We start from the raw sequence: 70,833 nt of genomic DNA, 5'->3' as shown, positions 1-70,833 counted from the left end.
TTACTCAAAACTCGTGAAATGTTGCCAATGTAACTATTTACAGTATTACAAACTGCCATAGAGTACTTAAAGCATGCAATATTTGCAAGTAATAAATGTGTAACCTACTCTTAAAAAAAAAACTCAAAAAATGCTATGCTATATTCGCCTATTTGATAAAAACTAAACTGTCGGCTTCTAAATGCATGATGCAAAAGTGAGTACTCTTTTGCTGATCTAAGTTCTTATAAATGATTCAAAAACTCTTCTACATCATATTAGTGATCATGAACATAGAGCAATCAAAAGGGTAATTTGTCATCCCTTTTCCAAAACTCATATGGCATCCAAAAATGTCTAGCCGGAAAAAACTCTGTTGAACATTTTCCAGCTAACTAACTAATTTCTTTTTTTTTTTTTTTGATAGATAATATGGATGTTTATTCATAGTAAATAGGCATAGCCCAAGTACACGGATAGTATACAAGAGAATAAACCTAAGTACAATCTAAAGCAGAAACAGAACTAAAGAAAAACATTACAAATGTTGATATCCCTTAAAAGATAATTCACCCAAAAGTTTAAAGTGTTGAGGGAAAAGTCCCTAAGCTCCATCCTTGTGCGTTCACGATCTTCAAAACACCTCCCATTTCTCTCAAGCCATTGACACCAGAATAAGCACAGGGGGATCATTCTCCACTCCTCTATACTTCGCCTACTTCCAGCTTCTCCTTGCCAGCAAACCAAAAATCCACCACTTGAAAAGGCATGACCCAAACGATACCTACCTTGTCGAATAACTCTTTCCACAAAGCCGTCTTCATTTCACAATGAAGAAACAAATGGTTGACAGATTCACCATCATTTTTACACATGGTGCACCAGTCCATCACATAAAAGCCCATTTTCCTTCCATTATCGGTAGTTAAAACTTTCTCAAGCGACACCAACCAACCAAAAAAAGCAACTTTACCGGGCACTTTAGCTTTCCAAATACATTTCCAGGGAAATGTTATATTACCAAGACTAATTAAGATCTTGTAAGAAAATTCCAAAGAAAATCTGCTTTTAGAATCATGAGTCCACTGCAGCATATCATCCTTGGTCTGATCAATCTTAGAAGCATAAAGGATAGCATTGAAATCAGTAACTTCACTCACTTCCCAGTCCTGTAAGTCTCTAGAGAAATCCACATTCCAGTCTTACTTGTTATTAGAAAACAAGTAAGAATCGGCCTATAGAATCATGTTTGACTTCTCTAGCTGTACTGTGAACCTCTTGAAAACTTCTCTAGCTGTACTGTGAACCTCTTGAACACTTCACATCCAACACACTTTGAAGAAACTAGAAAGGAACAACTCTTGACTATCATGAAGATTTTATTAGTGACATCTGATGATATTATTTATGAGCACCCTCCATATGATTTAGTGCTAGTCTGCTAGAACTTTGCAGAAACCTCATTTCATTACTCTCTTATTTGCTCCTATTGGTCTATTCACAGTGTTTAACTTATTGCCTACAGTTCAATTTTCAACTCAGCCTAACTTTTATTGTTTAGATTAATTAATGGAAAAATTTACATCTTAACCTGTTCTATTTATAACATAATAAATTACATAGCATTGATTTGTCCCGGTTTTGTCATGCTAAGTAACAACATGGGACCAAGTTGTAGATGCAAAACTAATAGTGGGTGTTGATACATATTAGCATATTTATCAAAACTGAATGAATATAAGCAAGCTTAGAAAGACAGCCTTTTGAATAAATAAACATAAGCATGATGATCATTGAAAAGAACACCTAGTTTCAAGCAACCAACCATACTAACACAGATCTTAACAAGCATCCAGATTTTTGGAAAGAACAAAAACAAAGTGTTGGTAGGATATGCCATTGTTTAAAGCTTGCATGGACAATGTTGGAATCGCAGGTTTGTTTTTCCCAAAATTATTTCCTAGAATCTAGCCCTAAAACTAACCTCAAATGCACAGATTCTATGAATGGGGTTTGCAGCAACAAGTACTAGAGATCAGACCTAAATATATTTGAGGTTGAACATAAGAAAATACCAACTACCATTATATGATAATCAACCAATGAATTGAACATGCACAGCATCAACATATATCAAAAAAATAAAATTAAAAATTAAAAAACATGCACAAAGCCAAAAAAATCCAATTTTTGCATGTAATCCAACAATCCAAGTCACCCCTTTCCATGGCGCTATGTTCATGCATGTTTGGAAAAAAAAAATTAACATATGGAAGAAATTACCCCTTTCCATGGACTGGCAAGCCTCGCACACAGTAAGAACTGGGACTCCCTCGGCCTTTGTTTCTGACTAACAGCAAAATGGAAGAAATTACCCAGCTCTAGATCAGGACAGAGGTTGATTTTGGCTTTGATCGCCGTTTTATGCATTCAACAGAAGGGGGATTTAATTTTTGGTAGACATAGTGGAAGGTTTAGAAAGTTTAAGATTTGAAGGGGGTAACATACAACCTAATGGGTAAGCCGAGAGTCCCCAGCACAGCTTTGGTCTTGGTTGGAAACGATGACCAAGCTTCTATTTGACGGCGAAAATGTAGTGGAGGCCAGAGAGGGAGCTTTGGGAGCGATTGGGAAAGGGGGATTATCGTTGCCGCCGTCGTATCGATTCGCCGAAAGGGATTTAGTAAGAAATCGACTAAAACACAAACTGAGGGAGGAGAGGCACTGTGACTAACTCGACGCTGCGGGGAGGGAAATAGAAAATAAAATTGGTGTCTTGGCGCTTGGATTTTATTCATGGTATTGCAGCGAAAATTATCACCGCGAAAAGAATTATAATTGCTGGGATAAGCAGAATGACACTTATCGCTACTATTTAGTGGATTTTACCCAGCGATTAATAAGTCGCCGCTATATGATCTATATTACGGCGAATTCTTTTGCAGCAGCACTAAAATCGCTGGGAAAAGTCCATATTCTTGTAGTGTCTGTGAAGTAGTCTTCAACTTTGAAAAAAGAGTGTAATAGCAGTTTGCACCCAACATTTTCCGCCTATTGAAAGTGTTGTGGAGCTTTCTATTGAAAAAAGAGTTTTTTGCCTATTGAAAGTATTCTGGAATTTTTCAACTTTGAAAAAAGAGTGTTATTGCCTTGGCTTTTCTATTGATATAAGGGAATATGCATGATTCATGCAAATCACATGTTACGTAAATATGGACGTTGAACTCAAGGTTTCAAGTTTTGTAAAATTATATATCTATATACAAATTTTGATGATAACAAACAAATTTAAAGAATAAAAGAATCTCAAATTCAAATTGTCTATATAATGGAATCAAACATATCAAGTAACCAAGCATGAGCAAGAAGGAAACAAACTCACATTAAAACTCATAGAGTAATATTATACATCTCTTAAAAAATTCAAAATTAGAATTAAGATTCAAAATTAATATTTTATCATAAAAAATTAAAATATATTTTCCACATGTGCATGAATATTTTAAAAATTAAATTTGAAAATTTGAAAGATGATTGATTGTCATCTTTCACTTGTGCATGACATGATTAAAAGTTTGAATTTTGAAAATATTAAAAATAATTGGTTGTCATATTTTACATGTGCATGCTTCATTTGAATATTTTCAAAAGTGGTTGATACTCTTTTTGACTTATGCAAAAGGTAGATGATTTTGTTTGAAAATTTTGAAAATGAAATAATACTCCTTTTGTCATATGTGAAAAGTAAAAGGATTAGATTTGTAATTTTTAGAAAATGAATGATGTTGTCTTTGATAAATTGAAAAAGAAGAAACTTTTATTTGAATTTTTTGAAAAGCGAATAATATTGTCTTTGACATGTGAATCTTTTTAAATTTAAATATGAAGTTTTATATACTTATAAATAAATCATTTAAGAGTTTTAGATTTACAAGACCAAGAGCATATGCATATCATTGTAAGTTTTGCAACATTCATTCAAAGCTTTAAATCTCTCTTCTCTAAGCATTGAACCTTAATCCTTATTCATTTTGAGAAATATATAGTTTGCACTGTATTGTTCTTATTTCACTCATTGAGGAGTGTTCTCTGATAACCTACCTACTATCAACTTTTGTATCAGTAAAATGGTATGTATAACCCTTATACGTGTAGAAAGTGTTCTACATAGGAAATAGTTAAATCACCACGTGTAAAGTGATTGGAAATGTAGAGGGTCTTCTACACGGATCTTTATAGCAGCGTTGTTTAAAGGTATAATAAATTTATATCTCCACCTGAAAGAGGTTAAATAGTGAATTTGGAAATCCTCAAGGGATAACTTGAGGCGAGGACATAGACAGTAAGACCGAACCTCATTAACATACCGAGTTTACTTATCTCTTACCCTTACTCTTTATATTTATTGATGTTTCGTATTTTGATTATATTTCATATTGTGTATTTAATTTGTAATTGTTAATTTTTAAATACAACTCAATTCACCCTCTCTCTTATATTAGTTATATGGGCAATAATGTAAATCACAGATTCTCTACTTTGTAAATCATTTTGTATAGCACTTTCTTTCTATAATTGTGTATTCCTTAATTAGCTACAGCCATGTAATATATTAAGACTAGTTGTAAAGGAAATCAATACAAGAGCATTTTAGCCAAACTCTGTGTAAACTCTAAATTCTAGAGTTTTCTTGAATGATTTGAGTGAGATTTCATTTTGGTTGTGATTTTATTTCGTGGAGTGTTCTAGAGCCTTGCCTTGCCTTGGTACTAGAAGGACAGTGCCTACCGAGACAGGTGAGTAGGGGTGAGCAAAATTCTGAACTGTCGATTCCGGCCGACTTCCAGTCCGATTACGACTCCGACGGAATCAGAGGGTTCGGAAGTCGGAGTCGAAATCGGAGCAGTTCCGACTCCGTAACGGAAGTCAGAATCGGAATCGGTAAACCACAGGTTCCGAATTTCGAATTCTGATTCCGACTTTAAAAAAAAAACAAATGCAAAAAGACGCCGTTTTGCATCTGGTTTTTGGCTACCTGCTAATTGAAACGGCGTCATTCCATTTAAATGAGAACGACGCCGTTTGAATCACAGCTAAATGGCCTCCTTGAGGGCCATAAGCCATTCTTCGGATTCTTCATCTGTTTCTCACTCGAAGTCCGACCAATCGACCATTCTCATTTTCTCCCCTCACGGCTCACTGTCCTCAGCTGCTCAGACTCATCTCACCGACGACGCCACAGCTAAGAGGTTGCCGTCGCCGACTCGCCGCAGTGCCCAATTGCAAGTTGCAAGTTGCAACCAACATTACCCAATCGGTAAATTGAAATTTTACCGATTGTGTATTTACTCCAAATTTTTGATATTATTTATTTGATAATTGGAAATTGGCAGTGAATGTACTGTTTTTTACGTTGGCCGTGAATGTATTGAGGAGGATGGTGGTCTTTTTCAACCGTTGTGTGTTAGTTGGATGGACTTTGAAGGCTGCAGCCTACGTGTTTGTGGAAATGTCACAAAGAAAGTCAGTAACACGATTGCTAAAACTTAGAGTCGATCAACTTTTAGACTACAAATATTTAGTGAATAACAACTCTAATTACTAAAAACTTTTAGACTACAGATTATAGACCAACTTTTGTAGTCTATGAACGATTGCTTTGATAACTATTGAGCCCAAGTTTTATGCCAACTTTTTTGCCTTCTTGTTAGTTGTTATTTGGGTTAATTTGTTATGATGTCTATGGAGTGCTACTATCAAACTCTTGTATTTTGTATGTGCTTTGTGGGAAGTTATGTTATTATGTTGTAATAATGACCAACCATGTTTCTTTTTTATAAAAAAAGATTAATAAAAAATGGCAAGGAAACTCATACTCACGAAAGCATGTACATGAGACCAGTACAAACTTATAATAATAGCATTAACTCTATAACATGCAGTTAAAAAGATAAAAAGAACCTGCACAGGTATGGTTAAATGATTTTAGTAACTGTCCCATTCTTTTTTTTCTCTGTTGCAATACATAATTTTAGGAACTGCGCCTAAAAAAACAAGGTAGAAGACTCATCAGCCCAATAGACTAACTAGCAACTACTCAAAAGGTTGGTTCAGATAGACAATTGTAAACCTCCACATCAAAATATATGCGACAACTGTGCCTAAATTAAATATTATGAAGGTGTCACACATTTTAAACAACGCTCATTTTTCTAAAGACTTGGAAATTGAGGAGGTGGCTAAGGCACTCATGCCAGGTTTGCCGCTATCAATGATAGAAAAAGCCTCAATTTCAGATCAGAGGAGAGAAGAAATAATGCATGGGCTTCACTATTCACCTTTCGAACATACAATAGTTTCAATTTCATGAACTTCATCAACTAGCTGCTAGGATGTCACCCTAATCCTAAGGAGATTTCATTCAGACCCACCCAACTTTGAACCAGTTTTAAGAGCTGCTACTTGCAGGAATACTTCCATTGGAGACAAGGGTAAGCAGTTTCAACAACAGTCTCATAAGCATGGCCAACAAGAAGGCACTATATCTAACATGAGAAGCCTTTAAATGCACTAACATCCAAAAAATATTGTTGCATAAATTTGTAGAAAATAAGACCAGTATTAAAGATATATATATATATATATATAGAGAGAGAGAGAGAGAGAGAGAGAGAGAGAGAGAGAGATAGAGAGAGAGAATCAAAATTCATGCAGAAATTCTTGAATCTTGTACCATAGGATTAGGAGTTCTTTACAACTTTAACGGAAGGTTCCAGATCAGATTTGGGTTATGGTGCTTTCAGGACCATTGAGAAAAAAATGGAATAGTATAAAAGTAAAAAGGGTAGCTCCAACATCTTTTAGGAAAGAAGGAGATACCTCGTCGGAAAAGCTTCAAAACTCCTAGATACTGACTTCCAAAAAAAGTCCTAGATACTGATTTGGTCCCCATCGAATTGAAAGAGTAAATACAATTTATGCTATGTTCAAATGAAGAATTTGAATAATTCTTAGAACTTTCAAAAGGATGGAAAAGCAAATACAAATTAAGGGTTTGAATAACTTTTTTCAAATTTTCAAAACTCCTGGATATACTGATTTGGTCTGCATTCATTCAGTTTCTCATTGGCTGGAAAAATATTTTTTGGAAAACTAGAGAAGTAGTTACAATGGTGATGATAATTGAAGACTGCTAGCATAATTGTTTACTTAAATTTACATTAGACTATTTTCTAACCAATAGAGACAACTGAGAGCATAAAGACCCACCAGCTGTGTCGATCATGTCATCCATCATTACTGCTACTTTTCAGAAAAGGAATCAAAGAAAATAACATAGCAAAAATCGTATTCATACAAATATTCATAGAGTGAGTGTTATTAATGTTATAGTATGAAACATTATTAACATACGTAATTACTTCTAACATGAGACTGGCCAAATGAATTCATTATGCATGTCTATAGCTGATTGTTCTATTGTTTATTATTTTTTTAATAAACTTCGTAATTTTTGGAACTAAATGTGTCAGATTTCAAGCTATGGAGGAAGAACCATATGGGACCCCAGAACAAGATCAGGATGCCACAATTCCGTCCCTAGCACCGAGATCTAGACCCACTTCCAGAATACAAACTTCATGTGCAAGTAGTCGATTCTCACTCTCGATAAACATAGAAGATGAGGATACATTTAATGATGAGGAGGAGATTGGTATTGGGGATGAGCCGGATGTACCACCACCTTCATCCGCGAGGGCCAGACCACCACGTCCACGATCAAATAAAAAAAGGTCGTGGACGTGGGAACATTTCACAAAGGTTGACGGTGATCCCTCGGAACCACACGCAGCTTGCAACCATTGTGGCACAGAAGTTGCATGTCATTCAACGAAACAAGGCACTGCTGGTTTGATATCACATCTAAATAGTTGCCAGAGGTATAAGATAGCGGAAGGATTGGCGGCCCGAGATTAGACGACGCTAAATTATGAAACTTCTACTGCGACTGATGGTACGCAATCCAAGAAAATGGTCATCCCTCAATACAGTGAAAAGATGTTGAGAGATGCGCTTGCCGAGATGATCATTGAAGATGAGATGCATTTTACTACAGTTAAGAAAAGAGGGCTCCGAAAGTTTATCAAGCTTATTGAGCCACGATTCCCATTGCCGTCACGATATACAGTGATGCGAGATTGTATGAAAAGGCATTTGAAAGAGAAGGCTGAGATGAGACAAATGTTTGTGACGACCGACCAGAGAGTCTCATTTACGACTGACACATGGACGTCTATACAGAATGTTTCCTATATATGTATTACATCACACTACATAGATAGTTCATGGATTTTAAAAAAATGGATTATTGGATTCAAATAAACAAATGATCATAAGGGTGCATCAATTGGGGCAGCGATGGATGATTGCTTGAAAGATTGGGGAATTCAGAAGGTTTTATGCATTACAGTTGACAATGCCAGTGCTAATGATACTGCAATTGAATGGTTCAAGCGGAATACGAGAGTGAGAGATGATGTCATCCGGGACCATGAGTTTATCCATATTCGTTGTTGTGCTCACATAATCAACCTGATTGTGACTGAGGGGTTAAAAGAGGTTGATGATTCCATTACAAAAGTCTGCAACATTGTGCGATATGTGAGGGCTTCCCCGCAAAGGCTGAAAAAATTCAAGGCAATAGAAGAACAACTTGGGATAAAACATTCTCGGACGCTATGCTTGGACGTTCCCACTCGATGGAACTCTACATACGTGATGTTGGATGTGGCACAGAGGTACCAAAAAGTGTTTGAGCGGATGGAGGTGGAAGATGGGGGTCTTAAGTATGCTTTGCTGGAGCTTGCAGGAAAGGGGCTCGGTCCGCTGGACACACATGATTGGACGAGTGTAGGATTCTTTGTCACATTTTTGTAGATTTTTTATGATATTACAATGAAAATATCTGGATCCGCATACACGACTGCAAACTTATGATTCAGTTAGATCTCGACACTACACCACCACTTGGAAGATGGTTGTGATGACCCTAGTGGATTGTTATCTGGTATGGCTCAGAGGATGTTGTCCAAATATAATAAATATTATGGGCAAATTGAGAAGATAAATAGATTACTCTTTGTGGCTGTGATCCTTGACCCCCGAATCAAGTTGGCTGTGATAGAATATTGGGCAAATTCCGTCCTCGGGGCAATGAAGGCTGCATCGTTTATTACAGCGCTGAAAACTGATCTCGATGACTTGTACAATTACTACAAAAATAGTGGACAACCTTCATCTTGAGCGGGTACCTCACACGTGACTCCGACACCTCCCTCTGATGACTTTAGCCCGACTGACACATTGCCTCGACGCTGTAGGAATTACGACATCATGAATGAGTATCATCAGCTCGTTGCATCGAAGAATATTATGAGGTGTACTTCAGAGGTTGAACGGTATTTTATGAAAGAGGTCGAGGCACCTAGTCCTGCATTTGAGATATGCATTTGGTGGAAAGCTAATTCCATCAAGTATCCAATCATTTCCCGTATTGCCCGAGATGTGCTAGTCATTCCTATTACGACGGTTGCATCTGAGTCGGCGTTTAGCACTGGAGGTCGAGTCTTGGATGCTTTCCAGAGTTCTTTGTCACGGTCAACCGTGGAGGCCCTCGTTTGCACACAGAACTGGATTAGTGATACACCCCTTGGACTAGATAGCATTGACATTGATGATGAGAGCTATAGGCTTGAAGATGGTAACCTTATTTTACTTGTTTTTTTTATTATTGATTATTTTAATTATTTTTATGATTTCATAAATTTATTTAATTTATATTTTTTTATCATTTCACAGATGTAATTGTGAACCCCAGTATAGTTGCCGATAAATGATGGAGTATGGATAAAGATAAGTTGATATCAGAATTAACTTAATCTTTATTGGTATTAATGGTAATTAAATTTTACTTTTATTGTGTTCGATTTTCTGTATCAATATTTAGTTACATTTATTGATTGAATACTTTTTTATCTTAATTTCAGGTACTTCAAATGACCAAGTACGATGCTGCAAAGTGCAAATGATGTTTTTTATTTTGGTTGAATCAAAATGTTTATTCTTATGGACTGTTTAATCAAACTTTGAAATAGGCTATTATTCCTATTATTAATTGTTTAGGACTTTCTGAATTATGTATAATAATTAATTATGCAGTCTAACATGCTCAAACATATTTGACCTTTTGCATTGAAAATATTGTCCATAATACTCGTTATACCAGGAAAATTAATTAATTCATTAATTAATTATACGCTTTAAAGTGTTCAAGCTTTTATATATTTCAAGAAAATTGAAAATAGCAATAAAATCTATACAAAAATACTTCAAATTTATATATAAAGTGAGAGTTTTTATGAAATAAGGATAAAATAAATTTAAAAAAAGATAAAACGTATCAAGTTGGCTGAGTCGGAATTAAAGTCGGAAGTCAGAATTTCGGCCCCGATCGGAAATCCGACTACCGACAGTAATCGGAATTTCGAATTCCATTCGGATTTCAGAAGTCGGAATTCCATTTGGAATTCCGAATTCTGAACGGAATCGAACTCTGATTCCTCTCGGAATCGGAATTGGAATCAGAGCTCGATTTCGAAATTCCGATTCCGACGGAGCACAACCCTACAGGTGAGAGAGTAAAATTCATGACAGCTCAATTAGATTGTGAGCAAAGAAAAGTGCAAAAAATAAAGCAATTTCATGTTTTTCATCCACTTAATTTCCTAGTCTAAAAACATTTCATCACCCACATTATTCCCATATATAACTATTCTTTATGTGTGGTTTATTCCACGTTAACAACTTAACACTGTCCTAGAAGCCCAACAAAAAAAAAAAAAAAAAAAAAACACATGATGCTTGGCTATTTTCTATCCTACTCTTCGATTAATTTCTATAATTTTTTTTTTATTATTATTCAAATTTCTGCAACGCAAAAGCATTTGTGATCCATATATACAAGTTGAGGAAACGTGCTTTACTTGCCTTGGCTTTTAATTTGTGGTTGTGATTTCGTTTTGATTTCTAATTCCATTTACCATACGATGGATTTGATGAAAAGAATATTTAAAATTGAGAAATAAATTCAAAGAAATAATTAGGATTTTTTTTTTTTTGTCATGAACATGATGGAAAAAAGTAACAAAAGTAATTAAGTTGAACCCACCTCATATACTCAACGATCGTTGTTTTCTTCTGAAAGCAATATTTTTTCAAATACACTAGTGATTGCTGATAAGGAGTTCTTAGAACTGGCATTGTGCTCTAATGCTAATAATGAGGTGTTAGAGCCAACGTCGGGATGTAATGCTAATAAGGGGGTGTTAAAGCCAATGCCGAGTTGTAATGATAATGAGGAGGTTTTAGAGCCAACAACTGTGATGTTTTTTAAAACTGAAATGGAACTCATTGGATACTATAAGAAATATGGGAAACAGGTTGGGTTTAGAATAATAACCCAATAAAATAAAAGGGATCGGGATGGGAGTGTTAGATATGTAACACTTGACTGTGTGTGGTGTGAAGGTAAGGAATCGTAGTATTAATCTCGCTAAACCACATCCAATAACCAAGACTGATTGTAAGGCAAGAATTCATGCAATCTTGGTTGGTGGGGTATTGCGCATAAATACTATTAAAAATGCACACAACCATGGCTTAAGTTGAGCTCTTGATGATAGTGTCAAGAGGTAGATAGACATTAATGACAAGGTAGGCATAGATATGGCTAAAAGTGTCGGGGCATTAATTGTCGAGGTTGGTGGATTCAATCAACTTCCATTTATTGAGAAAGATACACAAAATTATATTGACAAAGCTCGTCACCTTAGACTTAGCAAATGAGATTCTGCAGCATTGAGGGATTATTTCATGAGAATGCAGTATAAGAATGAGGGTTTTTACTTAATAAAATATACTTAGTAAAATTACTCTTTCAAACAACTTCGTCAATAGACTTGATCCATTGTGTTGATAACAATTTCTGATCTATCTGCCACACCACATTCTCTTGGCTTTTCCAACAAGCATTCACAGAGAAATTTAGGTAATTGGTGCTGAAGATGGTTCAGCAAGGATTCTTTCGACAGTCAAGTTAGATTCTTTTCACTTTATCTAATTTGATTTTTCTTTTTATGAGTAATGTTAAGTAGAATCACAAATCTCGCGTATTCACTTAGACAAAAAAGGTACAATCTCTTATTAAAAATGATTTTTTATGTGAATTGCAGATTGAATTTTGCTATTTATTATCCTCACACACCGCACTTATTTTTAATTTTTTTTGCATCACATATTTAGTAAGAGAAGAAAATAAAAAAATAAAAAATTATTATGGTATATAGTGTGAAAATGATGAGTAGAAATTTTCATTTTGGGATCTTCTTTGGTGCTATGCGTGCTCGTGCTTTGTTGGACTTGAATCAAATGGGCCCTCTTTTCTGATGGGCCACTTCAAATTTGGGCCTATGTTTATGCCCTACACATAGGCTAGTATATCAATTAAAGTTCTCTTCAATTACACAAAACACAGCCATAGAGACGTAAAGTGAGTAATATGATATTTATTTCAGATTTAATATTAGTCTAAAACTCATGTAAACAATAGTGTGAGGTAGAGGTGGTTTGCTTTGATGTTGGCTTGATCTGGATTTTATTTTAGTGGTGGTTTACTTGGATGCAGTTTTATAGACGTGAAGAAAAAAATCCATCCATCCGTTCAATGAAAAGGGGCGGAGGTAGACAAGTGCAAGGAAAGGGCCGGCCCAAACAGGGGGCCTGGGTCGGGAGGACAAAATTACTTGCACCTGATCATTAATATCTTCTTTGTTTTTGAAATAATTAATATCTTCTCTGTTGAAGTGTGTCTATTTTTGACTCTTGAGATGTATTGGTGGCCCAACTGTTGAATAATGAGGCGCAACCTTTTTCTTTGCATTCACATTTGCATGATTAAATGTGGTCAATGCCGTATCGCCGATGTTTAGGATATACACTGCTCCGAATGCATGGCTAAGACAGACTAATCTCGATTCTCGAACTGTCTGAGGGACAAGGAGGAAGCGCGCGGGCATAGATTTATCAATTACGTTCAGTTTGCTTATTAAGATAAAGATGAAAATTTTGAAATTTTTGTAAATAATATTAAGCTAATATGAGTTAAAAATTTTAAGTTGAGTTGAAAATTTCGTATAGGTTCCATATAAACATGTTTAAAAGTAAAAGTTGAGATGAAAATTTTAAATATTTTAAAATTGGAAAGTTATGGATCTCACGACTATTATACCGAAAATATATAATAAAACACATAGGAAAATATCACATGCAATACCATTGGTGTGATAAAGCATTGAGAAAGAGTGCTGCAGGTCATAATTCTCAAACGCTGATCTTTCTCCCGACGGAGACCGAAAAAATTTTCGGTAAGCTCCTCCTCGCCCCCACCAACGAGTTGCTCCGATCCCAAACCGAAGATCAAGGTGCTCTAATCCCCCTCACCAACGACTTGCTCCGATCCCCCTGCCCAACAAGCTGCGTCCGAAACAGCCTAACAAATCCAACTCCTCGCCGCCTGTGAATCAAGTAGAAATCCTCTCCCCCTGACTTCATTCTTGCAGCAACCCATTTGACTACTAATAACAATCAAAATTTCCATTTCATTTTAATTTCGTGCTTGTTCTGTTTCTGTGTCCCTGATAATCTCTTTTTATTATTTCTCCTATCCCTAACCACCTTCATTTTTCTGCATATATCCTCCCCATTGCCACCTTTTTTTGTCGAAATAATGATCTAGGTATGCCCAATGTGAGTAGACTTGGTCTATGGCAACCTTTGTATGAGAGTTTTTGGATTATATATAAATGAGTCATTATTTTTTGCTGTTTTTCATGTTTTGTTGTCGAGAAAAAATGCCCCAAATAGACCAAGGGATTTATACGTATTGCTAGTCAACAATACACTTGGTGTGATTGGTTTTCAGATCCAAGTGGATCTCAAATCTCCTTCGTATCTTGATTTTGGGGTATATATGGTTTTTCAATTTATCACATAACACGTTTATGTGGTCGTAGGAGTAACAGGAGCGTCTCTGGATGGATCACTCCTTTTGTTTTTGTTATCATTTCTCATTTTTGTTCACTTCTTTTCTTCAATGTTAGAAAATAAGATGAGTTCTCGAGCAAATCAAATCAATTAAAGCCCTAGCAATAAAATCTGTGTGAAAAATATTTTGGCCTTCTTCTGTGCTGTTATCATTTCTCATTTTTTGTAAAAGGTCAGCGTATCTATTATCATTTTTGCATTGTATTAAACTGTATTGTCAGAGGTACAGTTAATCACACTCAAAGAACAAAATTAAAGACTTTTAATTCGGTCCTTAGATGAATTTAGGACCTCACTCTTCACCCTTTACCCTTGTAGTTTTGGAAGTTGAGCTGCCGTTTGGCCACCTTCTTTCATGTATTGTTTTATTTACCTCTAGAAAGATATTTCAAAATGGTATTATGAATTGCATCTCCTTCACATGTTGTGAGTAGCATATGGTTTTTTTTCTTGGTTGCATGCCTCTTCTAGACCTGCCTTGCCTACAGTTTTTCCCCTTGCAGTCCTATGTAGAAAAGGGGAGTGAGAATTGGGTTCCCACCTTTAGAAATAATAATCTTATCGCTCTTTAATGTTGAGAATGTAGAGATTTTTTTGATAGATTTATCACATCTATAACAAACCAATTCTAGGATGTTTAATGTTGAGAATGTAGAGATTTTTTTGATAGATTTATCACATCTACAACAAACCAATTCTAGGATGTTTTAGACTATTATGATGACTCTTTGTACTATAGTGTTGGTTGGTGAAGATTGATTAGTCAATTGTGTGAAAAATTATATATGTGAATTCCCTCTTGTTTTATCCAAACCTTATTTATTTTGTCCTCCTTTACGGGTCTTTCTTTTGTTATAAGTAAAATAAAACTATATCACAGAAGTAAACCTATGTTTTTGTTCATTTCCTATTGCCAAGGGGTCCTCAAATAAGTGCATTTAATGGATAACAAAAAGAAAAAAACAACCACTAGGGCAAGGTTATAGTTCCTTTAACATAATGTGCTAGATTGGATATTTTGTTTTATTATCTTTTTCACTTTTGTCCATTTGGTTTTGATAAACATATCCCTGCCATTGGTCTTTCTTTCACCCATTCGATAAAATTCTTTCAGACTAGTTGATTTGTTGATTCTTTTGACTGACCAGGTGGCTGAGATGTGTAATTAAAGAGCTCTAAAGTCATAATTCTGAAACAGAGTCTTCTGTTTAAATCAATTATAAGGTCTTGGAATTTTGCTTATTGTAGTAGCACTCTATGTGAGTGGTTTCGTTGATGAATATGCCCTCCTTGTCTAATTTAGGATTGTCCATTTTTTGTAGACTTGAATGTCATTGTAAACTATATGATTCAAATTTCCAAATCTTGTTTACTTCTGACATATTCAGAAAAATAAATTTTAACTTTGGGCTAATACTTATTTGACATTTTTTATAAGAAAAAATTGGTTTGTAGGTACCTCAGTAACTATATGCCAAGTTTTTGTTATTTTGCTTCCTACATGGTTCCTTGTGTTTGAATTTGTATTTAGTTTTTTAGAACTACAGTCATGCCATTGTCTCAATCATCATCTTTGCTTAATAACTTTGTACTTGAATCACCAACTTGTTGGTGTGATTTGAAAACATACCAAAAGACGTCTCACACAAGAAAAAACCTTGGAAGGAGATTATTTGATTGCCCAAACTATAATATGGTAAAGCAATTTTATATTTATTATTTTAAGCATATGATTTGCTTCTTATGGGTTGCTTTTTATCATGTTAATTGAGAGTTCGTACTGGGTGCAGGGAAATGTGAAGTGTGAATTCTTTGTTTGGGCGGATATACTTCATTTATTATAGAAGAATTTCCGTGCAAGAGTGAATAAGGCACCGAAGACGTGGGATGATATATTACATCACGAGTATAATGTTCGGAAAATGGAAGAAAAAGTGAGACAGAGAGTGAAGAATCCAAAAATTCAAGAGCAAAAATTGTTATATTTGCACTGGGTTTTGACATTTGTAATAGTTTTTGTTTGGTTTGGATAAATGTGTTGTCAAATTTAGGTGTATTGATTAGGTTGTGCATATTAACTGTATACAAATTTCCCCGTGTTAACTTTACCCTTTTTGGTCTTGTAGAACTTTTCCTAGCAAGGGATTTGACTATCAAGAGTAGGATATTATTTAACTATCAAATTTCAGGGCCAGCATAATAGGGATTTAAATGACTGCCTACAAATTATATCGCCAATATTCCTTGTTATGTTGTATTTCTTACATATTATTTTTTTAATGTTATTTATTTTTTTATCTCATATTATTTTTTCTATTTGAGATGTGTAGCTTGAAAAGTTTCTATTTTTATGTTAGTAAAAAATTGTGTGATCTCATAATTTGTATAAACTTTGTTACATCTTCTGTTCGCAATGTGCTCTGTGATCTAAATTTTGTCCATTGAAATGCTTTTTTCTAGGTTCTTATTTTGATGTCTTTGCTTCATCCTCTTTCTTATTCGGCTTAAATGGTTCTATAGCATGTTCCCATTTTTTTATTTCTAGTTTTATGTGAATAATGAAGATGTCTAAAGCACCTGCTAATGAACATTATTGGCTTTTATCGCCCTCTTGATGGTTGCCAATGTACAGAAAAGTACTCGAAGATTTTAAATAAGTTAATAAAAGGTGGAAAAATTTCAAACCTTTGTATGCATTGATGGATTTTCATTTTTCATGTATCTTTGTTTAACAATGTAGCAGCTGGATATCCAAAAAGATGGCCTCGGATCTTAATGCTACACAATTATCGAAGAAAACAGCCATTTTCGGTCTTAAGGTCTAGGAAGTAATTGGGATTGCAGTCGGGTTCTTTATCATAGTTATCCTCTTGGTGCTATCCTTGTGTATAACATCACGAAAGAAATCAAGGAGAACTGGGAACAAGATTCCTCTTAGCCAAATTCTGATTTTTTTTTTTTTTTTAATTATGATTGTTTCTTTCAATTATTGAGCATCCAAGTTATAGAACAGTTTAATTATAGTATGAGACTTTGTTTATTGAGCATATTGAAATTATGCCTCTAGATCTGATTTTGTTACTTGAATCAAGGCTGTCTTTTGGCATTCATGGTCAGACCAAATATTTGTATGCAGACACAGCATACATAAGATTTTTTATATTTTAAATTAGTTGATTTTGTATTTACAAAAACTAATAATTACAACGTTTCCAAAGTTTCAAATAAAAAATAAAAAACAAGTAATTAATTTGGAATATAATTTTTTTTCTTTATTTAATGATTAGGCTACACAACATAAAACCATGTAATAAGTTAGAAAAGAATAAATTAAACTCATTATGAATTAAACTGACATCTGTAAACATATCATTTTTTGTTCCCATCAGTAAAATTTTGATTTTACAAAAATTTGCAGAGGAAATTACAGTTTTAAGTCTCACATATTATTGATACTCATTTCCTGTAGTATTGGAAAGTAAATAACTGAGCTACCCTGCTCTGTAAAATGAATGCTTTTGTAGATAGCTATAGGTTGCTAATTCAAATTCCAGATAACAAAGTTCAAATTACTGTTTTTCCTTCTCTCTAATATTCAAGGAGGTAGCCATTCTTTGTGCTTTAGTACAAGTAAAAGCAAGTTTTGGTCTCAAATATTTGGTTTCAAAGCCAATGCTTTCATAGCTGGCACTAAATTAGCTGGAAATGAGTTCGGGGCCTTTTATTAGATTTTCCAAGGGTTCCCTTATATTTCTTTTTTTTTTGCTAAGGACTATGTTAAGATTTTGCAAGTTCAATGGGTCTTTGGCCAAATTTCTTTGCAAGCTTTGGAGAAGAAGGAAAAAAATGGTATTTCCCAGATAACTAACACAAGAGAGGTGGTGAATTGAGTTGTATTTAAAAAAATAACAATTATAAATCAAATATACAATATAAAATACAAACAAAATACGAAACAATAATAAATATAAAGAGTAAGGGTAAGAGAGAAGCAAACTCAGTATGTTAACTAGGCCTGGGCTCCGACTCCGACGGAGTCGGAGGAGTGCCTTCCGGCCTCCGACTCCGACTAGAGTCGAAAGCAAAATTGAGCTCCGACTCCGACTCCAAGCAGAGGTCGAAGTTTGATTCCGATTGGAGGTCGGAGTTCGGAATGCTGATCGGAACACCGATCGGAGTTTGGGCTGGGACTTCAACTTGAAATCTTCAAATAGTGCGTCGGACATGGCTCCTGTGCAGGGAGAGATTGAGAAAAATAGAGAGAATGGACACTGTACAAAGACGCAGAAACTCAGAAATGAGAGAATTAATCGTGGGTCTGTCATCTGTGGAAAAATTGTTTTCAAAAAGCTTCCAAACTCCAAAGAATGGGCACTACACAAAACAGAGAAATCAATCAAGATGTAGAGCTGAGAAAAATAGAGAGAATGGGCACTACACAAAGACGCAGAAATGAGAGAGAGAATTAATCGTGGGTCTGTTATCTGTGGAACAATTGTTTTCAAAAAGCTTCCAAACTCCAAAAATGGCACTGCACAAAACAGAGAAATGAGAGAGGGTTGGGGAACATTTGTTCAAAAAGCTACCAAAATTCACGTGGGGGAGTCAGGACTACTCATGCATTTTACTTTTTAATATTTTATTAATTTTAGTCTACATTTGTTCATGGACAACCTTTTAGTCTCCAATAGTTTACTTTATTGATTTTATTCTAAAAAATCATTTGTTCACCTGGTCGTTGGGGGGGCTCGAACTCCAGTAATGGAGTTTAATAAAAACGGTGATGACCATTAGGCCAATGAAACATCCTTTAAATATATTGTAATATTAAGTATATCTATCGGAGTTCGGAGTTCTGAATTCGGAGTAACTTTGAACTCCGACTGGACTCCAAACTCTGAAAATATTTTCGAAACTACTTCGATTCCGACTCCGATTTCCGAACACTCCGACTTCTTCAGAGTCGAAATCAGAGCGAAGTTCGGACAGAATCGAAATAATCAGAGATTTGCACAGCCCTAATGTTAACGAGGTTCGGCTCCACTGCTTACGTTCTTGTCTCAAGCTACCCCTTGAAGATCTCCAAATTCACTATTCAACTTCTTTCATATGGAGATAGAAACTATTACACCTTTGAACAACACCGCTACAAATGATCCATGTAGAACACCCTCTACACTTGCAATCACTTTACACGTAGTGATTCAACTATTCCCTGTGTAGAACATTTTCTACACGTACAAGGGTTATACACACATTTTTACTGATACAAGAGCTGATAGTGGATAGATTATCAGAAAACACTCCTCAATGAGTGAAATAAGAACAATACAATGCAAAATATATCTCTTTCAAAATGAATAATGATTAAGACTCAATGTTTAGAGAAGTGAGAATGAAAGTTTTGAATGAATATTGTATGCTTTTGGTGCTATAAATGTGAAGCTCTCAAATGATCTCATTATATGCATATGAGACTTCATATTCAAATTTAAAAGATTCACACGTCAAAGACAACATTATTCACTTTTAAAAAAAAAATCAAATAAAAGGTTCTTCTTTTTTCAATTTTCAAAGACAACATAATTCATTTTTCAAAAACTTCAAACCTAATCTTTTACTTTTGGCATATGACAAAATGAGCACATTTTACTTTTCAAAAAATTCAAATTTAATCTTTTTACTTTTTTCATATGACAAAAGGAGCATATTTTACTTTTCAAATTTTTCAAACAAAAACATCTACTTTTTGCATAAGTTAAAAAAAGTATCAATCACTTTTGAAAATATTCAAATAAAATATGCATATGTGAAATATGACAATCAATCATCTTTAATATTTTAAAGTTCAAACCTTTAATCATGTTATGCACATGTGAAAAATGACAATCAATCATCTTTCAAAATTTTCAAATTTAATTTTTAAAATATTCATGCACATGTAAAAACTGTATTTTAATGATTTATGATAAAATATTAATTTTGAGTCTTAATCCTAATTTTGAATTTTTAAGAGATTTACAACATTGTTCTATGACTTTAATGTGAACTTATTCCCTTCTTGCTCATGCTTATTTCCTTGATGTACTTGACTCTATTGTGTAGACAACTTAAACTTGAGACTCCTTTATTATTTAAATTAATTTTTTATTATCAAAATTTATGTGTAGATATATAATTATACAAAACTTGAAACCTTATATTCAACAGATGAAATATGAAAAAGTAGCTCTGAACTGCAAAGCTGGTTGTATAGTTCCCAAAAATATTGATAAGAAGGTTTTGGCAAGGGTTGAACTCCAATGTCTTTTTTTGGAAGAGTTGGGCTCTGGGGATTTGGAAACAAAGCAGAGTGTTCATTTGAATTGGGAAAAAGTGGTTGGATGACTAATAGAAAGTTCAATTGGAAGAAGATGAGATTGTGGTGGATTCCTGATGATATAGTGGTAGTATCAGAACTCATCACTCATGTTACCTACATTTACCTGGCAATTTCCTATTAGGTTTGTAGATAATTGCTTACACTCCAGCCATGCACTCTTCATTTCCTATGTTAGCCTGAACTATGAACGCTGATATAGTGGTGGTGGAGAGGGTTTTTAAGTTACCAAGTTTGGACAAAGTTCATAGAGAACTACAGATACTGTGAATTTGAAACTGGGATTATAGCCAATTATCTGGAGGCGGTTCGTGGCATTTGTGAAGAAGATGAAGGAAGGAAAGGATGCCCACAGGTGCCAAGAGCAGGTGGAGCGAGAAGCTGAGCATTTTGTGCATGTTACCCAACCTTTGGTGTAGGAAGCATCTGTTGCTCATATGCACTAAGAATTTTAGGTCATGCCTGCTTTTGAACTTGAGACACTAGGGGGGTTAGAACAAATTCATATAGTGGCAAAAGATGGACTCTTCCCTGTTCGTGTTCTATAGCTCTTTTCTTTAATTTTATCATGTATGAAAATGTCTAATGGTGTCTTATAAGATGGACAATTATAGGCTCTGGAAGTGTATAATGTCGTCTTATTAGATGGAAATTATAGGGTTGGTTGTTCAATACCCAAAACGCATTGTCTTCTCTCTCAACTGGATAATACGTAATTATATATACTTCTTCATCTCGTTACACTCTCGTTGACGTTAATGTCAAATAATCTTGTTCTCAAGCACAATCGTGCGTATTGGTGCCAAAATGTGGCATTTAATGATCACTTACATTTGTGTGGGCTCGGCAATTTTGGGGCAACTTTCTAGCAATAATTGGCTATAAGTCCAAACTTGCTTACCACCACGAACCGCCTCCAGAGGTTCAGAACTATATATAATTGGCTATAATTCCAGTTTCAAATTCACAGCATTAATTTATACATCAATTACACAGTAGATATATCTAGCAATACCATTTTCTAACCATATCAAACACACACATATATTGCCTTGGGCCTAACCATATCACACACACACACACACTTTCAACCTAGATATTGTTACACAAATGAGTTCAGCAATATCAATAACAAGAATAAAGTTATCAATATAATTGTGAGAGAGACAGAGAGAGAGAGAGAGAGAGAAGAAACAATAGGAAATTCAAGATAGGCATGTCGATATTGTGTGAAAAATCTTCTTGTAAATTAAATCAATTATTAAGCCAATCAAATTTCACCAAAAATTCAAAATTCCCTCAAGTAATAGGGGCCAAAAAGGTTACCTGGTAGGACCTTGTCCTAAGATCTGTGGTGGTCCAAAACTAACGGCGGTGACGGAAATGAGATTTGTGCACACCAGTGTCTTTGTTGATAGAGTTCATGGCAATTTTTCCCCTCAGCTTGGGGTGATGGCTTTTGTACACCATTTTGGATTTTACAACAAATAAAATCCACTTTGTATCATACAGAGAAATCATGTGTGGCTACTGTGTGCATAGAGGTCAGATCACTCACCCTAAAAATTGACTGAAACAGCCTTTACGGAGAGATTCCACTCTAGCTGGAGGAGAAGGTGTCTGTGACTCTACTTTTCTGCAAGTTTATTCGCAAGGCCTCACGATTTCCGACCAATCAAGATGAGTGATTCACCAATTTTGGGCAGAAAAAGCAAATATTCGCACGGCCTCACAATTTCACATTTAATCAAGGTGAGCTTCCAATCGATTTTGGGCATGTTTTATAAAAACCAAATGACATGAAAATTACACAGGAAAACCGTGGGTTTCGGTAAGCTCACCTTCAACTAGTCGATGGACTCATTTTTTCATCACCTTCAACCTCCATCCCATGCGTATAATTTGGAAACTGCCAAGGGCTGCGTCGTGACCAAGAAATGTTGAGGAAATCATTCTCACTAGGGGATTTCTTCATTTTTTGCTGAGAAATTTCGTATGACTCGGGGATAAAACCATGGGTTGCTGAGGTTTTTGGTGTGACTCTGGGAATAAACACGACGACTAGCAGAGGAACACAAAAGGACTGTGTAATTTTGGACTTATCGGTGTTCCTGTCAGACGCAAATCCATCAAGCTACAGTTTCAAGACATAAAATTTTAGCTTGAGTTGTATGACCTTTGACTGTTTGGTAATAGGATTTTAGTTGAGATGGAAAATTGGGATAAGAATTTCGTATATTATACGGTGTCGGCTTGAGTTTGATTCCGTTCGAATATATGAAGAAAAAATGTTTCATGTTATTATCATATTTTAAAAAAAATATATATTATATAAAATATAATAAATAATTTAATTTTTTAAAATTTTAAAATAATAATAATATTAAAAAATAATATTTTAATAATATTTTATTTAATTTTTAATGTTTATTTCAACTCATTTCGTCTTAACTTACTATTCAAATAACAAGTATATCACTTTTACACAATAATGATTCCTCTCATAACCTCTCATGCTATACTAGTAAACTAGGCAGACGGTTTAGTTTGCTAGTTAGATGCAATGAAATGGTTTTAGCAAACTAATTAATTAACATTGTTTAAGATTTTCAATAAGGGCTTTAAGGTAAATCCCATTCAAAATTTTTTATTTTTATAGAAAATTCCCATTCAAACTAATACTATTTAGAAAGTATCATTCTATTTTATTTTTAAGCTAGTGTATAAAATACATTATTTATATCATTTAAATTGTAATATTTTATTTCTAATAATCAAATTTTAAAATTTATATTTTAAATCAAATTATATCATATAATTATTTTATTAAATATATTTTATACAAAGACTTGACTATAAGATTTTTCTTTTAAAAGTAGGAGCACAACTGCAATATGTATGATGCTAAATTTTAAAATAAAATTACAAAATTTAAGAAAAATATGGAGAGAAAAAAAAAGAACACAAGATTAAAAGGTGATTGGTAAAAGTGTGTGTGCACTCACATATAAAGGTAAAAAAACTGTTGAACCAGTAAACTAGTGATTCGGTACTAGATTCAGTTCGATTCAGCATCGGTTCTATTTTTCTCAAAACATGTCGAAATCAATCCGTTCTAATTTTTCTTTTTTTAACACTGGATTGGACTGTTTATATATATATATATATGTTTTAATTTTATATATTGTATAATATATTGTATATGATTTTTTCTATTATATATGATTATATATAAAATTATAATTTTATATATAATTATATAAAAAATAATTATGTATTATATGATAAATTATTAATTAATATAGTATTAAATTTTAAAATCCTATATAAATAACTATATTATCACCATAATCTATGGTATTAGTAGTATCCTAATACTATATCAATACAGTCTATAATATAATTATAATATATTATTATATCTTATAATATATATATACACTATATTATATACACTATATAATATATTGAAAAAAATGGACCGAATTACAATGAAATTGGTAAAATAGAAGTACTGGTTTATGGCTGTAACTAATGCGGTATCGGTTCTTCAAATATGAAAAATCGATATATATCAATTCAGTTCTAAAATATGTTCAAAACCGGATCGAACCGGATCTATCACACCCTTACTTATATTGTAAGAATGTATCCCACTATCGAATGTCATTGTCAACCTACAAATTGTGACGAGGGTGGCATTGCATGCCTATGATAATTCTGATGCCTAAGTCATTAATAAATAATAAATAATAATTTAAGAATGTAATTAGATAATCGAGATTTATCTGATATTCATATATATATATAGGCATAGATATCTATTGGATCAATATCATAAACAGATTAAGTTTACACTATACTTAATCGTGAGTCTTATTCTTAAATTACTGAGTTATCTAATTATTATATTGTAAATATCTATTAAGAAGGATTTATCTCTCCTAATAACTAGGTGGCCAAGTGACTTCTTCGGATGACTGTCTGTTAAGGGTATTGTGCCGTCACGAGCCTTTGGGCTTCGATTTGTGACCATGTCTATACTGAACCCTCCACACACACATATTATATATATATATATATATATATATATTTGAAATTATCTCGATATTTAATTGATAGAATGATGCTAGTGCTGGAAGGTTCGTAGAAGATGGTGATGGTGGGGACAGCCACGTATTAGAAAATTCTAGAGGTTTTTAAATTTCTGCTGGGAAAGGGAAAGATTCGTGTTACATGGGATGAATTTGGTCCGATATAAAGCAGATCGTGTCGACAAAACAATCTTTCAAGTAATTAATGTTAATTGTTGGAGGCCTCAGTTGATTGGTAGAGCTGGTTGTAGTGCTAGCCGCCACCAAATGTGCCAAAAGCTCAATCACCTAGGGGCCTGTCTGTTTTTTGATCTGTTGTTTACTGGTAATGTCGACATAATTTTTACTTTTCAAGTGTAGCATCTGGATCATATATGCAAACCAGCGACTTTCCCTGCTTGGTAGGGCCTTGTAGACTTGTCCTATTTTCTTTGTTTCTCTTTTTTCATTCAAATTCTCCAATATTTAAAGTCAAGCAGATTGTAGACATTTCAGTGCATGTTAACGTCTAAAAAAGAAACAGAAGTGTAGTGATAGAAAGGTTACGTCTGCATGTTGGTGTTTAGTGTCTTTATTCCGTTCACATTACATAATTTAATTTTTTAAGAAGATTTTATAATTAAATTTATTAAAAATCATGTTTTATCGTATTTTAATTTAGTTAAATAATCTTAAATCTTGTTTAGTAATGTGACGGATACACCCACTACACTAACTTATGAGTAAAATAATTATTGTTGTGATTAATTTTATTTGCTCTCACATAAGGTGAAGTATGAGTAAAATATTAAAAATATATATAAATATATATATATATATATATATATTCATGGCCTACCTCCTCTTTGCCTGCGACAGTTAAAATTGGGCTTATCTTGTCATTGTCATTTTTTTAAAAGATTATCAAAATTTTATGTATGGTAGTTTTTATATATTCTTTTCTATATTTATTGATGTGATTAATTAAATAATAAAAAAATTAATATAACACATCATATTAATAAAATATATAAAAAAAAACATAAAAATAATTATACATAATATCAGTCAAAATCATAATAAACTCAATGGAGACAATGTCTACTTTCGGCTTAGCTTGTCCCCACCTCGAGCACAAAGCCTTTATGGCTATGTTGGTGGCTCGACCACACCATCTCCTGCGATGATATCAAGTTCTTCCTTTCAAACAATTCACTATCCTTTTGCAAAATGTTTAAGTTGGTATGGAGAAATAAATCTAATTATTTAAATTATATCTTTATGGTATGTTTAAATTTGAGATAATATTAAATGATTTATAAATAATAAAAAAATAATAAGAAAAAGGTATTAAATAGTAATAAATTTCAGTACAATAGTCTCGTATCACTTCATTAATCAAACATACTCTAAATGCTTGCCACTCAACCATAACGAGAAACCACTTGCAGTCCGTGAAGGGAAACTTGACCGGTAAGTAAACTGGATTCAGTGGAGGATCTTGGTTGAAGTCAAAGCTGATATTAATTTGGATATTATTTATTAGTCTAATCCGACAACACAAGCATATTTTCCGCTTGCACTACTCCATAGCATCATCGTTTTAAATCTAGAAAGAATAAAATAACTTGACTGAAAAATGATGAATGGAGACCGGTTTTGTGGCAAAGGAAAGCCAACCCATAAACTATAAAGCGTTGAATCAAAGGTTCCCTGTAACTTTACAATCTTCTTATTTTTGTACATTTTTTTAGGATTGAATTAATGCACCGTGATAGGGCAGGGGGGCATTTACTTTTTCTGGGCCCAGAATGGACAACTCCAACATCATCTTCATAACACAAAACAAATCCTGCGTTCACATTATCCACAAACTTGGTCAAATGTCTTGCGGATCAAGATACACTATTTCTCTGCCAAGTGTACAACACGACGACTTGTTCCACTTGGCTCTAACATACTTACCATGATTTTCGGTCACCGATGAAAAGTGCTGGCGGCTTACTTTGTCTGGAATCCAGTGTCTTTCCTAGAAGGTTCAAATCCAATAGAAAGATTTATTCTTTTATCTTCGTTTAATAGGAGCCCATCATCCCCCAGTAACTTTATACCTTCAGATATTCTTGATTCCATTACCTCGATTCCTCTTAGGCACTCTCTTTTCGTCTCCGACCAAAAGAAGAATCATACTTCAGACCGCCGGAATATCTCATTTCTTTAGGTACTTGGCTTTCCTGCCAGTGACGGCTAGTAGTTTAGATTAATCTTTCATTGTTTATGGATGCCATTCTTGAAGGATTCCCTGGATCCATGAATGGATTCATATTCAACCGTGGCTCGGTTCCACTCCGTTTAAATGAAAATCTTGCAAATGGATTTAAAGTCAGCCATGGATTTGTTGATCCACCTTTCCTTTCAACCGATCCTCGACACCATCCAAGTGATTCAGGTCCATCTTCGGGCACGAGCTCGGAGGGAGATTCACCGGACAGTGGTGATTTCTCCAATGTTTTTTTCAAGTACTTGAACGAGATGCTCATGGAAGAAGACCTGGAGACTAAACCCTGCATGTTGCAGAACTGTCTGGCCCTCCAGGCCGCTGAGAAATCATTCTATGAAGTGCTTGTTCAGGAGTCTCCTCCATCCTCTAATCAAAGTCCCCCTGGTTTCGAACAGCGCCCAGATGATAGTTTTGCTGGGGGAAGCAGTGTTGATATCAGTAACAGCCATGCTGCTGACAACTCGGTGGAGTCCAAATGCGTTTGTGATCTGGGGGAATCCGAATCCTCTTATGTACAAAGTCACCGGCCGGTTTCATTCGGAGAGATAGAGCCAATTCGGACGGCTAAGGGTGGGAGAACAATCAATTCCCTTCCAAATGGAAATCGTGAAACCTCAGATTTGGAGAGCACACGATCAGCACCTGCAGAGCAAACCAGAGATGTGGCGGCCATGGCAGAGAAGAATCGGACGAACACCTCACCAAATGGATCCAGGGAAAAGAAAAACCATCATCGGGAGGACAGTCAGGACTATCTAGAAGAAGGGAGAAGCAGCAAGCATTCAGCGGTTTATGCTGGAGACTCTGAATCACTCGAGATGTATGACGAGGTATTGCTTTGTCGTGGTGTAGGTAATGAGTCTTCATCATGTGGTCTTCCTGAATCTACAGGAAATGGAGGAAGCAGAAGATTTCAGCATGGTGGAAATAGGAGTAGTGGAGAGAATAATAGCAAAACAACCCGCTTGAAGAAGCAAGGCAACAAGGGGGAAGTAGTAGATTTATGGACCCTGCTAACACAGTGTGCACATACTGTGGCGAGCGGTGACCAAAGAACTGCAAACGAACTGCTCAAGCAAATCAGGCAACACTCTTCTCCCTTTGGAGACGGAACACAGAGACTATCCCATTACTTCGCAAACGCCCTCGAGGTGCGGTTGGCGGGTACCAGGACACCTGTTTACACACCCCTAGTGAGCAATGGGACATCGGCAGCTGATATCTTGAAAGCTTACCGGGTATATGTCACAGCATGCCCTTTCAAAAGGATGTCAAATTTCTTTGCTAATCGAACAATTAGGAAACTGGTGCTATCCCAGAAAGCAACAAGAGTGCATATCATTGATTTCGGCATTCTCTATGGTTTCCAATGGCCCTGTCTCATCCAACGTCTCTCTGAAAGACCTGGTGGCCCTCCCAAGCTTCGTATAACTGGGATTGAGCTTCCCCAACCGGGTTTTCGGCCTGCGGAAAGGGTTGAAGAGACAGGGCGTCGCTTGGAAAACTATTGCAAGAGATTCAATGTCCCTTTTGAATACAGTGTCATTGCACAAAAATGGGAAACCATTCAACATGAGGATCTCAAGATTGACAGGGATGAATTAGTGATTGTTAACTGTTTGTACCGGTTGAGGAACCTGCCGGATGAAACATTGGCAATAAACAGTCCTCGGGACACTGTGCTAAAGCTGATCAAGAGAATAAACCCAGATTTGTTCGTCCATGGGGTTGTTAATGGAACGTACAATGCACCCTTCTTCGCCACACGGTTCCGGGAGGCGCTCTTCCACTTCTCTGCATTTTTTGATATGTTTGATGCGAACGTTGCCCGTGAAGATGAGCAGAGGTTCATGTTTGAGAAAGAGATATTTGGAAGGGATGCCATGAATGTCATAGCGTGTGAAGGTTTGGAAAGGGTTGAAAGGCCAGAGCCATACAAGCAGTGGCAGGTCCGGAATCTGAGGGCCGGCTTGAGGCAGCTTCCCTTGGACCAGGACGTCTTGCAGAGAGTGAAGCGGGCAGTGAAATCGGAGTATCATAAGGATTTTGTGGTGGACGTGGATGGCCACTGGATGCTGCAGGGGTGGAAAGGGCGGATTATCTATGCTCTTTCTTGTTGGAGACCTGCTTAGAAGTTCAGAATAGTAATGTTGAGCCAAGGTTTTGATTGACTAGTGGCACAGTCACTTCAGATTAGATTTGGATGTAAAACAGTAAAAGCACTGGTGTTTGATAATTTGATTAGCTCCCTGAGGAGCTAAGATATGACTAGGGAGTTTTATTGCGTAGCAATTAGAGTCACCTTTTTTGCTTTTTTGTAGAGTTCGAGTTTGATCGCGGTATTGTTCATTGTTCATTGTTCATAAACCAACCTTTCTTTAATTTCTCATGTTTGAATATAGGAGAAATTTGGATTTTAAACGTTGAATATAGAAAAGATTTACTCGTAAACATGTTTTATTAGCATAAAGAACACAGCATTGATAAGTATAGTTGCTGCTCATCTCACGACAAACCAGGTTGCCATCCATACGAGTCAAGTAGCAGCCAAGTTCATTTGATCAAAAATCCCAGGAAAACTAGAAATTGCCCCCAAAGCCACCTTGAAAAGCCACCCACTAGAGTGTCATAATCCGAAACCAAATCAAAATTATATACTAACGCCTTCGGTCGGGCGGGCGGGGTGGGGCAGGGTGGCAAGAGGGTGATCAGATTTCAGCACTAAAGAGGAAATTAGAAAATAGAGAAGGCAAACAGGTAAAATTTATCGCTATCTAAATATTTAACTGTAGCCATTAGCGAAAGACTAGAATCATTAAATGAAGAAAGATGATTGATGCAGGTGTTTTGGTGTAGGAATTGCGCATGAAAGGAAATCTTAAAAATGAGGCAGTGGGAGGTGTGCGCAATTCCTGCGCCAACTTCCTTATCTGTAGCATTTCTGTTAAATGAAATTATTCCCTAAACATTACACATAAGATCCCAGAAAGGCCTGACAAGAGCCTACGATTCTTCATTCCGGGTATGCTCTGTAAGTCTGTCCCGCTTCCTCTAGTTACGGTGTTCAGACTCGCTCTCTTGAGTGCAGGACTCTAGCTAGCCGATTTAGTCAAAAAGCAATCATAAACGTATCGATTTAGTCAAAAGGCAATCATAAACGAATTCATACTTTCTAAAACCATTAACTGGCTAACAAAACTAGTATCAATAACACAAAAACAGACTATAGATTCAAGCTTTCGGACGTCAAAGTAAATCAAAGAGAAATTGACACAATTGTGCATAAGATCATCTGTATAATCATCCTCTTTTGTTTTGAACCCTCGATGGTCAAAGAACACTCCAATCAAGCTTTCGATCCTTTGGCTTCTTGAAGGAGCCTTTACTGTTATTTGGCGATGATTGTTGACTGCCTTGAACATCTTTTGGTAATTTACTCCGGTTTTTTGTGTCATACACTACTTCTAGTTGCTTTCTTTTAAGATCTCCATTAGCCTTGCAATTTGATTTTTCAACGTTTGAGCACCCTGCTCCATCAGCATCTTCCCTGTAAAATGCAAACAGAAGGAAAAATATTAGATGTCCCATCAGTACAAAAGAATATATCAGAAAAAACGTTTTCCTCTGGGAATGCGGGCAAGCACCTAGTTCAGTACAAGTTAAATGCATACCAAATGGATTCTGAACGCACAAGTTAACCCTCCATTACATTCTTCTAGAGGCTGGAACCGCCATTTGAGTCCAAAACCCATTGGCCACATGGTCCTAAAATTTTATATAAAGATCCCCAATATTCTCTTACCCATGTTTAATTTTTCATGTTCAATTCACAAATTTCTCAACTTAAACTAGTCTGTAGGTAAAATAACCAGTACTAGGGGTGTAAATTTTAACCGGTAAACCGGAAAACCGGACCGGACCGGCCCAGACCGGACCGGTTGTGCCGGTTTTGAACCGGTCCGGTCCGGAACCGGTTTCATAAAATGAAAAACCGGCCATTTTTAGACCGGACCGGTACTATTTAATATGTGTATATTTTTTTATTTATTTAATGTTATATGTTATATATTTTATATTATATATAATTTTTTATATATAATATATAATAATATAAATTATAATTATATATAAGATAGTGTTATTTTAATTTATAAAATAAAAGTTTAATCTCAAACATGAAAATTTAATTGATCATATGCTTTAAATATATAATATTATAAATATATATTATTTATTAATAACATTTTATCATAGATTCATAAGAAGTAAGAACCTAAAAAGAAAGAAAATCACTCAAATATTATTACTAAATTTTAATGGCCTAATACACTTAAAACTCTTTATATTTTTTTTGATAAGTACATAAGACATTAGTAGATAAATATAAATTATATATATTAGCATATAATTTATATAAAGCCATACCAAAGCTATACTAATAGCATAAATTTTTTACATAGCACTTTTTTTTTTTTTGCATAGCAGTCTTTTTATATAGTAGTTTTTTTTTTAAGTAGAATTTTTTGACATAGCAGTTTTTTTTTTTTTTTTTTTTTTTTAATAAACAGATTTTTTTTATAATAAATATATATTTTATTAAAACCGGAAAACCGGACCGAACTGGACCGGTAAAACCGGAATACCGGTTTAGGAGGGTAATCGGTGCGTAATCGGTTTTGAAAAATGTAAAACCGGTGCCTACCGGTTCGGTCCTAGATTTTGTCTAAAACCGGACCGAACCGGACCGGTTACACCCCTAACCAGCACCAAGATTTTCCCTGTATCATTGTTTGAAGGTACTGTATTCTGCATGTGAATAAAGATGAGGTAAAAAGAGACATCCTTAATTATTTTCAGACCTACAAACCAGTAAACTTTAAATGTGATTTTACAAAAAAAAACAGACAAAGATAACATGCAGAAAACTAAAATTCCTAAAATACAACAAGCTGAGCATTCTCATGGGGGAAAACCGTCATAAACAAAGTAAAATGTATAAGATGCAGCAAACCGCATATCCCACAATTTCCAACTACATTGCAAACAAAAGCTATTATTTTGTATTGAAAGAAATTTCCCAGTACAAAAGGGTGTCTGATAATTCACTTCACCCAGTCATTCAAATATTTTATCAAAACCAATCAACAATCCCAAATTCGCTCAACAAAGCCTTATGCTCTACTTCTCAATTAAGAACTATTGTGTTCCATCTTAGCTGTGGCTATGCTTTCTATAAATTACTTTTTATTGATAAGTTCAGTTTCTTTTCAGTGTGGCCCTACTACAGAAAATTCGAATATTCATATTCTGGTGTTTAATACACAACCTCCATGGTAGGCCAATTGCAGCATGCATCGATGACAGTGACATCATTTTTCATGACAATAATCTCTCAAGTTAAAAAATGGGTAGTTTAAAAGCAGCTCAATATATCATCTACAACATGTGTTAGTAACTAGGCATAACTAGGACATGGGATAATTTGGAAAGTCAACCCACCGAAAAGATAGTTCTTCATGTTTACTGTCAAAAGAAGTGGCAGACACTGTGTTTTCAGCTGCTTCAGTCAGTTTCTACCATGACAAGGCATTGCATGAGGAGAACAGAAGCCCAAGGGAATTACAGTAGGTGAATAATCACTGGAAAATTTTTCAGGTCACTTGACCCTTATACTCACATCAATAGAAGGATTAAAACTTTGAAATGACATGCGGCCTTTAATTGCGCCTGGATGAGGATCACCTTCCATTATAACCACACTGCAAGTATGCAGACAGCCATCCATGAAAAACAAGTCAAAACATGGACAAAAGTATGTCAGAAAGGTTCACACCAATTCTACTATACACAGAAATATAATATTGAACAACATCAAGATGATATTTGTACAATATGAAGCTGTTCAAATGCACAATAGGCACCTACTTTACTGATACTATTGTACATGTTACCGATAAATTATTTTCTGTTTTATCCATTTAAAAAAACATCTTTTGTGTAACAATCTCCAACCATTTCTTAACAGTAATCTGATCTCTCTTTTCTGAAACATGAGATGGTTACTAGATACACATCGCCATATATGTTAGCAGTGCTGTAATATATGTGCAAGATGATTTCAAGAATATCACTGTAAAATTCACTTTAAAAGGCTTTCAAGGGAGATCATATTAGACCAACATCAAGGAACCAATTCCTATTGTCATTCTACACCAGCCACAAAGAGTGCAACCAATGTAGCACATGTGAACTTTACTTCAAGAACCACCAAGGGTGGTGGCACGTCCTCGGGTCACTACCATGTGGTTTGACATGTGCTAGGTCTTGGGTTCGAATCCAAATATGCATTCACCTTAGACTATGGGTATTAGCCACCTAAGGATTCACTAAATTCCCTAGCAAGGCTAGAGTCTAAGCTAGGGCTCAAACTCGACTCAAGGAAGCACCTACAATTTCCTACCATCTAGGCCTCTCTTATCCAGTTCCAGCAGGTAGGGTGGTACTATAGTCACGCCCAAGTAGGGAAGCCACCTTCGGCTGTCCCCTCCTACCCTTTTTATTTAGAAAAACAAGAACTATACTTCAAAAGGCTACAATTGGTTCTAATGCTGATAAGTACATTTGTGCAACAAATTCCAGATGGTGAAGTGGGACGAGATCTTTGTGGATCATTTATTGTTACATTGCGAGGTGTCAAGAACTTTTTGGGATGAGATCTTTAGAAGAATTGATGTTCCTTGGGTTATGCCCCTAGGGTGGTCGATCTACTTGCTTGTTGGAAGGACATTCATGGCTGTTCTCAGGTGGGGGCAGTTTGGAGGATGGTACCGTTGTGCATTTTGTGGCGTATTTGGTCAGAAAGGAATGCACGGTGCTTCGAAGATAGGGATCGCACCATGGCGGAGCTTCAGAACTTTTTCTTACACACATTATTACTTTGGTTCTCAGCTATTGTGCTTCATGGAACCAATGTTCATGACTTCTTATCCTTTATCTAGAATGTTTTTTAGGCGTTTCTTCTGTATACTCCCTCTGTACATAGGCTCTGCCTATTTTCATTCTCTTCAATAAAATTTGATTATTACTTATCCAAAAATAAAAAAAAAATCCAGATGTTGAAGTAAATACATACACCAGCGTTGTTGTCTAATTATATACAAGAGAATTTCTTGTTGGCAAATAACTACCAAGTGTCTTTTCGTGGCAAAAACTGGGGATTGATAAATGAGAACATGCTCATTTTTACCTGTTTCCCCATTCTCCTGCTTGATGGCTAAGTTAGTGACATACCATTATAATTTTATCGACAAAATAGCCATAGCAAACTCTTGAGAACTACTGGTGATGGTGATGGAATGCATGGACGCTCATGGTGTGTAACTAACAACAAAAGGATAAAACAGCTGATGCTGAACTGACATAAGCTAAAACTGCAAAGAAGATTTAACTGAAAATCAATGCTCTCTCAAACCCATTAGGATGTAAAGATTATCCAATATTCCATCCACACTGATATGCTGGTTTGTTAATGGTAGCGGAGCATAAAGTTGATTCACATCTTTTGTATGGCCTTCCACAACTCATCCTAGATTAATTCTCCAATCTCACAATCTAACATGTCTCAGCCCACAACATATCCTGTGGAAAAGCTCAACTTGTACCCTACGATGTGGTCAAGAATTATGGCTCCATTGATAGAATCATCCCTCCTCCCTCACCAACTACTTCTCCTGTCTCTCTTCTTTTTCAACTTATAATCCAGAATGCTTATTTTGGGTCCAGCAAGACCAAATCATATTAGCATTCTAACTACCTCCTGTTCCAAAAACATCTTAGCTCAAGTTGCTAGGCCTTGTTTGGTTTGGTAGATAAGCATCTCATCTCATATAATATTTACAACTTTCCCAAATTCTCAAACAAAATATAATAAATAATTCAAAATTTTCAAATCTCAAAACAAAATAATATTAAAAAATTATATTCGAATAATATTTTATTTAACTTTCAACTTTCATCTCATCTCATCTCATCTATGTAACCAAACCAGGCCTTAATCTCAACACCTACCGTGAGGTCTAGATGACATTGGAGAAAATGTTCTCCTCCAGCTCTCAAGCTCAAGCCATGCACATCCTAAATAAAAAGGGTAAAAAACCTAACCTGCTGACCACTTCCAAAAGGTGAAAAACCATATTGTTAAACCCTCTGCAATTGGTCCACCTTTTCATATTTTGAAACAATTTCCTACCTTTAGCTGGTTTAAGTTCTAATTTTAATTCCTTAGTAACATCAATAATTGCCCGGGTGGATCCAATCTCATTAGAGGACCTATCTAGTTATTTATTATAACTCATGAAATGAGACTTTGAGTAGCACAATGTTACAAACGCTTTTGCATCTATTCAGCAAATATGGCAACACAACAATCCCAACTATGGTCATGGTTCTTGAGAAAAGGGTGGCCATCACAACTCCGGAAATTTTTCCTGTGTTGCTTCTCAAGCAGGTGGACACTCCCGAGGAAAGAAAAAAGGTCATGGTGGCTCTACATCTACTCCATCGTTCTACCCACTAGTGGATCTGTCAAGCCACAATGTTTTTTTTCATAGGTAAAAAATTATATTATATTAATATGAATAGGTATAGCCCAAGTACACTGAGGGTATACAAGAGATGACACCTAATAGTATGAAGAAATAGAAATAAGAAAATCTTGAAAATCGAGGCCATTGAAATCTATAGCTTTGGCCCAAAGAAACAGAGTTCTAACAGACAATAATTTAATCTCTTCCAATAAATGCCCCGTCTTCGAATGTCTGGTCATTTCATTCCTGCCAAATGCACCATAGAATACAAATAGGAATCATCTCCCACACAACTGTGATTTGTGGAATACCGCCAAGGTTTGACCAACATGCCAAACGTTTGACCACTGTAGCAGGCATAACTCAGACTAGCTCTACCTGTTTGAATACATCAACCCATAATGCTCTAGCAATCTCACCCCAGTCTCACCACTTTGTTTACACATGCATACAGCACCATTCTACCACTATCACCCCAGTTTCAGTGTTTCCAATCCACAATTTAAATGGCATTGGTGGATGTTGGCTTTAACTCTCTGCTCATTTGGATAAGTTTTCTCTTTATCAGATGTTGATCAATAATTGCTTCATTAGCAGTACACAAAACAAAGATCCTAAAGAACAGCATTAAGAGGAGCAGCTTGACACATAAAATGACATTGACCTCTGGCTTTAGGGTTAAATATATCTTTATTGCATCTAATACAAATTGTGAAGGCCCTGGAGTCGTTATACAAAGGGCTTCCAACTTGAAGCAAATGATTCTTTCCTTCTAAGAGTAAATTACAAAATAATAAATAAATAAATCACACTCCAAAGAGATAGCTTATACACAGGAGCCAAAAGTTGCTCGAATATCAGTCTTCAGATTAACCACTCGATATCAAGCAACCGTCAAATTAACCACGTAATATTATATTTTTTTTATAAGTAACCACGTAATATTACACAGCCAATAAATCAAGTAGTCAATCAATAATTCTACTTTTACAATCATGCTAAGGTATGCCGGAGAGCAGTCGCATATTAACTTAAAAAACTTGGAAACTACCCATGGAATACAATTTCAAGAAACGAAATAACTCTACAACTTTGTAGACTTCATAGTAATTGAAAGGGAAAATATGAACAAAAGAAAAATTACCACTTTCGATTAATGGTACTAGGAGAACAGAAATTCCCATCAGATTTGAACTCTTCCTCTTTCTTCTTATTTTCCTCTCTTGAAGCCGCCCTTTGCATGAACTATTCAAAAGAAGAGAATAGCCCCGTAAGATCGCGCAAGCTTACGGGCTCGATATTTGTGGCAAATATGCCAAAAATTACGTAATTACGGGCTCGATATTTGTGGCAAATATGCCAAAAATTACATAATTACGGTAGAAGTTCAAGAAAAGCCCAGTTCAAATCTCCAACGAATATATCTAGATTTTGCACACAGAAGCCAGCATTAACTATAAATAATGGAAATAAGAGAGAGTTTGCATTTTTTGTGTCACCTTCAGGTTCCTCAGAGTGCTAGAAAGTTCCCGCTTGGCCATTTAAGCGTCCGGGTTTCAACCACAAAAACTCAAAGAAAAACTTTAACCAACCTCTCTCTCCGTCTATCTCTCTCGGCGCAAGAAACATTATGCAACGGAGGGAAGCCAAGGAATCCCCCGGAACGAAGTACTATTAGGCTATATTGGGTCTAGTTTAGGCCCACTTGGACCCAACTCGAAACTAGACATTAATTCACGAGTGTGCACTACATGTGGCCCACAGTTAGCTTATTTCACCTCTAATTGGCGCAACCGAAGATTTAAACTAATGCCTCTAATGGGCTTGATGAAAACGTAGCACTCGGCCCGACCTTAACTTTAATGGGCCAATCAATAGACACTGGTGGCCCAATCGTTCTAGACAGTCCTCTTTTTCTATAAAAAGCCAGAGGCACCTTTTCAAACCACCACCGGATTTCACTGCAGTCAGCCTGCATTGGTGAGCCTGCAATTTGGCAAAACCTTCCAATACCTCAATTGTCCATCACAATCTCAAAGGTTCTAAGCAGTTTTTTTTTTTTCCTTTTTCTGATCTAAACCCCAACTTTGTTTTCTTATATATTGAAACAATCGGATATAATCAGCTTTTACTTCTGTATGCGACACTTTCGATTTCTTTTCTGGGTTTTCTGTATTCACTTTTAATCTTAATTTTTTTTTCGTGGGTAAGTTTTCCTTTTTGTATGGGATTAGGCTGGCAATGGAATGGATGTTATATGGTTGATGGGATCTTCATCACGAGCTTAAACTTTTGTGTCTTTTATTAGTTTTGGTTCGGATTGGTTATTATTTAAATTGGGTTTTGTGTTTGTCATTGTCTAATTCTTTTGGTTTTTTTGGGATTTTTCAGGCTCAAGGAAGTATTATAGTGGCTTGGGAACTTCTCAGGCCCAGTAATGATGGTATCTAAATTACCCATGCTTGTATTCTTTGTGATTTATGTTTGCTGGATTGATCTATTGAAGAAAGAGAAGGAAAAAAAAGAACATGGTGGAATCCGAAATGGATTGAGAATTGGATTTTTATTTTATTCATTGTATATTGGTCAATCCAACCGAGTAGCATTAATGCAGACAAAGGAAAAGAAAATAGTAACCCTTTGCATATGTCTTGTGGAATAAGTAAGATTTCAGCTTTGGGATGGTTTTGGTAATAGCAACAGTTGGTAGGTGGCAATTGATTGGCTTATATATCTTCTCTCCCTAACTTTTCGATTTTATATGTTACTTCTAGCTCAGGTTTTGATTTCAAATCTGATCAGTTGTTCTGATGTTAAAGGCTTTCCAAGACGTCCGTAGTTCAACCTTTCAACAGAGTTATCGTTGTTACCCTGTCTCTTTCATTGATAAGGTTTGAGAATTACCTCTTGACAAAGTTTATTTACTTTTATATAAGAGATTCCGTTGTTCAAGCAGGAAATGGTAGAATCATCGTTGTTGGACTTGAACCAAATAGACGACATTATATTCCAATTATAGAATCTGTTGAAATAGGTAATTTGATTTGTAAGCTAGCCAACTTGCATTGTTCACCGTGTAATATTTATAATAAGACATACAACAGAAGAAAATACCGGTTTGTATACATAATTAGTTTGAGAATTGTGATATTAGTTGGTGCAGATACTCTTTTGTCAGTCCCTTGATTGTTTCTAAGTTTCTGATTCCAGACTTCTTATTTTCTGAATTTTTGCAGTCACATCTGGAAAAGGGTGATAAAAGTACGTCTACTGCTTGCCAATTTTGTGACGATATCCCTAGTCTATATATATATATATATATATATACACACACTCAAAGTTGTGGTAGTTCTTAAGGCTTAAAAATTACTAATGGGATTTCTTTTCGCTTCCAGTAATTATGCCTCCCTCAGCTCTTGATCGCCTAGGTAAGTGAAAAAACTATTTCAAACCTTGCCTTCTAGTTCTTTCTATTTCCTTCTGCTGATGCAAGCTGGGTTTGCCTTTAAGGGAGTCTGCCTTTTATTCAGGAAACGTCAACATTTGATTTTTTTTCCTCCAGCATCTTTACACATAGAATACCCTATGTTATTTGAGCTTAGCAATCTTTCTGCTGGACGAGTTACTCATTGTGGAGTCCTAGAATTTGTTGCTGATGAAGGACTGATATATTTACCATACTGGGTATGTCTTCTAGCTCTTTTATTCTTTGAAAAAAAGTGCCGTGGTTCTCCTTGGGATTTGCTTCTTACTGCGACCTTTTCTTTTTATATTTGTTTAGATGATGGAAAACATGCTTCTGCAAGAGGGACAGATAGTGCAAGTGAAGAATGCCAGCCTAGCAAAGGGAACATATGTGAAGCTGCAGCCACACACCAAGGACTTCTTAGATATCTCCAACCCCAAAGCAATGTTAGTTGATTAATTTCCACTTTCATCTGTGCCTTAGCAATGGCCTTGATCTCTACACTCACATATGCACACTAGCACATACATTTATATCTTGGTGATCTTATCCTTATGTTCATTTGCAGCTTGGAAACTTCTTTGAGGAGCTACTCTTGTTTGACCACTGGTGATACTATCATGGTTGCTTATAACAATAAGAAGTATTACATTGATATAGTCGAAACAAAACCCTCTTCTGCAGTCAGTATTATTGAAACGGACTGTGAGGTTGACTTTGCCCCTCCTCTTGATTATAAAGAACCTGAAAAGCCGGCACCAACAGCTTCGTTGAAAAAGACACGCCTAGATGGTTCTTTGCCTCCTTTTCTCCCTTTTTTGACATTTGCACACAAGGTTTGATCAGCATTTACTCATTCTTTTTAATGCAATGTCAGATCAAGAAGAGCCAGCCAGAAAGATACCCAAGTTCAGCCCATTCACTGGTTTTGGCAGACGTTTGGATGGGAAACCCTCAACCCAACCAGTTGCACCAGCTTCTTCTCCCAAGCCTAAGCAACATCAACCGGAGGCTCACAATGGAACCGAGGATTCTAAGTCATCTAAGCCTGCCTCACAACAACCTGCTGGAAAGCTTGTGTTTGGTTCAAATGTCAACCAACCACAAAAAGCAGCACCAAAAGTATGCCTTTTGTCTCATATCATCTGTTGCTTATTTGTTGTGAAACTGGGGCTAAACCTGATCTCTTTCATTTTGACTTCTTTAATGTCAGGTTGCCCCAGAGAACAACAGTCAAGAGCAGCCTCAAAAGGTGGAAGAGCCAAAGTTTCAAGCATTCACAGGGAAAAAGTATTCGCTGAAAGGCTAATCGTAATGAAGCTTTTCCACACTTGTCACAACAGATAGGGGATGAAATCTGGCCAGTTTGGAAATGGAATATCCTAAATTCCTAACCCAGTAGGTCTCCTGCATTTGCTTCTTTTCATGACTCGTGTTCGTTCATATGAACAAAAAATTATTGCTCTGGAGTTGAGATGGACCATGACGATTCAAATATTATGTGCATACTGTATAGAAAGACTAGAGATTATTTTATATTAAGCATTTATTGATTTTGACTAATTGAATGTCTTTAACATGGTGAGGATTCTTTACTTTCTCTAATACACAAACCAAAGCTGACAATACATACGACGCGTTACTAGTAATTGTTTCAGCTTCAAAATGTCACACATGATTTCCACGGTAAGGACGGAGCCTATTGAAAATAACATTGTAATAAAATCTGGTCAACCAAGAGGCTCCAACGTCACCCTGTTTCAAACCAAGACCAAGCAAATCACTCAAAGGCGCCAACCTTCCAAAGCAGGCAGAGCACCAACCAAACAGCTCTCCAACGGCACAACGTTTCCTAAACAAGATTTATGAACTTTGCGCCGAAACTTCCACTTGTTTCTTTCCTTCTCTTGTATAAATGTATAATTGTATATATGGGCAGCACGTAAAAGACTGTTTTTTCAAGCAGAGTAATAAAATCATAATACCTTCAGTTCTTTAGTTTCTTTAGAGAATGCAATTTACAACACATTTGTCGCTTGAATTTGTTCAAGAAGAATTTTCCCATCCAAGCATCTTCGTTAGTAAGTTTGCAACTAAAACACCCATGGGCAAGGGCCATAGCTGCCTGATTGACCTGCTTGTGGATATTACTTATAATATTGCTAATCCCAGTGCAAATCTTTGAACTGGAACGCATTCTGCTAATGGATATGAATTTGAGGAGAATGTGAGGATTAGGAAAGGACCCTGTAATTGGAACTATGCCCAGTTATCCCAAATCATTCGGTTTCCATATATTCTCGTTGTGACTGTAGAATTGATAGATAAGTATTAATCAATAAGAAGTGTTAGGTTCAGGAATAGATTTAACAAACATAAGTTTATAAAATGACGCGGCTAGATGTAATGTTTATTTTTTTTTTCCGATTCATTAGGGAAGGGAGGGTCGAACTCATGATTTCCACTTTAGAGATGTTGGTCTTTCGGCTTTCCACTTTAGAGATGTTGGTCTTTCGGCTTTCCACTTTAGAGATGTGGATCTTGTGCCATCAGGCCAGGGGCCGTTGGCCCTAGATGCAATGTCAGATCTACATATATACTCTATTCGCTACAATTTTATCACAGAAAAAAAAAAAAGAATAATGATACAATCTACACAGTCAAACTATAAATTGTTTTACACTTGAACACTCTAACCTATAAAAAAAGACAAACTATTAACTCAAACTTAAGTATCACTCTCTAAAAATTGACAAACTATTAACTCAAACTTAAGTATCACTCTCGTTTAACACATACCATAGATGGAGAAAACATTCATAAAACAGGGGTCATGACACAATTTTAACAACTGAATCTTAACGCGCATATATATATTACCACCTTTTGATAATTTGAGTTTGTAATAAAATTGAAGTGTCGTCATTACCAATTTTATCAATAAAATTAAAGTGTCGTCCTAATATATTACCAATTTTATCAATAAAATTGAAGTGTCGTCCTAATGTGTTAGTCTCGATACAAGATGGCACGAATATAACATCCTGCAGTCGGGGCGCAAACTGGTTTTTTTTTTCCCATCTTACCATATTGAAATGTATTTGCCAAGTAAAGTCAGATTGTCTAGAGTAACATGGTTTGGGGATGGAGATTTATAAAATGAAAGACATGTTAAAGATAGTCCACTACCAGACCAAGAAGTGTTACAGCAACCAAAAGTAACCGAGATAAATGTGTAGTTGGAATTTCGTTATTACAATGGCAAACTTGCTTTGGAAAGGGCTGTAACATAAACGAGTACATTATAATAATAATAATAAAAAAAAAAAGGGTACCAACTTGATAGAGTTCAATCTTATTAAACGTCCCTAGATGGAAATTGCCCAACCTTATTGCAAGGACATACAAGCTAAGCCTGCACAGATGTCTCAATTGCAACCTTTCCAGAATAGCTAACGCTCTCAGACTTCTCTTCAGCTTCCCAGAGCTCTGGCAATGCTTCTCTAATGTTATGTATGCTCTCCAGTGCATAATCCACGCCTTGAGTGCGATGAGAAGTGCCCACCTACAGCCATTTAATAAAATTAGATTAGAATCATATTACATGCACAAGCACTGTCACAATAATCCCGATGGAGGAACTTACCAACACAGTGTGAAGGCCCACGCGTTTCCCAGCTTGTATATTACGAAGGCTATCATCAAAAAATAACTGCGAAACCAAGAAATTATAATGTCAATAAATAATAAAAAATGCCCGAACAAAATATGCAGCAGAGTTATAGATTATGGTGAGAGAAAAATGGTGAAAATCATTATCATGCAGACTGCTTTTGGTCAGAAAGTTTTTTTTTTTTTTTTTTATCTGCAAGCAAGATTTTATTGATCACAAGAATAGGTAAAAGCCCAAGTATAAGGACATATACGGAAAGTATTAATGCTTCATAATAATTACTTTATCAGATAACCACTTATGGCCAGAAAGATGCCAAAAAAAGAAGAAAAAAGGGCTAATGCAGATTCAATCTGGCACCACCATTGTCCACGAAAGTGGATTAATATTCTTACTGTTCTTTGAGGGTCGATGTTGGCCATCTTGAAAACTTCATCATATGCCTGTTCAAATGGTTTGCAGACAACTGGGGTCTTTGGAAGTTCCAAACTAGCATTAGGATGGCTAATATACTCATTAATGTCAAAAGCTTCTGTGCTTGAAATGCTACTTAGTCTTGGGTCTCCATCCTTGTCATCGGTTTCAACAGGAAACCCCTTTTTGTGGGTTGGATTTAGAGTTTCAAAGGATACGATCCCTTCAAAGCAGTCCTCCAATCCAAGCCTGCTAAGCGCTCTAACAGTATGGGCCTTGTCTGAATTCGTAAAAATCTATACAAAAAGACCATACATACATCAACATGAGGAGAGAGCGTCGGCGCTAGCCACTCTCTAAACAACCCAACCCCGGATCCTATTTAAAGGAGCACACTGTATGTTTTTTTTTTCTTTTTTCTTTTTTTTTCTTTTTTTTGATAAGTACTCTGTATGTATATAATGAGAGGAAGAAACTTACAACTTTCCGAATAGGAAGGCTAAGCAAAAGACCCCTCAGAACAGGGTCAGGTTTTAGCAGAGGGTAGGGCAATCTCCCATGAACATAACTGTAAAATAGGAAGCATGAGATGAAAAGATTAAGTGTTTTAGATGAAAATACAGCTTGTGAAAACCAGGAGTTCGTACCTATGGAAATCATCATATTCAAAGTTGTAGCCAATAGCCTGAAGAGAAGAAAGATCATCATAGTGGATTCGTTATCAAACTGCTCTAAATCGTATATATATTCTCAGAAACAAGTTGTGAAAAAGAATACCAGATCATACCTTGAGACCAGCCAGTGTTGTTCCATAATCCTTGTACAACGCAAGACATAATTGGGGAACCTTATTCTCCTCTATGCCAAGTTTTTGAAGCATGTATTCTATGATAGGCCATTTGGAGGGGTTATGAACATATGATTTTCATTATTTATTTTAAAAATCATTTATCTGTTTTCTAAATTAACCCAACATTAGATAGAAATGATAGAATGAGTTAAAAATTACTTCTTTGAAAAAATAAAGGTCATGCATTACCTTGGATATTCTTGGTGATTTGTGCTGACAAACCAGAGCTAATAGGATAAAGAGTGTCATCCAGATCTGAAATTAGATATATCTAGTTGTTATGATTTCCAATATGGTAAGTTTCAGAACCAAAAGGAAGTTGTAAATCAAGGCTTACCGAATAGAAGACACTCGTATTTTGGCTTCAAAGCTTGTTCGTGCCGATCCTCATTTTCCATTCTGTTCTAGAAGGCTTCAAATTTAAAAATTCGCATAAGCATTAATGTAGGAACTAAACCAAATAATGTTAACTGAAGCACGAACTTTGTATCTTAACTCCATTTACATTACCTAAATAAAATTATTCTGAAAATAAGAAAAAGATAGAAATAGTTTATAATAAAAAGAGCCATTGCTCGAAGAAAAAAAAAAAAAAAAAAGCAGTAAGAGGAAACTCAACAATTTGTGTGTGTGTGTGTGTGTGTGTTGAAGAAGAGGAAGAAGACGTAGATTTCAAAATTCACACAACTCAAAAATGCAAGATTGGGCTTGTATATTTATTAAAAAGAAACCATAGACTCGACATTGACTAGAGTAATCAGATCCACATGAAAAGAAGAATTTGAACCGATGTTCTAACATCGAACGGAGAAGAATGACATCTCAAATTCGGAAAACTAAACAACACCCTCTTCCAAAACAACATCTAAAATGCTCAGAAACTCCAAGCATCAACAGCCCAAAACCTAAAAAGCATTGTTATATAAAACAAGACATGGGAGGTTCGAATCATAAAAAAAACGCCTAGTATTCACCCATCTACTTGATCAGGAGAGAAAACTGCACGTATGAACGGAAAGGAAATAAGCACTGATAAATAAAATATCAACCAAAATCACTAGCCAGATTAACTCATCAAACAGACATCAGATCGCAGTTCAAACTACTAGGCATTTAACCCTCACATTACTGGAAAAGGCTACGAAAATAAGTGAAACGGATTCTTTTGAAAAGAAAAAAGGAAAAAAAAAAAAAAAAAAACAGGAAAGCAAGAATTTACCAGATCAAAAGTGGCCGACAGATGAGAGAGAGAGAAAGAGAGGAGAGGAGAGGAAGAAGGTAGTAGAGTCGATGGATTTAAATAAGAAGCCATAGAAAGCGTTGGGGGAAAAGTAGAAGCGACAGCTTTTTGACCAAGTATTACGTGGACCTATTATAGTATGACAGGTCACATTCGGACGTGAGTTGTTGGCGTGTCATTTCTCATATTTGATTTCCAATATATGTTTTCCGCATAAATTGGAGACCGTACGGGGAACACGGTTGGCAACTAGGCCACGCCCCCCACAGCCTGAGGCAACGCGGCAAGAAAACGGAATAGCCTTCAAATTTGATTTTTTTTCTTGTAATTAAAATCAACAATAACGTTTTAATTAATATTATTTCAAATTCTCGTTTAGAATAAGAGAAGAATAAATAGTTTTAAATAAAAATTAAATAAAATATTATTATTATTTTGATATTTAAAATAATTAAATTAAAATTTTAAAAATTTATAATAATAAAATAAGATGGAATTAAACCATTTTTCAATCGAGACCGTTTGTAATGTTAAGATTTCTTCTTCTTTTCTTTCTCCCGATTGTTCAAATTGAAATATAAAATGCTTCTAGTGCTTCATGTTTTTCAACTTTTAAATTAAAAGTCAAACTTGAATTCACACCAACAGTTGGGCTAGACTCAGTACATATCTAGAACTGCCATAGGATGAGATTTCCTGGTTGATTCATTTGGTCAAGACTAATGCATTTCCACTTCTTACACATCTACGTGGAATATAATATTTTGAGGAGTCACAAAGAAATCTTATAGAATTAAATATATAAATTAAGATGACTTGACATGATACATTAGGTTATAAAAGAAATTATTTTTTATATTATAAAATAAATATAATATATGATATGAAATTATACAAATTTATTGATAAGTCAATGATGAGTATGACTCTGATTTTTCATCAAGACGATTAACATGATTTCTTTACCGAAGTAATTAATTAAAAAATTAAGAGACCACGTGGTGATTACATTCAAAGATACAGATACAGCTATATATATTATATGCAGAAATTAATATTTCTTAAACAGATATACTACTTTATTCCGATATTATCCTCACAAACTATATATATATATGATTTCAAATGCTAGCTAGGCTTTTACACGTGTCTCGATTGTAATGTTTCTTGGATAAACGATGCTTCCTGACTCTTCATGATCAATGGCTTCCCAGAGCACAGGCAATGCTTCTTTAATATTGTGCAAGCTTTCTAAAGCATAATCTACACCATCTACTCGATTAGATGCTCCCACCTATATACATACATATATTACATTCGACATAGTGATCAGAATAATTTAATTAGCAGCCAAAATTGGAATTCGGTTAACATTCAGATGTAGAAGTAATGGCTTACCAGAACGGTGTCAAGGCCCATAAGTTTCCCAGTTTGTATGTTTCGGATACTGTCATCGAAGAAGAGCTGAAAATGGAAGAAAGGCATGCGAGAAGATATGCATCAATATTACAATGAAACATATTCTTTATGGATAATATCTTTTAGGAAAACTACACTCTGCAATCCTCAAATTATGGAGATTTTACATTTTACGTCCAAAATTATCAAAACTATAGGAAGTTGGTACGTACGTACTCTGCAAGCATGTCAAGGAAAATACTTACAATAAATGATGTCTTCTGTCTATTTATTTGGGTTCTTTTATCAATCCTTTCTTTGATGATCAATACCTTTTATAATTTAAAATACAGAGCGTTTGATTTCTTACTGTTCTTTGAGGATTGATGTTGGCTTTATTGAATGCAAGTTCAAATGCATTTTTGAATGGTTTGCAGATGATTGGAGTCTTCGGAAGCTCCGACTCAGCATTCTTGGATTGATCAGAAGGAACGTCAATGATATTATGGCATTCATTGATCTTCTCGTTGGTGGTCGGGTTCAGAGTCTCGAAGGATACAATCACGTCGAAACAGTCATCCAATCCAAGCTTGCTGAGAGCTTTGGTGACATGGGCCTTATTCGCATTTGAGAAAATCTACACATTTGAACAATCCCAAACAATTTTCACAGGAAATTAAGCTCAATTCATGCTAATCTATCTCAAGTTTTTTCTTCATTGTATCGGCCAGAAAGAAAGCCAAGTACTTACAACTTTCCGAATATGCAAGCTAAGCAACAAATTCCTCAGAACAGGGTCAGGTTTTAGTATTTCATAGGGTAATCTCCCATGAACAAAACTGCAAAATGGGAATCATGGGAAAAGTCTGAGATTAAATTAACACAGAAGTAAAAAGGAAAGGTGGAAATTTCCAAGTTGGTACCTATGATAGTCATCATAATCGAAGTTGTAACCAATTGCCTGGAAAGGGAATATAATCAATATATAGAATAATGCAACTGTTTGAGAACATTTTCTCCTTTTTGAAAAGAGGAGAATAAGATCACTATAGATATATACCTTTAGACCCGCCAGTGTTGTTCCATAATTCTTGTACAGTACATGATTCATCTCAGGGACTTGCTTTTCCTCTACGCCAAGTTTCTGGACCATGTAATCTGTAGATGGTAATTTAAAGAACAGGGTGCAGTGTAATGTAAGAATATGATTAAAGATAAAGATAAATAATTTGCAAACGCAACAGGAATTAGAGAATATTAATGAACGCATTCAGTAATAACCTTCAATATTCTTGGTGCATGCTTCCGATAAACCAGAACTCAGGGGATAAAGAGTGTCGTCAAGATCTGCAAGCAACGCATTAATATTTACCCGTTAATTGAGTGAGGTTTGTATGGCCCAGATTATTCACTCGGGAAAAAATATATATATATATCATGAGGGTTCAAAAGGGTCCAAGCAAGAAAGCTTACCAAAGAGAAGACACTCGTACTTTGCCATTAGGGCCTGCTGGTACTGGTCCTTATGTTCCATGCCAATCTATAAATTAACTAAGAAAATCCAGTGTCAGTGATCATTTAAGGAAACCAACATAAAACATTAAATAAAATGAGAGGAGAGAATACATGAAGTATGATATATTTTGGAGAAGAGGGATGGTACCGACAGAGATCAGAGAGAGAGAGAGAGAGAGATGCAAAGATTGAGTGAGGAAGGAGATTGGACAAAGAAGAAAGGTGGAGATATTGGGTTTATATCGAGAAGATCTTTGTGCAAAATGGAAACCAAGAGGAAAGTCAGATATTCTTCCTCGTTGGTTCTAACCTCTCTAGAAGCAGTCTCCCAAACCCCACTCAACACCCAAGGGAAGTCTTTTTTTTTATTCCTTTTATTTTTTAATATAAAGAATTACTCATCGACCTTTTTGACTCTCTTCATAATCGAAGCATATAATATTGAAATAGATAATCACAGCCAATAATGGAGGTCAGTGTCACTGTCACACCGGCCACCACTTTAATATATTCGTACATGTTTTTCGAATACGACATATTTTGTGTCCATATATTGGGAACAGAAATGAGATTCAGATGTCTCGTAATTTTTTTAGAAAACAGTTGAATAAATATAAAATTGATATGAAAAATTTTAATTTTTTAATAATAGATATTTTTTAAATAATTACATAATATTTATATATTCTACAATTATATTTAATATTATTTTTTTAAAAATTAATTCTTAATAAAAATCATAAAGAATTTGTTTTGTGTATATTCTATATGAGCTTATCCAGCAGCCTGCAATTTGAAATTGACTTATATTTGAACGTAAATATATAGAAATATGTGTTTGAATATATTAAAAAGTTGGATACTAACTTTTTTTTTTATTTTTTACTTTTAATATTTTTTAATATTTAAAAAAAAAAAAAAAAAAAAAAGACCAGCGGTCAAATATAGGACGCATACAAACTTTTTCCTATATTAAATAATTTAAGATAAATTAAATTTTTTATATTTCTTTTTTATAAAAAGTGAAAATATATTGAGTTCTATTAATAATTAGTTGGTATAGTTTCAACTAATCTCTCAAAATCAAAAGCAACTAGCTGACGATTCAAATTTTTAAATTTCAAAGGCTAACTACCTCTTACACGATAATGGGTCGGTCGATTTGCCCAGCGATGGTGCGGATTGAATTGACATTAGTAGGCTCAAATCAAATACTCAAAACTTGTTTGCTCAACTAATTCAAGGTCAATAAAACATCGGAGGCTTGTTTTTTTCTTTTCTTTTTTCTTTTTTTTCTTTTTTTTTGATTTTTTTGACCAAAACGGTCTGTTTAGTTCTCAAATACAACACAAAAGACCAAGCTGTTCAACAAGAATGTGACGGGTATGAAAATCATAATATTACAAAGCTTCAAAACTCGTAGTGACCAAGAAAAAATGATCAGATAAACCATGGGTTTAAATAGCTCACAATGACAAGAAATCTCTGATCCAAAAGTCATATTTTGAAGCAAATCTGAAACACAAATCAACGGAAACATTAGCAGAAATTATGTACAATTACAGACAACTTTCCCAATAATCAAAGAGAAGACTACCTGAGCTTCTAGGGTTGAAGAACCATCCTCAGATCCATTAACAGGCATTTCCAGTCCTCTGATCTCCATCTTTAATAATAATAATAATAATAATAATAATAATAATAATAAAGTAATTCTACAAATTATATATACTCTTATCATATTCTCATCTTACTATATAAAATGTGGTACTCTCATCACCTTTAGATCATTCTTTATTTTTTTAAAGAAAAAATGTAAAGATTAAAGGACAATGTCACCTTAATATAGTGGGATGATGGTATAGTCTATAGAATTGTCCTAAAAAACATCATAGAGAGAATTCAAATTCATAGCATATGCCAAAGTTAATTTAACACAAGAAACGTCGTAATTTTTTTTTTTTTTTTCAATCCAGTAATATATACTCGAGTTTGTGGAAGGGAGGTAGCATATATTGGGAATACAGAACATGGTTTACTTGGCAAAGTTTCTGCATCGATCATTCCTCCACTTCAAGAACTCCATGTGCACCATGCACAAAAACTTGTGAATTAATAGAATTCTTTTGAGGTTTTTCTAATGCTTTTTTTTTTTCTTTTTTCTTTTTTTTTTCTTTTTTTCAGTTGCGTAAGAACCCGAAATGAAATCACAACAAAACTTGGATCCTTAACCTTAAGCCCTTAATACAGTTTAGACCACAGGATTAGAAAAACCTCACCTCAGTCCACCGGCCCTCACCAAAACATTTCATGGCAGCTAGAAGTGCAGAGCAGCAAGCTAGAATTTTCATTCAAAAATAGAACCTGCCATACCATCTGCTAGCTGAACTAGAAAAATCATTCAAAGGTATTTATAACACACCCCCAAGGGTTGAATGAACAATCTCACTTCAAGGGTGAGAAATCTCCAGAAAAAATAGAGAGGAAGAAGAAGGATAAGCTGGAAATAAGAATTCTATTATTTTTCTGCATTCCTACCTATCTATCGCGTTCTAACCACTACAAATACTGACCTCTACTAACTAATGGGCCCTAGGCCTACTTAACAAGACTGTAAAAGTAAAGACAGTTTCATCAAGGCTAATAACATTAAATGGGCCATAGCCTAACTCAAAAATCTTGTACATGACATTGGGATCACAATTGCAACAACTAAAGCTAAGAGCACTGTCGAGTTGTTGCACGGCAGGCTTGGTCACATGAGTCAAAAAGGGATGAAGATACTTCTATAGAAAGGAAAGCTATCAGAGCTGAAATTAGTTGATCTGGAAATATGTGAGAGTTGTATTTTGGGGATGCAGAAAATGATTAGTTTCTTGAAGAGTGGTAGAGCACTGAGGTCAAGAAAAGATAAAATTTGTGCACATGGATTTGTGAGGGCCTTCTCCAGTCTCATCTCTTAGATGTTTTCGATACTATGTTACCTTCATTGACGACCACAACAAAAAGGCATGGGTCTATTTCTTGAAATTGAAATATGGTGTGTTTGAAATATTCAAGAAATGGAAAGTCTTGGTCCAGACCAGATATTTTCAATGCAGTGGGAGTTATAAGCAGGTATATGAGTAACCCAAGAAAGAAGCATTGGGAGGTAGTAAAGTAGATTTTGAGGTGCTTGAGGGGTTCCTCATATGTGTCTTTGTTTTACTGGAGCAGGTATGAAACTACAGGGTCATGTTGATGCTAACTTAGCTATTGGCACTGTGTGGTACTGTCGTGATAACCAGAAGAGTACCACAGATTTTATATGCACTTTGGGTGGTACTACTATGTCTTGGAATTCAAACTTGTAGAAGACTGTTGTGTTGTCTACCACGGAAGCTGAGTATGTCATTGTATTAGAAGCCTAAAAGAAAATTATTTGGTTATAGAGTTTTTAAGAGGAGTTGGGTAAAAAAAAGAGAAGGGTACTCTTTACGGTGACAATTGGAGCGTCATATTCCTTGCAAGAATCATCTATTTCATTTCAAGACTAAACATATTCTCATCATAATAAAATTTGTATTCAATCTCTTCTTGATGATGGCCAGTTGATACTTAAGAAAATCTGTGGAAGTAAAAACCCTGCAGATATGTTGACTAAGAGTGTTACATTTGAGAAATTGAAGTTGTGCAAAACTTAATTAGTTGGTCTTCTAGCTTAAAGATAGAAGCTATGAGCAGAGTGGAGGGTTTCAGTTTTAGAGATAGGCGTTAATACATTAATTGTACCAATATCCAAGTGGAAGAATTGTTAAATTTGTGGAGCCTGATTTGTGACTTGAGAGGAGATAAGCCGAAAATTTGCTCAACTTTCGTTCAAGCAAACTTCGGATAAAAAATTCGCTCAATGCTCACTTATTAGTTGGCTTGAGCGAGGCTTAAGCAGAGAGTTCACTCAATAATCACTTGAGTGAATAACCCGATAATTAAATTTGCTAGGATTTCCACCTCATAACCTATAAATATATATATACACTTTGTGAACAATACGACTGTCATATCATTGTATTTTTGCCCCACAATATATTTTAAATTTTCTTAAAAGAATAAAATCTTTTGCAACTCCGTGAACGTAGGCGCATATCGAACTACATAAATTTGTATCATGTGTGACTAATTTTTGTTTTTATTTTACTTTTCTCTTCTCACTTTTCATAACAAAGCTAACGTGCAAAAACATGGTTTTCCTTTTTTTTTTTTTAAACAGCCGAAGTCATATGTACAAGAGTGACTCCTTCCTTTTCTGCAAAAAAACATGGTTTAACTCGTACAAACATGCCTTCAAAGTGAACTTCATATGGGCAGTTGTCACTAAATACAAGCCCCCCCATGTGGCACTCACAGAAGCCCTTCGTTCAGGATTGCAGATTCCCTCCACAACCACCACTCCGGCCCACCATGTCTAGACCACCAAAAATTAATTAAACAAACCAATAAATAATAAGTTGACAATTCAATAACACAAAAAATTAAATAAATCTAAAAGAAGAGGAAGCCTTATGTTGGAACAAGATGATTAAGGCAAGCAGCAGCCGAATCCAAAAAAGATCACTATTTTGATCTCAAAGACAAAAGGAGTGATATAATGGTAAATACCATTTTTTTCTAGAAAAAGGACGGTACCCAATTTTATTCATAAACCTCGCGTATGATCCTAACAAACACTTTGAATTAACATTACTAAAAACAATTACCACAACTGGTCAAGTCGACTTCAGAGAGGAAGTAATGTTTGGAGTGATGAATAGTGAGCCTTCATACCTACATACACTCCCGCAGTTTGAAGTTGAGAAACCATGCCCCATGATCCCTGAAAAGAAAACTGCAATGCTGTGAAGTAGCTAAGATGTTCCAATTTGGAAAATCAAAAGAAATAGAAAAAAGGACCATGGAGCTTATCAAATTGCAGCATTGCAGTTTTCTTAAAACCTGTCCCATCCAACTCAGTCGGCTTATCAATTTACAAATTATGACTATTAACTATCAAACAGTGCTAAGTTGCTAACAATAACAGGTGGAATGCACGATCAAAAGCTTTTCTCTATTCTAAACTCATCTCAAGTTTAGAACATCAATATACATGCAGAAAGCATTAGAACTCGGATAAAGAGACTAAAATAATTTCCCTTCCATCCATAGAACTCGGATAAAGAGACTAAAATAATTTCCCTTCCATCCAGCTCCAACCGACAATACATTCCTCTCCAGCCAGCAATGTCTTTTCTTACAGAGCATAATATTGATATTCAGCCAGCAAAGTTAAGTATTTTACATCATAATCATGGCTACAAAATCAAAAAAGAGCTAGAGTCAATTTTCTTTTAGAGAATCGCATAAGCCATAGAAAAATGAACCAGCAAACAGATAGCAACCAAAAGACAGCCATCTCTCACACCCTAGCCATCTCCAAGCTTTCTTTTCACAGCACCAAGAATTACCCCTTCCCTCACCTGTAAAAGGAACCAACAAGCGCTGTCCAAATTAAAACAACAGCCCCATTAAATGGAACTGATAATTATCTAATTTCTGACAAGTTTTCAGCAACCAACAGTTATATGACAGATTACCTCAGTAGAGCCAACCTTCAATCAATCGTCATCGTGTAAAATGTTCCTTAAAGATATCTCTACAATAAGAATAACTGAAAATTTAGCATATAACAATAATACCAATATTTATCGTCAAGTAAAAGTTAACTTATAATGAGATGACCTGATTCTAGCTTATAGCTTTCAGCATCTACCATTACATCTCGAGTGTCATAACCAATGGGTGGAGCCTCTTTTAGCCAATTTTGTGCACATATAATAGCCTCAACTGTTGTTGGAGATAATGAACTCCGAAAATGATCCAACACCTGACCATTAGTGCTCAAACTCGACTCAGAGTCAATAGTAGAAATGGGAACAGCCAACACAAGTTTTGCTATTTGGGCAAGGATTGGATATTTTGTTGACTTCAACTTCCACCAATTTAAAATATCAAAATTCTCATTTGGTGCTTCAATATCATCTGTCAAATACTGATCCAACTCTGACTTGCACCCTACATTATTTTGTGATGTTCGAATCTTGTAGTACCTACTCATGAAATTCAAGAATCCCTGCTTGCTAGAATTAATTGATATTGAGGAACTTTGAGGCTCAGCACCACTTAACTCAACCCCACATATATCGCCACCAAATTTAGTGTATTGATCATATAGCCGGTCAATGACTCTCCTTAGCTTTGCTACAAGTTCAGTTGCCTGTTCAATGCCAACAACTTCTGTGAACCAAAACTCTAAAGCATCCAACTTGTATCTAGGGTCAAGCACAGCGGCTACAAACAACATTAAGTTAACTTTCTCAAAATCCACCCAATATTTTTCAAAATTCGCCTTAAATCTTTCAGCCATGCTCTGCAAGAGATTATCACTACTTTCACAAAGTGCTTGCAAATGTTGATGAACCACAGAAAGTTCATGAAAATATAAATGAGAATTAGCATGCAAAGAACCAGAAATACGCAATGCTACATCATAAAATATCTTTAAAAACTTCACAGTGACACGAACATTATCCCAATCATTACAATCAGGAGGACCCAAGCCTGGTCTCCCTTGCTCATCCCCACTCAAGTGATGGACAAACTGTCCATCACTTTCTTGCAAAAGTTCAAAGGCACTTTGACACTTTTCTGCCACATCCAACATCATAGAAGTTGAGTTCCACCTATTTGGAACATCAAGGCAAAGACCCTTACTCTGAATTTTTTGCATCTCCACACAAGACTTAAACTTATCAAACCTTGAAGGGGTAGACTTCACATATGCCACTGCATTTCGAACCTTCACAATTGATTCATTAACATCTTTTACACCTTCAGTCATGATTAGATTCAACGAATGTGCACAACACCTCATGTGAATAAACTCATTGTCTAATATAGTACCCACCTTATATTTGGTTCTCCTCCTTATATAGTCAATAGCAGTATCATTAGAGGTAGTACTATCAACTGTGATGGTAAAGATATTATCAATGCCAAAATCAAGCAAGCATGACTCAATCACCCTTCCAATAGTCACACCTTCATAATTAGGAACTTTGCAAAAGTTCATAATTCTTCTATTTAATTTCCAATCATTACCAATGAAATGGCCGGTTATACAAATATAGTTAAGATTTTGTGTTGAGGTCCACATACTAGTAGTTAGGCAAACCCTTTGACCTGATGTAGTGAACAAATTCCTCAACTTCTCCTTCTCCAGTAGGTAGAGCTTAACACAATCCCGCATCACAGTGAAGCAAGAAGGGATTGGGAACTTAGAATCAATTGTCCTCATAAAGTCCCTAAAACCTTGGCCTTCTACAAACCTAAAAGGTAACCCATCCACTATTATCATCCTAGCAATTGCCGCCCTTATTTTCTTTTCAACACACTTATCAATTGCAAGACTTGCAGTGGTGCTATCTCCATCTTTCTTCAGTTCACAAATCAACTTTGATTTTGATGCAGCCAAGCGACTCTGTCTAGCACGGTAGTGTTTGCAAATTGTTAAATGGTGCAACATGGATGAAGTGCCTTGCTTTTTTGAATGGCATTTGTACGACCTCCCACAATAATTGCAACTAGCTTTAGGGCTATTGGGATCACCATCTTTAGCTCTAGTAAAATGAGCCCATGCTTTTGATTTCAATGGTGGGCGACCATAAGAAGTGCCTCGACTATCAACATCTTCCATTATGGGAGGCATCGGGCTATCAAAATCCGGACTATAATCAGCTGCCGATGTACTTGTACCAGCATTTACCACACCATCACTACATTCCATTGGCTCCATCTGTGACTAAGTTCAAAGGCAATTATCAATTGTTCGATATGAAAATAAAGAATAAAGATATGACAGACTCAAAGGTATGCTATACCTTAGCACAAGAGCCCCTTACTCATGTGCACTTAACTCTATTTTGTGAAAAAAATCTAAACATATAACCAGCTCAAAGCATTAATAGGCATGCTGAAGAATGACATCTCAAGCAAAGACAAACTGAATGGAGTGCCACATTGACATCACAGCAACATTTATATTCGTTCTCATAAGCGTCAAAGCAACAGCACACGATAAATTGAAACATCAAAATTTGATCTGTAAGAAGAGAATGAAAAAAAATGCCATACATGTATTTTGCTATGATCATGCATATCCTGAAACAATGCTATACAAACACCCCCCCCCCCCCTTCTCTCTCTCTCTCTCCCTCTCCCACAGTAAAGGAAGGACTAAATACTAAGTAATAGAAAGATAGAATAACAATCAAAACTCCACATGCTCGTGAACTTGCCAATTCTGTCAAGTAACCTTCATCACAGTATTATCATTGGAATTACATTCCGTGATCTCCTTTTCCGTTTCGCAAAGTATAAATAATCCAAAAAGGAAATAACCAATTCAATATCCCAAACCTTTGTCAAAAACGAAGAAAACTCTCTATACAAAGAATTGAAAACTAAAGAAGAAACTGCATACATAAAAAATCATTCCTAACTCAAACTTTGGTGCCACCACCAGTATCCATACCATGAACACATAAGTCGAAGCTTGAAATGCTACATTTGAAACCGCCATTTCCAAGAAACAGAAGTTTCTTCCGGAACACTTAAGATGCAAACTCAATACAAACAGAGGATTTGGTTCATACAACCAGAAGCAAGAACCATAAAATGTTCCCACGAGCAACCTGTTTGCTTAAACCGAGAAAATGCCGGGGCCAAATCTTAAGAACTATAACCATTCTGGGAGTCCGAGACGCACTAGACTTAGTTTTCAGACTTCTTTCATTATTCCCCGTTTTATTGCTATAATACAGAGCCTACCTACATGAGAGTAACGAAAATACCTTCATTCTGTGAGGGGAACTATTGCGAGTGCATCGGCTGCAACAGTAGCATCAGGACGTAGTGAAAACTGGTCTGTGAACCCAAGCAGCAAAGAACAGTGTCTCTAAAGAGGTCGAGAGCGAGAGTAGAGTCTTCGATCAGTGAAAGCCACCACGGCGTGGAAGAGAGCGAGAAGTAAACCAGAGTCGAGAGAGAGAGAGAGAGATGAAGCGTCAGAAATCTAAAAACCTGTATAATTATATACAATATTCTAAACGGCATCGTTTCTAGTACAATCCGTTTCTCTCTCTCGCCCCCGCGCGGGGTCTTTTTTTTTTTTATTTTCCCGCGCGCTGCGGTTATGTTTATGACTTTAAATGCGAGAATATGGTTTAAGCTTGAAAGGCCTCACAAATTACATGAACGCATTCCGCATCACTCAGCATCAGAATGTAAATTCCGTCTGCCGTCCGGAATGACAGGAAGGAAACAAAATGATCGGACTGGTCCGAAATTTAAATCAGAAAGGAATAATGCAAAAAATATACAGATTACTATACCGATTCCACAAATTCCGACCATTCCGAGAAATATATTCAACACAACGTTCGAATGTGAAATTTGAAGCAAATAACGATACTCTGCAGTCTGCAGTAATAAAATACTGCTTGTACAGTTTTGTCAACATCAAGGAAAAATGGAGAAAAAATAATTCGTTGCATGTACAATTACAGACGATAGAACAGCCCGAGTAATCAGGCAGGGAGTACTTGAGGTTCTAGGGGTGAAGAACCATCCTCCTCCTCAGGCCTACTATTAACATGCGTCTCCACAGCCTTCTGATCTTCCTCTTGAAAGCCTTGCTTAAATCTATCATAATTTGTGAGCTCGCTTGATTTGAATGGCCGCTCGCCCAAAACTTGAAGCAGGTCGTCTTGGTGAAGAACTTCCCTTTCGAGCAACAGCTCCGCGATTTGCGCCACTTGCTCTTTGTGTTGCTCTATAAGCTGGATTGTGTGTTTATATGCCTCGCCCACCCACTCTCGCACTTCACCATCAATAATTGCCGCGGTCTTGCTGCTGTAGGGCTTGGACATCTCCATTGTGTCATCCCTTTGAGGGAATGAAAGAAGACCCACCTTCTCGCTAAAACCATAGACAGCTACTTGTGCGTAGGTCATCTTTGTCACCTTCTCCAGATCATTTTGGGCACCCGTCGAGATCTTTCCCAACAGCACCTGCATCCAAAAGAAATATATTCCACTTCAACACCCTCTAAATTGAATGGCCCAAGGCATTACACTTGAATTTCTGTTCATTGATGCATTTCTAATTATGTTAATTGGAAAGTGGGTTAGTTTGTGCAACATGGGGGGAATATGAGGTGAACATAATTGCAAACTTTCTACAATACAGTAAAAAAAAAAACAAAAACAAAAACAAAAACAAAAACATACAATCTAGTTTATCTTGGCCCCATCCAAATAGATTATAGGAGTAGAAAAACTTCACAGTTACCTGTTCAGCTGCCCGACCACCGAGTGTCATGCATGTCATATCAAAAAGCTGCTCCTTAGTCATGAGAAGGTTTTCATTAGGAACATATTGAGCAAATCCAAGCGCTGCTGTACCACGAGGCACAATTGTTACTTTCAACAAGGGTTCCGCATGTTCTAAGAACCATCCGGCAACAGCATGACCTGATTCATGATAGGCAACAGTTCGGCGCTCCAGCTTGCTGATAACCTGCTTGCAAAAAAGGATGTCAGGAGTTCTCATGTTGATCAGGGGGAGAAGGATCAGACTGAAACTAAAAAAATTGACAGTCTTCCCTGTTTCAAGAATATTTTTAGCATGCCAAAATTTTCAAAACAAATGTGGACCTAACAAAAGACCAAAACCACAGAAAAGGTCCAGTGCTGTGAAAAAACCCATTCAGGCATCCTATAAATAACCTTCGTCAAGAATTAACTTATGTTTAGTTTCATTTTATCTACTTGTAGTTTGGGTCAAGTTTGAGGAGCAAACCTATTGTTCTAATATTTTTCAGTCTTAAATCCTTAAAATTTGCATGCATAAAGTATGTGTCTCAGAAAAACGAACAAACCAAAAGAACTAAACTTTTTTATCAGCAACAAACCAAAAAATATATAATAGTCATTACAATCTGAATACATTAAACTAATGAACGAAAAGACACAACAATGGATAAACTGTAATGTTTCAAACCAGAGGTTGGCAAATCAATTTGAGAAGTGGTCAAATGTAGTTTCCCAGCAATTTAACATGAGCAGTGTTTCAGCGAACAGTTCAAGATGAACTACAACGGCCATCCATGAAGCCACCAAACAAGAATAACCCACCAACCAAAAGGAATATGGTGATCTAATTAAAATTTGAAACTTCCTACTTAACAAAAAGCGTTTGAAAAGTTCCCACATCATGTAACACGTGGCTAAAAATGAGTTACCTTATTCTTCTTCTCCAGACCACCAATGATCCTATCTACAGCTGCCTCAAAATGCTCCATTGTGACCTGTGTTCCCTCTTTCCTTGCAGCAATTAGAGCAGCTTCGTTACAGACATTTGCAATGTCTGCTCCAGCAAACCCAGGTGTGAGGGCTGCAAGCCTTTGAGAGTAATATGATGGCTCATGATCAAGTTTAATTTTTTTCAAGTAGATCTGAAATATCTGGTCGCGGCCATTAATATCAGGTTTATCAATTGTAATTTGGCGATCAAATCGGCCAGGCCTCAAGAGAGCATTGTCTAAAATATCAGGTCTATTGGTTCCAGCAAGCACAACAACTCCAGAAGTGGTTCCAAAACCATCCATTTCAACCAGCAACTGATTTAGAGTACTTTCACGCTCATCATTTGCACCTGAAAAGCCCCCACGCCCCCTTGCTCGACCAATTGCATCAATCTCATCAATAAAAACTATACTGGGAGCACACTGCCTTGCTTCTTGAAACAAGTTTCTCACCCTAGATGGTCCAACACCAACAAACATCTCCATAAAATCAGAACCAGATATGGAGAGAAAAGGCACACCAGATTCCCCCGCAGTTGCTTTTGCTAGAAGTGTTTTTCCTGTGCCTGGGGGCCCCACCAAGAGAGCCCCTTTAGGAATCTTTGCTCCCAGTTCCTCATACTTCTTAGGGTTCTTTAGGAAGTGCACAAATTCCATGATTTCTTGCTTTGCTTCATCACATCCGGCAACATCTTTGAAATAGATCTGCACCAATTGACCCCAAAATTTAAAAAAAAATAAAAAAATAAATAATAATAATAATAAAGACAAAACAAAACTAAACAAAACAAAATCCAGAATGAGTCATTTAACTATATTCTAAGAAAGGAAAGATAAATTAGTGCAAAAACTGGATGCAAAAAGCAAACAATTATCATCAGAGAAATAGAAAGATTACCTTATTCTTGGCATTTTTATCTACTTTCGTGACGTGGGCTTTTCCTATGTTAAATATCCCACGGGCACCCTTTCCACCACCACCACCACCAACGCCCAACCCACCTTGCATTCTCCGCCCCATAAACAAAAGGGAACCCAAAAGCAAGACAGTTGGTGCAAATCTCATCAATTCTTGATACCAAACCATTTCAGACATATAGGTTACAGGAACATGATCGTGAGGATCTATCCCTAATGCTTCCTGGGCTTCCTCCAGCTTCTCCTCAAAAGAGTCAACACTTCCAATGTTGAAATAGTATTTATACTGCCCCCCCTTTCCTTTTGCAGGGGTACCATTAACAGGAGTACCCTCCACAATATCATCACTTGTTTGATTGCGTGGAGAACTCCTTACATAAACTTTCGCAACTGATTTATTAGAAACAACTATATGATCCACCAAGCCTGGCTCCAGAAGCTTGTTTTTGAACTCTTGAAAACTAATCTGCTAGAAGTTTGAATATTCCAGAATGAGCAAAAGAAAACATGGGCATAAAAAATAAATAAATAAATAACATAATGAATATGGGAAATGTTGCAACATTAACTGAATGAGCAGAAGAAAACAAAGTCCCTTTATTACAATTACTTCTGACACGTAAACAACAATGATAAACAACAGTGAATGAGTTCATTGATATAAAACTAAATTGATATTTTCATTCACTTATTCCAATGAGAAGATTAATTCTAGTAATATAAAGATTGCAATTAGACAGGTAGAATCACATTGAAGAATACCCAATGCTAAGAATTCAATATGTCCCAAGCCAAACCAAACCTAATATCAAATTGAACAAATTCATCAAAAGGGAAATAATCACCGAACAAGTTATGTGAAAAAAAATAAGGATAAGTAGCCCTCTCATTGTGAATTACTACACCTTACTTGCACTTGTAAACTTTGATTCGGTTAAACATGAACAATATTTCAAAAATCATGTCAGTTTGCCCCTTTGTCCAAAACAAACATTAACTCAAATAGAAAAGCAAATAGAATGGCACAAATACCTGATAAAACACCTATATCCAGGGCATTTTTATCATATTCTATATTTTTGTCCCAACTATCAACTGTTGTAGGAAAAGAGGGCAAACTAACACCATTTTTTCTGTGTAATGTAAATTTATTAAAGCGCAGATGGGAATAATGTAAATTTATTAAAAGCGCAGATGGGAGAAGTGTGCAAATTAGCACTGAAACTTCAAAATAGCTCTGAATTGCACCCAGTTAAAGTTTATGCGTAAATGAATAATTGATGGTAGTTTATGGGAGGAAAGTAGTATTTACCCAAAAAAATATAGAATAAAATATCAGAAAGACATATTTTGGCTTTTTTATGATGATTAAAATCATGATTTGATAGTATATCATAATTGAATTTTGCAAGTTGACCGAAGTGAAATCAAGAATGCCACTGAAATCACTAAAAGAGATCTGCTTACCTGTTGCTGTTCACGAGAACCAAATGGTAAGGAAGAAAGAACTAGGCCAATTACAACTAAAGGGGTGATGAAATTCTGAAATTGCTTTATGAAAGCATCTTGAAAACTCCAACGATCATCCGTGTTTGAGTCATCTGAAATTAGAAGAATAATCAGGTAATCAGAATTGTTAAGGGTCTTACATTAAAAATAAAAACTACACAATTGTTAAAGGTCTATATCTAACACTCAGGAAATTAAATGAAAAGGATGCATGAGAAATTCATACATAGAGTGAATCAAATTTTACTATTTTCAAGGTGGTAGGTAATTTAACAAAAGAAACTTCATATTTGTATTCCAATGAAGCTATCTATTAATTTGTGTGATACGGAGTGAGTGTATATTTGGAAATAGAAAACACGATTTACTTAGCAAACTCTTTTCTTACAACTTTGGAACAGTAAGACAGCCACATTCCTCCACTTCAAGTATTCCATATGCCTAAGAGACCAAAACTAGCAAAGTGAAAGGAATTTTCCAGGATTGTTTTAATCTTCTTTTCTTTTCTTTTTCGCTCTTTTGTATAAGAATTCTAGCAATAAAATCAAAATAACATGGCATGCTTAGTTTTAAACCCTTAACATGGTCTGGCCCACACGGCTAACACAACCTTACCACAACCTGACCCCATAGAAAACCCATTCCCATAGCAGCTTGATGTAAAGACCAAGATAGCCTCTCCCCAGATCAAAAACAGCTGAAACAAAGGCATCTTTACTTGAAGAGAATATAAAATAAAACTAGTCATCTTTAAAACGTGAAATGTGAGATGAAAGCAAACCAGAATATTAAAACACAAGCAGAATTCACAACATCCACCATGCAATGCAAAAGCTTCCTAAAGGAAAACAAGGAAACTCCACCAATGACACCTAGAACTTCAACATATTGCTGCAAACCACAATGGACATGTTACTTTCAGGCTTTCAGCTCAAACACACACCCTCCCTTTCAGCAGCATAACCTTTTTTTTTTTTTTCCATAAGTTTATGCAACATAGGGTAAATTGTATAATCATAACGAACAAAAAAGACACGAACAATCACAAACTCAGAAATCTCTTAAATGTCAGAGTTCTGAAACACACAGGAACACAAATTTCTTTTTTGATCGGTACACAGAGGAACACTAATAAAACACATCTACGCCAAGAATGATATCCTGCATCGCAATTCCATTACCATCATTCAATCAGCAACGGCTATGTTTAAATTGGAAATTCTCAATCCAATGATGGAAAAACGTATAAAACAGAAAATAACAAGTTTTCGACCTTTTGACTCCGACTTTTGCTTGTTCCCCTCTGGAATTTCCTTCTTTTCCTTCGGATAAAAGTTCTCATAATCTGCTAATGAAGAGCATTGAAATTAGCAATTCCAAATATACTTTCTTTCTCTTAAAAACAACCATTGCACATATGGTTTCAGCTAGAATTTGAGCAATAAAAGTCCTTACGAAGTGCCAGCCAAATAGTAAAAGATTAAAATTCAAAAAAAAAAAAAAGCAATTACTTACTCTTTTTCTTTGGGGCTTCACTCGAGAAAAGCCGATGTAATCTAGGGTTGGCAAGAACGGGGTTCAAATTGGATAAATACGCCTTGGGGGCGAGCTCCCTGTGAGCTCCAGCTGTAGTTGCCAAATAACCCCTCAAAAACCCAGAGCCCCCATCCACACGACCCAGATACTCATTCACACGTGACACTCGCAGAAGCTCTTCGTTCAAGATCGCCGATCTCCCTCCACCACCACCACACAACAAATTCTAGGCCCCCCAAAATTAAATAAATAAATGAGACCAAAACCCCAAACAAAACATGATACTTTCAACGGCACCAAATAATAATAATAATAATAATAATTAAAAAAAAACTTACTCTGGAGCGAGAAGACCGTGACAATGAACGGCCAAGTCTGGAAAATCTCATTATTTAGACGCTCTCGGAGACGGGAAAAAATGGGGGATATTATGGTGTAGAACCTCAAAAGATACGATTATCGAGAAGACAGTCTTGTAAATAACGTTACTATAAAACGGTATCAACACTGAGTCAGAGAGCGTAGAAGATTTCTGTAGAAACCTTCTGTGGACGTAGCAACGCCCTTCAGCAAATCCTCGGAGAGAGAGTTTTACAATTGCTGGCTATGAAGGTAGGCTGTATATATACCTGGAGGGTCTAGGCGCGACGCCAGATTTTTACTCGTTGCTATCTCGCGTTCTCCGATTCGAGGAATAGGTGGTATCGTGAGCTCAGCAGGGACGTTGCTTAGCGTTGGTTTGGGTTTGGTTTGTGTTTTTGGGGGATTTCATAACTTGGAAAACAAGAAACAAAATCGTTCCAACGTAGATAGTTGTTTGGCTACGGTCAAGTAATGGTAACGGGTCAAATTTAGGATCATATATTCCCGCTTGATTGTTGGAGTATATTAAAATCAATTTAGTTAAGTCTAATTTTAAATTAAATTTAATATTTAAATAATAATTTTTAAATTATTAAATTTATCTTAATTCAAAACTTTCTTACATATAAAATTTATAATATTTTTCAACTCAATACATATTTACATGCAGAATTCATAATCTTTTTCAATATCTCAAAAATAAATTTAAACTTATTTTAACACACAAATACATCTAAACTCATTTTAGATAGGCACTACAAAAATCATTTCGTCATCTTAACTCATTACTATTTATAAATAACTCAACTCATCTTAATTCAACTCAACATTCAAATACAATCTAAAAAGTAAAAATTGATAGAAAATAGATATTTCTTTTTTTTCTTTTTCTTTTTTAAAGAAGAAAATTGATGGTTCAAGTTTTTGGAAGATGGTTAAAATTTTGTATTAGTTTTATCATAAATAATAAAAAAATTCGATGTATATAATGTGTACTACAGCATTTATAGAACAAAGAGTTATAAATGTTATGGTTTAAAAAAAAATTATAAATATTACAACGTATACATTGTATATCTATCTCTATTATATTTCAAGGTCTATAATTTAAAAGAAATTTTAAGAGATGTTCAACCTACTTTCCAAGATTATTTATAATATATATTCTTTTAAGTCATGTTTAGACAGTGAGATTAGATAAGATAATTTATGAAATATATTGTGGAAAATATTGTATGTAAATCATTTTCCGAATAATGATATACACAATACATTTTCAAGACATATTTTATAACAATGTTATAAGAAGAAAGTATTTTTATAAAATAATGTTATTTTTATAAGATGTTTTACAAAAATATCCCTTATTTAACACATTGTTGTGAAATATGTTGTAAAAAATGTTATATGTAAATCATTTTCTTTTTAAAAATTTATGTGTTTAACTTTAGAAGTGAGATGAGATGGTTTTAACTTTTTAAAATTTGATAATTGTGGATCCCACCAATTATTGCATAGTATTTATTTATAATGATTGAGTATTATTTATAAATATATAATACAGAGTTTAGTTAAAGATGAGATAAGATATTTTAAATAGTAGTAAAATTTTTTAAATAAGATATTATATAGATATGTATTTGAATAGTGAAATTAAATGAGATAGTTTTTAATTTTTAAAATTTGAAAAATGTGTCGATCCTACTGTTTAATAGGGTAGCCAATTGTCCATTGTTCATACACTATTTATGTCAGATTTTACTATTCATATATTGTTCATGTTAGATTTTCACTATTCACATACTATTTTTACTATTCATTACTTTTATTTAAGTAGATATTTTTAAAATTTAAAGATAAAATATAATGTATTTGGATAAAAAAAAATTATTGTACGGTACTATATATCTAAGCCAAGCCTAAGTCACTAAAGACTTTGGTTTGAAGTCTTCACTAATTAATGACATTTAATAGCCTCAAGTAATAACACTTGTGCTATGTGACGCCCCCAAATTCTATTTGGGATCGGACGGACATTTGAAGCGTCGAGACATGCAACACAAGGTTACCTGCCCCCGTTCATGACATATAAGATGCAATATTCCTAACATGCATCTAACAATATGCAATATTCGCAGCGGATAAATTTTTTCTTTAGCAATACTATGCACCAAATTGAAAATATCCCAAATGTTTAAAACATACTTCATACATAAAAATCCATTGAACAACTAAGATCACAACACTAGTCCAAAATGGTTATGATCCAAAAAGTAGTAGAGATACAACTCAATCGTACAAGTAGTAATTTACGTTAATTACTATATCAATATTTATGTCGCACCGTCACTTAGTCAACTGTGTCTAGTTGATCAGCTCCTGATTCTCCTTCAGGTCCTGTAACAAGATCTACCATTCGGGGGGAATGGTAGTTAGGACTACCAAAGTGAGATTTGATTACAAATCTCAGTAAGTTAACAAAAAACTTCCACACAAGCTAATGATGCATGGATGACAGTAAAAGCATAAATGCATAATCAAATTCATAAGTAATTAAAGCATAACTTGGAGTACAACATAGCATAATTGACATAACTTAAATTGAAACATGAACTGAACTTGATCTGAAACTTGACTTAGCATGAACTTGCTTTGAAACTTGAATTAACATGAAAAATACATACTCCACAGTTGTTGTGGCCCCATGTATTTTACGTGTAAATACATACTCCACAGTTGTTGTGGCCCCATGTATTCTATGCAAACTTGAATTAACATGAAAAATACATACTCCACAGTTGTTGTGGCCCCATGTATTATACGTATAAATACATACTCCACAGTTGTTGTGGCCCCATGTATTCTACGTGTAAATACATACTCCACAGTTGTTGTGGCCCCATGTATTCTACGCATCACAATTGTAGTTAAATACATACTCCACAGTTGTTGTGGCCCCATGTATTCTACACAAACATAATATACTCAAGATGAAACGTGACTGGAATACAAAAGGACTGAAGCCCTGACGTAACATAACGTGACTTGAACATAACTTGAAATACATGACCAACTTGAGATAGAAACATTTCGTAACATGGCATAACATATAATAGACAACATATTTAACATGACATATTTGCAACAGTGAATATTACATGACTTGACACACATGTAATAGATGGCATACTTAGCATGACGTACTTGTAATGTACAGTAATACATAACAGAATATATTATGTAATAGATAAAAATTGATGACAGAATAAATTCTGTATAATAGACAATTACGTGATAACTTGGCATGGCATGACATATATGATAACACACATACATACACTGTAGTTCTTTTACTTAGCACACATACACAGTAGACTGCTAGTAAGTTAAAAGCTAACTTACTTCGATCTCCGCGTTTCTTATAAAACTTCAAGTGCGACCACGAGGAACTGTAATTAGTGATTCTAAAAGTTAGAACTAAATCACTAAATATTTGAAATATGGAAAATACTAACTTAAAGAATAAAATTTTCATTTTACTCTCTACATATGGAAAAATGACCGTTTTACCCATAACTTAAGGATTTTGCATACTAACTCCAAAAGTTTCTAAAATTTACATTCCTCATGTAAATTTTGTCCTAAACTTAAATATCAACTCAGAAAAATTTAAAACAAAACACAACTATGAAGAACACACTATGGCCGAAACATCCATAGGCCATTTCCCTTTATTTTTGTTGCAATTCCTTCCAACTTCAAAACTCATGCTTAAACCAAAATTTTACAACAAACATCTTCCAATCCTAAGTTCAAAACCATACTTAAAACATCCATTTAGAAAAAGCTAATAATCAACACCAAACTTTTTTTGTAAAAAGATTCAAGCACTTGAATCACAAGTTTTGACCTTAAATCAAAACATCTCCAAGAATTTCAAAAATCAAATCTTACTTCTAACATATTCATAATATCATCCTAACATCAACCATGCTTTAAATCATCAAACTAAAGTCACCAAAATCACAAAATAACATTTGGAGTTTTTGGTTTTACACTTAGTCCAAAAACAGAAACTTTTTCCTCAACTAGTTTTGATAAATATCTTGATCTATGACTTATAAATATATGATCTTCAAACCAAACCATCACATAGTTTAAAAAGATGTCCTAAAACATATATAAGCTTCTAATTCAAGATCACATGGTTAGAAATTAACCAAAACATAAATTTAGCCAAGAATATCCACACTTTGGCTTATTTGAATATCTCTTTGCATAAAATTTCATATCTTTGAAACTAACACCAAATATCTTCAAAATAATAATATAACATGTATATAAGATGCTTAGGATCCTCCAATAAAATTATCAAAGTCATTGGAATAGGTTTAGACCACCAAAGAGTTAAACTTTCTCAAAACAGAAACTGTTTTTCTTCTTCCAGTTTCTAAGTTTCTAAATCTAAGAAAATCTTTCATCAAAACCTTTAATCATGAAAAAATCCTCAACCAATAGTCACATATACATGTTAACAATACTCCATAAAAATTTCGGACCAATATCTATCCATTAGCTTGGTCAAAAACTCCAAACTATAACATATTCTCCAGTTTATCTCCCAGAATGACCTTTTTATAGTTTACACAATATTTGACTGACCAAATGATCTTCAAATGGGGTAAATAAGATATCCATGTAAACTAGACTAAAAAAGGAACAACTTATATGAATGAGACTTTACGATAAAACACTTACAAAAGCTTCGAAATGGGTGTACAAAAGACCTCCTAAAAGCTGTCCGAGAGAGAGTGTTTGATATTCTTTCAATGGAAAGTGTAAATGAAGATAATTTCGTGGGGAGAGGTGGCTGGAGATACTTATGGATGAGATATGGAAGAGATGAGGCTGGAGTTGAGAGTTGAGTGTAGTTTTCTCCTACCCAAAAAAAATCTATAAATGATTATCTTATAATATTCTATCCAATAATATCTAAAAAAAAAAATCAACTTAAGATATTTTTATCTAATAATATCTATCAACTCAAAATATTTTTACCCAATAATATTCACGAAAATTACCTCAAGATATTTCTTTTTATCTAATAATATCTACAGTTTTGAACAGACGTTTTGTCCGAAAATATGAAAAAATGTTATTGCGCCATAAGACTTTAAATAATCCTCCGAGTCTAATGGCACAAACTATAATACATTTTGACACTTCTAACTATCTCCAATAATCAAAAATACACTTATGATACCATAATAAATAATAACACTAACTATATAGTTAGACAAAAACCTATACGATTAATGGATTCGTGAAAACTTATGAGGTTTTCACGAGGTTCCTAAAATTAATAGAAATTTCACAATTGAATTTCTAGCGGGCTGTTACATGCTACACATTTATGCTTATAGGAAGAGAAATTGAATACCATCCTCTCTGCAGGGCTATTTGTTGGAGTATTTCAGAATTTTCTAAATTGGAATAGAGTAGTGTTAATGTATTTACAGTTTGAAAATATCTTAGGGCTAGTTAGGCTTATAACTGCTTAAAAACAGCCTGCCAATAGGAATAGCCTGCCAATAGGAAAATATCTTCCTACAGTTAGGCTTATAGGAAGAGAAATTGAATACCATCCTCTCTGCAGGGCTATTTGTTGGAGTATTTCAGAATTTTCTAAATAGGAATAGAGTAGTGTTAATGTATTTACAGTTTGAAAATATCTTAGGGCTAGTTAGGCTTATAACTGCTTAAAAACAGCCTGCCAATAGTGTGATGCCACGTTCACTACACACTCATTCAGTTGTGTGTACATGATGCATACAATGAAAGCTCGTGAGTTCTCGTCCCCCTTCTGGGTGAATTAACCCATGAACAAAACAAACCCCAACCCCCCCTTTTGTGACGGCTGGCCCCTCTTGTGAGGTGGTGAAACAACCACCCATTCTTGGCCCTATGAGCTCTCGACACCCTTTCGACCCTGCGACCCCAACACCCTATAGGAATTTTAGTCTCATGACAGAATAGAAAGGGACTAGCCACAGTAAGTAATCTCTCTTATTTCTCTCATCTTCTTCTTCCATTTTCGCCTCCACTTGGAATATCTGTTGATTATTAGCTATTGGTTTTTTTTTCTTCTTCTATTTGGGCCCCGATTGACTACAATTCCAAATTCATAAACCCTAACCACAATAAGTAAGCTCTCTTATTTCTCTCATCTTCTTCTTCAATTTTCCTCTGCACTTTGCATGATTGTTGATTATTAGTTGTTGGTTTAGTACTGGTCTCTCCTACGATGCTATGCTATGATCATAACTATTACTGTCTCTTCATTTTATTTGTCAAATATGGAACTAGTTTCTTGTGCATGACTGTGTAAGTGGCTTTCTGACTTATTGAATATTAATGACAAAACCATGTCATTTGCAAATGCTTTAGCAAAAATTCCATTACTTTTATTCAATGTAGAGACGAGGGTATAAAAAAGTTAGGTTATATTAAATAGTTACCACATAGGGTATACTTACTACAATAAAATTAAAACTGATATTAGGTTCAAGTAGGGGTGTCAAATCGTGTTAATGGGTCATATTCGTGTCGTGTAAAAGTATGCATATTATACTATAGAGGTCAATCCTAACCTAACTTGTTAAACTTATTTTGTCAAAATCTCAAACCCTAACAAGATCAATTAACATAACGGGTCGTGTCGGGTTAACCCGTTTTGACCAATTAGTGAATATTATAAAATAGGTTAATATGATACAATACGACTCATTTCAAATTGTTTATGTAAATAGGTTGAATAGGTGTGACGCCCCCAAATCCCCACGCACGGACACGGGGAAATCGAGACGTCCGGATGATGACATCACGGGTCACCACCCTAACAACGTGTGCCAAGTGTGTGCAAAAGCAACAATGTGCACGAGAAATACGCAGCGAATAGCAAGTCAATAACTAAGTACCAGAATTTTTCTTGTTTAATACAAAGCTATTCAAAACATACATAAATAAATATTACAAAACACGAATATAATATAATATC

General features: G+C 35.2%; 7 protein-coding genes across 24 annotated transcripts; 2 read left to right on the top strand and 5 right to left on the bottom strand.

Moving 5' to 3' along the window:
• The first annotated feature begins 26,583 nt into the window (after positions 1-26,583).
• On the top strand, positions 26,584-29,293 carry LOC122292355 (scarecrow-like protein 14). Its single transcript, XM_043100664.1, has one exon. The coding sequence runs from the start codon at positions 26,869-26,871 to the stop codon at positions 29,002-29,004; it is 2,136 nt and encodes a 711-aa protein (XP_042956598.1). The 5' UTR covers positions 26,584-26,868; the 3' UTR covers positions 29,005-29,293.
• Positions 29,294-30,007: 714 nt separating this feature from the next.
• LOC122292360 lies at positions 30,008-37,119 on the bottom strand. The gene is made up of 5 exons (XM_043100680.1): positions 36,957-37,119; positions 36,602-36,702; positions 32,550-32,631; positions 32,372-32,445; positions 30,008-30,419 (listed from the first exon to the last, which is right to left on the bottom strand). The coding sequence occupies exons 1-5, from the start codon at positions 36,996-36,998 to the stop codon at positions 30,203-30,205; spliced, it is 516 nt and encodes a 171-aa protein (XP_042956614.1). The 5' UTR covers positions 36,999-37,119; the 3' UTR covers positions 30,008-30,202.
• Positions 37,120-37,391: 272 nt separating this feature from the next.
• On the top strand, positions 37,392-40,486 carry LOC122292356 (ubiquitin fusion degradation protein 1 homolog). Of its 7 annotated transcripts, none has more exons than XM_043100666.1 (10): positions 37,392-37,496; positions 37,849-37,900; positions 38,277-38,348; positions 38,694-38,718; positions 38,853-38,885; positions 39,020-39,141; positions 39,239-39,369; positions 39,492-39,715; positions 39,801-40,045; positions 40,137-40,486. In XM_043100666.1, the coding sequence occupies exons 2-10, from the start codon at positions 37,895-37,897 to the stop codon at positions 40,230-40,232; spliced, it is 954 nt and encodes a 317-aa protein (XP_042956600.1). In that variant the 5' UTR covers positions 37,392-37,496; positions 37,849-37,894; the 3' UTR covers positions 40,233-40,486. The 7 variants fall into 7 exon arrangements, with proteins under 7 accessions (XP_042956600.1, XP_042956602.1, XP_042956604.1 ...); XM_043100668.1 differs by having other exon boundaries at positions 37,395-37,496; positions 37,849-38,163; XM_043100670.1 differs by having other exon boundaries at positions 37,395-37,496; positions 37,849-38,163; positions 38,988-39,141.
• Positions 40,487-42,074: 1,588 nt separating this feature from the next.
• Positions 42,075-45,186, bottom strand: LOC122292357. Its single transcript, XM_043100672.1, has 9 exons — positions 45,080-45,186; positions 44,198-44,272; positions 44,050-44,115; positions 43,798-43,895; positions 43,658-43,695; positions 43,491-43,578; positions 42,992-43,306; positions 42,570-42,635; positions 42,075-42,488 (listed from the first exon to the last, which is right to left on the bottom strand). Exons 2-9 carry the CDS (start codon positions 44,256-44,258, stop codon positions 42,333-42,335), a joined length of 888 nt encoding a protein of 295 aa, XP_042956606.1. The 5' UTR covers positions 44,259-44,272; positions 45,080-45,186; the 3' UTR covers positions 42,075-42,332.
• A 919-nt stretch (positions 45,187-46,105) lies between these two features.
• Positions 46,106-48,366, bottom strand: LOC122292359 (uncharacterized protein C24B11.05-like). 6 transcript variants are annotated; one of them, XM_043100673.1, is made up of 9 exons: positions 48,125-48,366; positions 47,972-48,049; positions 47,780-47,845; positions 47,559-47,656; positions 47,422-47,459; positions 47,250-47,337; positions 46,869-47,135; positions 46,499-46,564; positions 46,106-46,394 (listed from the first exon to the last, which is right to left on the bottom strand). In XM_043100673.1, the coding sequence occupies exons 2-9, from the start codon at positions 48,030-48,032 to the stop codon at positions 46,233-46,235; spliced, it is 846 nt and encodes a 281-aa protein (XP_042956607.1). In that variant the 5' UTR covers positions 48,033-48,049; positions 48,125-48,366; the 3' UTR covers positions 46,106-46,232. The 6 variants fall into 6 exon arrangements, with proteins under 6 accessions (XP_042956607.1, XP_042956609.1, XP_042956610.1 ...); XM_043100675.1 differs by having other exon boundaries at positions 47,972-48,038; XM_043100676.1 differs by having other exon boundaries at positions 48,162-48,366.
• A 3,773-nt stretch (positions 48,367-52,139) lies between these two features.
• On the bottom strand, positions 52,140-57,315 carry LOC122291718 (zinc finger BED domain-containing protein RICESLEEPER 2-like). Of its 4 annotated transcripts, XR_006236743.1 has the most exons (5): positions 56,938-57,315; positions 53,768-55,886; positions 53,623-53,681; positions 52,817-52,865; positions 52,143-52,457 (listed from the first exon to the last, which is right to left on the bottom strand). XR_006236743.1 is itself a non-coding variant. In XM_043099633.1 (4 exons), exons 1-3 carry the CDS (start codon positions 56,941-56,943, stop codon positions 53,644-53,646), a joined length of 2,163 nt encoding a protein of 720 aa, XP_042955567.1. In that variant the 5' UTR covers positions 56,944-57,315; the 3' UTR covers positions 52,140-52,865; positions 53,623-53,643. The 4 variants fall into 4 exon arrangements, 3 of the variants coding, with proteins under 3 accessions (XP_042955567.1, XP_042955566.1, XP_042955568.1); XM_043099633.1 differs by having other exon boundaries at positions 52,140-52,865; XM_043099632.1 differs by lacking the exons at positions 52,143-52,457; positions 52,817-52,865 and adding an exon at positions 53,076-53,505.
• Positions 57,316-57,448: 133 nt separating this feature from the next.
• LOC122291717 (ATP-dependent zinc metalloprotease FTSH 10, mitochondrial-like) lies at positions 57,449-64,229 on the bottom strand. 4 transcript variants are annotated; one of them, XM_043099628.1, is made up of 8 exons: positions 63,752-64,229; positions 63,393-63,639; positions 63,151-63,225; positions 61,836-61,969; positions 60,349-60,837; positions 59,388-60,155; positions 58,436-58,663; positions 57,449-58,155 (listed from the first exon to the last, which is right to left on the bottom strand). In XM_043099628.1, exons 1-8 carry the CDS (start codon positions 63,800-63,802, stop codon positions 57,673-57,675), a joined length of 2,475 nt encoding a protein of 824 aa, XP_042955562.1. In that variant the 5' UTR covers positions 63,803-64,229; the 3' UTR covers positions 57,449-57,672. The 4 variants fall into 4 exon arrangements, with proteins under 4 accessions (XP_042955562.1, XP_042955564.1, XP_042955563.1 ...); XM_043099630.1 differs by having other exon boundaries at positions 60,349-60,834; positions 63,752-64,228; XM_043099629.1 differs by having other exon boundaries at positions 63,151-63,222; positions 63,752-64,228.
• Positions 64,230-70,833: the final 6,604 nt, after the last annotated feature.

This window comes from Carya illinoinensis, chromosome 13 (genome assembly GCF_018687715.1).
Source record: "Carya illinoinensis cultivar Pawnee chromosome 13, C.illinoinensisPawnee_v1, whole genome shotgun sequence".
Lineage (NCBI taxonomy): Eukaryota > Viridiplantae > Streptophyta > Magnoliopsida > Fagales > Juglandaceae > Carya > Carya illinoinensis.
Note: the sequence above shows the minus strand (reverse complement) of the source record. Positions and strands in the feature narration are given on the sequence as shown.

Coding starts and splice junctions, on each gene's coding strand:
- LOC122291718 (XM_043099633.1), bottom strand. Junction 53,682..53,767: donor AAGCTATAAGCTAGAATCAG/GTCATCTCATTA, acceptor TTCTTATTGTAG/AGATATCTTTAAGGAACATT.
- LOC122292359 (XM_043100673.1), bottom strand. CDS start 48,032: ATGGAACATAAGGACCAGTACCAGCAGGCCCTAATGGCAAAGTACGAG. Junction 47,657..47,779: donor ATGCACCAAGAATATTGAAG/GTTATTACTGAA, acceptor TACCATCTACAG/ATTACATGGTCCAGAAACTT. Junction 46,565..46,868: donor ACATCAATCCTCAAAGAACA/GTAAGAAATCAA, acceptor TTCCATTTTCAG/CTCTTCTTCGATGACAGTAT.
- LOC122291717 (XM_043099628.1), bottom strand. CDS start 63,802: ATGAGATTTTCCAGACTTGGCCGTTCATTGTCACGGTCTTCTCGCTCC. Junction 63,226..63,392: donor TGAAGCCCCAAAGAAAAAGA/GTAAGTAATTGC, acceptor GCTCTTCATTAG/CAGATTATGAGAACTTTTAT. Junction 61,970..63,150: donor GCAAAAGTCGGAGTCAAAAG/GTCGAAAACTTG, acceptor TTCTAATTTCAG/ATGACTCAAACACGGATGAT.
- LOC122292355 (XM_043100664.1), top strand. CDS start 26,869: ATGGATGCCATTCTTGAAGGATTCCCTGGATCCATGAATGGATTCATA.
- LOC122292357 (XM_043100672.1), bottom strand. CDS start 44,258: ATGGAAAATGAGGATCGGCACGAACAAGCTTTGAAGCCAAAATACGAG. Junction 44,116..44,197: donor ATACGAGTGTCTTCTATTCG/GTAAGCCTTGAT, acceptor ATCTAATTTCAG/ATCTGGATGACACTCTTTAT. Junction 43,579..43,657: donor GAATATGATGATTTCCATAG/GTACGAACTCCT, acceptor CCTATTTTACAG/TTATGTTCATGGGAGATTGC.
- LOC122292356 (XM_043100665.1), top strand. CDS start 38,268: ATGTTAAAGGCTTTCCAAGACGTCCGTAGTTCAACCTTTCAACAGAGT. Junction 38,349..38,693: donor CTGTCTCTTTCATTGATAAG/GTTTGAGAATTA, acceptor GAATTTTTGCAG/TCACATCTGGAAAAGGGTGA. Junction 38,719..38,852: donor TCTGGAAAAGGGTGATAAAA/GTACGTCTACTG, acceptor TTTCGCTTCCAG/TAATTATGCCTCCCTCAGCT.
- LOC122292360 (XM_043100680.1), bottom strand. CDS start 36,998: ATGGCCAAGCGGGAACTTTCTAGCACTCTGAGGAACCTGAAG. Junction 32,632..36,601: donor AGTACCATTAATCGAAAGTG/GTAATTTTTCTT, acceptor GCATACTTGCAG/TGTGGTTATAATGGAAGGTG. Junction 32,446..32,549: donor GTTTTAATCCTTCTATTGAT/GTGAGTATAAGG, acceptor TTGTCATGGTAG/AAACTGACTGAAGCAGCTGA.